Source organism: Mus musculus, chromosome 8, assembly GCF_000001635.26.
Source record: "Mus musculus strain C57BL/6J chromosome 8, GRCm38.p6 C57BL/6J".
In the NCBI taxonomy this organism is placed as follows: domain Eukaryota; kingdom Metazoa; phylum Chordata; class Mammalia; order Rodentia; family Muridae; genus Mus; species Mus musculus.
In genome coordinates this window covers 36,965,467-37,037,555 of record NC_000074.6, presented here as the reverse complement: position 1 = coordinate 37,037,555, position 72,089 = coordinate 36,965,467, and the positions used below count along the sequence as shown (strand labels likewise).

The window sequence follows — 72,089 nt, the reverse complement described above, 5'->3', positions numbered from 1 at the left end:
CCATCCTCCCCATCTAATACAGCGTAGGCTTTTCTATCTCCTTGTCCTTCTCACAGTAAACCAAGACTGAAAAGGAAAAACTTTTTTGATGGGCGTATAAGAGGGGATGTGTCAACAGATCATATATACTTATATGAAAAAAAGAAGAAATAATAAAGAGTGGAAGGGGGAGAGGAAGAAATGAAAACTCGATTCGAGTTTTTAACTTTCTCTGTTCCCCTACTTGATGAACCCATCCATTACCAAGGAAATAGCATGTAAGTCACTTGAATTATAACTTTAAAACTTAAATCCAAACTAATTTTGATTTTGAAATCCATTCTCTTACATAACTTTGGCATGGTTTTAAATGGAGGAAGATTAGGAATGTTTTCAGATACTGCAATGCTGACCCACTTTTATTCTGTTTTGTTTTGTTTTGTTTTGTTTTGTTTCTTCAGGAAAAAAAATGTACTAATTTAGACAGGGAATTTGATCTGTGGAAGACATAAATACACTAGGATGCTGAGAGAGACATGAGCCAGGGCTTCGGATTAGCAAAATCTAGAAAATCTGTAGTGTGGGAAAACTAACAAGCAAAGAAAACACATGCTCCAAATAGTTCATAAGTTTAAGAGCCAATTGTTGACTGTGAAGGAACTCAGTCCTGGAAAATGTCCAAGCCTTCCTGCTTCCATTTTTGCAGGGGAAAAAAAAAGGAGCAGGGAGTGTTGAATGTTAAAACTCCTTTTAAAGCATTATTTTGTTTCATTTCAATCGTGCCTATAGGCCCATAGCTCCATTGGCACATTTGCCTATATGTTTCTGACCTTCAATCTATGAAACGCGGCAAGTTGAAACACAGTTATATTTTCATGGTCATAGACCTTGTGGCTTTTCAGAGATCTCATTCTTCATTTCGGAGGAGCCCTCTTAGACAGTTCTTCTTAGACACAGGAAATTTTGTATCAGAGAGAGTCAGAGAGTATGATTTCATCTGGCAGCTCCATTGGGTTAGACCTTCTGGTAACTATGCTCCTGAAATCCATTCTGCACAGAAGGATACTTTCCTTCTAATATCCTTTTAGCTTGAGTAGAAAAAAAAAAAAAAAAGAATCAAGTGAGCTAGAAAAGTGAGGTCAGCTGGAAAGCTTTTGAATCACAGTAATGACCAACCTATCAGTGTATGCATAAAAGAGTCCAGTAGTGACGCATAACTCATCGGTAAACAACAGCCACCTAATAGGACTTAAGAGTTGCTCAATGGAAAGGAATTAATGCCTTGCACTAACTCTTCTACGGAGGATAAACTTGCACCAGCTGGTGTACTTTTGTGCAGGAGTCCTTTTGTGCAGGAGTTATAGTGTAGATGTGTTCATTGGGACTGAGCTCCACAACTCTGCATTTTGATGGGTTGTGGTTCTCTGTGATGGTCTCTATCTATTGCAAAGATATGTTTCCTTGATCACACTTAAGAGCTACCACTACCTGTGGGTATGAGGACAAGTAATTAGAATGCAGTTGGCCATTTTTCTAGCCTTCTGCTCTGTTTTGTGAGCCTTAGATACAGATTGTGTTGTAGATGTATCAATTGCAGAGGGGTACCTCCCAGCCAGCAGTTATTTGCACTTTAAGCACTCATGGATATTTGTAATAGTCACTGCTGCAAGAAGAGCTTCTTTGATAATAACTAATTGGTTAATACTAGAATAGATTTTTAGAATGTAGTTGGCAATAATTGGTTCAGGAATATGGCACTAGGAGATTATCCTCTAGGGCTGATGACCTGGCCTGCCATAAATAGTTGGCTGGGTTTGAGTACCAGGTATTAATTCCTTTCCATTGAGCAACATTTAAGTCTGATTAGGTGGCTGTTGTTTACCCCTGAGATATGTGTCACTATGGCATTCTCTCGTATACACTGCCAGGTTGGTCATTGTCATGATTCAAAAGCTTTACAGCTGGATAGAAAATGTAGTTGCTTTTCTCCCTTGGCAGCTTGCACAACACTTCCACATGCTATGAGTGCTAGTAGTCAGGAAGAATATTTCTAGTTCCAGTTGAATCCCTCCAAATCTTGAATCTAAAATATTAGAGTGTGTATTCAGCAATAGAACTTGCCTTCAAGTTCTGCCAAGGCAATCAAAAGCAATGACATTTAGCCTGTATTGTTTTGGGGGCATCTCTTGGGCTCCCCTGATGAATAACTCAAAGAGAAGTTTCCCATGACTGGCAATAGGGTCTTCTTACATGGTCCTTATGGCTTTGGCGGAATCATTGTAACTCCAAGTGGCATAACTTCATTAAAAGTATTTATAAATGTCTACTAGATATTTATATGTTTATTGTGTGTATTTTAATGGAACACAAAATAATGTTTTCCTATGGCTTTTAGATCATTCGAATGTTCTTTATCCCTTTTCCTTCATTGTTCTCAGTCTTTTTTTTTCCTCAACTTCCCCAGACTACCCCTACCACCATATTTTTCATTTTTTCCCCTTCATGATACTGGTTTCAGAGGGAGTCACTTTAATGACACCTTTTTTGGGCCTTCAAATCCATTTCCATAATACAGGGCCCTCAGCATCTGTCAAGGATTGCCCTGCCTCTGGAACTCCCAGACTATGACTTAGGCCACAGATGTTGAAGTTTCATATAAAAATAGCAGTAACTTCAAGTCCTATAATTTACATATAACCTCTTGAGCGCTCCAAATCACCTCTAAGTTACTTACAATTCTTCATAAAATATGGGTGTTACCAGAATAACAGTTCTCTATCATTGGTTAAGGAATTGTAGTAGAGGTCTGTACACATTCAGTCCAGAACAACACTTTACCTGAGATATTTTTGGACTTAGGTGTGTTGAATCTAATACTTGGATTCTCCACTCCTTCCTATTTGCCCAGGACATACTTACTCTTTTACTCTTAATGTTCCATTCTTGAGTTTTAAATATATATGCTGTAATCATATAGATAGGACTTCTACATTCACCCCATTAGTCTTTACTCCCTAACTGATTAACTTGGTCCATTTATTGTGATGGAGATTGTCGATACCTTTTGGACTTATTTCTGGTGTCATGCTTTTTGGCTTACATTTTCTTTCTCTGCTTTTCCTTCTCCATGGTGCCATGTGCACTGCTGACTGGGTTTCCCTACTCCAGCTTAGTCCACTTGATTACAGCCTGCACATTACATTTCCATCCTTAGCCCACCATTGCTGCTGCCTGCATTAGATTTCCATCCTCAATCCACCATTGCTGCTGCCTGAAGAGCTTTAGGAACTGCCCAGCTTTCAGCAATCTGTCTTGGAATATTTTAAAAATAAATATGTGTATACATAGACATTTAAAATTTAAAAATTGTATCTTGTTCACCAAATTTGGTGGGTTTTTCCTATCAGAAGGGCTTCCCCCACTTTTCCAATCTACAATATTGGCAGAAATAAAAAACTTCCCTACCATGTACCCTTTGCCTTTTCACATTTATCTTCAAATTGGCCACTTGCAAGAGAGGAAAGACTGTTCCCAGAGTTGGGATTGTCTATTTTAACGATTAGGCAAAATAGAAAACTCAGTTTCCTGCTAACTGCCTATGCTGAAGCAGTAGTTGAAATTCATAAGGGGACAAATTCCCTCAAACCTTATGGATTCAGGACACTGCTTTTACTGATAAAGGTAGACACAGTACTTCCTTCTAGACCTAGGTTTTCCAAAGACCTTAACCTATGGCATGCATTGCTCTAGAACTGCCAGTATCTTCATTCTATTGGGTTGAAAAAATACAGTGGAATGATTCCAGACTCTCTGAGAAGTGATCCAGATGTTGCCTTCCCTGATTTGCATTCTTTGGTCACAACATAGGGCTACTCAAACGAGTCTGAAGTGCTCTGCTCCATGATACACAATTGTTTCAGTGAAGCTTTTAGGGAATATGGGCTAAATTTCAAGACTCCCTATGCTTTCCATATAAGTCAAATATTCTAACCCTGTCTTTCCATTGAAATAAGGCTGCAATTTCTAGGGGCTGAGCAAGCTAATTGATAGCTGGGGGTTTCTGCCCTGTTCTAAAAATTGATGACATTAGGGTAACATGAAATTGTCAGGTAGCATCTTCCCAAGATGGAACAGGGTAGGACTCAGTCATTCCTTGATATATCTGCGCCTAATTTGGTCTTGAGCAAAAAGTATACATTTTTGCTAATGTACTGGCTGGTTTTGTGTGTCAACTTGACATAGGCTGGAGTTATCACAGAGAAAGGAGCTTCAGTTGAGAAATGCTTCCATGACATCCAGCTGTGGGGCATTTTGTCAATTAGTGTTCTAAGTGGGAGGGCTCATTGTGGGTGCTGTCATCCCTGGGCTGGTAGTCTTGGGTTCTATAAGAAAGCAAGCTGAGCAAGACAGAGGAAGCAAGCCAGTAAAGGACATCCCTCCATGGCCTATGCGTCAGCTCCTGCTTTCTGACCTGCTTGAGTTCCAGTCCTGACTTCCTTTGGTGATGAACAGCAACATGGAAGTGTAAGCTGAATAAACTCTTTCCACCCAACTTCCATCTTGGTCATGATGTTTGTGCAGGAAGAGAAACCTTGACTAAGACAGCTACCCACTTACTGCTTCTATTGTAACAAACAGTTGTCTAGCCTGCTGTATACAGCGCCATCCCCTTTCAATATGCACACAGTACCTAAAACTTCAAGTACACTTCCTCTTGCCTTTCATTTGTCAGCAATATCTCTATACAGTATTTTAGGGGAAACGTGCTCTCAGTTAAATATTTTCTATCTGCTTAAATATTTTCACTTTTGAACTTTTATATTATTGATTAAACCCCTTGAAGCTACACACTTAACATAAAGGTTGTCAAATGAAACTGTGTTTGGAGGGAGAAGTCTTTTGTAGTGATTGTGGAAAGCAAATTAGTTATTTTCATTAGCTTTGCCCCAGAGTCGTCAATAGAATGAATTAAATTATTGCCCAATGTGATGGTAAATAGAGCCAATTTCATTATTTTAAGTGGTACTTAAAATGCTTTTTAGGTCTCCAATCATTTGTTATCTTAAGTCAATAGATCAAACATATTCTGGACCCTTTGTTCTGTGAAGTCATACAAAGACACGAGGGTAGAAGCTGCCTAGGAAATCAGCCTTAATATGTTCACGAGCTGCAACTGAATGTCTCAGTGTCTAAATAAACATTAATTGCACTGTTAGATAAACACACCAGAATTCACCCTGTTATCTAATGTGTAATGTGTAATTATACTTTTATCTGTTTTTTTTTAAAGAAAACCTTTTAAAATGATAAGTTAGTTCAGAATACAACTGATGGATTGTTGCTCTTCTCTCTAGACACCTTATATTTCAAAGAGAAGGAAGTATGCTTTTCTCCACTCTTATATCTCTGTAAAAACCTTTTCTCTTACTACCAATGTCACCAGGGGTACGCGCCTGTCCTACTCAGACTGTTCTCTACTGTTCAAAGTATCCATGGCATTTGATTCCATGAACCCTTAGAAGTGAACTTTCCAGGAAACGGCATGTGACAGTTGCATAGAAATGGTGCTTTTACAAGCTGAGCATACACTTCAGTTAGCCTACTAATGTACCAGACGGTAAACCATTTTGAAGTGGCAACTTGTGTATATTAATAGCATATGTCAAATGGAAATTCATACATTTCACACATGGAAAAGGTTCATTGCTAAAAGCACGAAAGTACATAGGTTTGTGTTATGATAGAGTGGATATGTCAAAGCACATGTGGCAGTATTTGTTTCCACTTATCTGGCTGCTGATGTATACTAAGCATTATGATAAATGCTTTCTATGAACAATTTTAATGTTCACAGTTGAATTTCTATCTTATCCAAGTAAATAGGGTCTCTAAGAAACACTAATCTTCCCAGGGTTAGTTAAAGGGCAGTGGTAAAGTCTGTTTTGGTTGATTGGTTGTTGCTGCTGCTGTTGGGGTTTCCTTCTGCATCTCTCTCTTCTTTCTCACTCCACCTCCCTCTGTTCCTCTTTCATTTAGAGAGGGTCTCAAGGTATGCGTGTGCGTGCGTGCGCACACACACACACACAAGAGGATGAAGCGGAGGATGGATGATCTTGGACATCTGATCTCCTAGCCTTCACATCTGGAGTTATGTGATTGTAAGGCCGGCATCATCACGGTGATTTTCTATGGTGCTGGGGATTGAATCTGGACATCTGGCAAGCCAAGGGTCTTCATTAGGGTTTCCCACCTTGTAAAGAGACATCATGACCACAGCAACTCTGATAAAAGAAAACAAATGGGGCTGGCTTACAGTTTCAGAGTCCATTATTGTCATTCAGGAAGTGTTGAAGGAGGAGCTGAGAGTTTTACATCTTTGTCCACAGGCAGCAGAAGGAGACTGTGTACCACATTGGACAGAGCTTGACCATAGGAGTCTGCAAAGTCAGCCTCCACAGTAACACACTTCCTCTAACAAGGCCACACCTACTCCAACAAGGCCACACCTCCTAATAGTGCCACTCCCTATGGCCAAGCATTTAAACACATAAGTTTGTGAGTACCATTCCTCTTCAAACCACTGTACTAAGCATGAGCTCCACTAAGTAAACTACAGCCTTACGAACAGACCTTAAGTTTTATACTGTTTCTCAAACTTGTACATTTTCACAGAAACACATCAGTTGCTTTGCCAAGTATTTGGTAAGATTTTATTATAAACTACACACAGGGTAGTTTTGGTTCATTTGTTTTTTGTCTGTTTGATATGTTGAGTCTATCTCAGAAGAAGAAAAAGAAAAAGGAAACACCATCGTCATCAGCTGCTATCTCATGAAATGGACACTGTATGTTTTCTTGGATATTATTGCTTTAAGGTACTGCAAGAAAGAGTAAGCCTTGCTCATCAGAAGGAATCCCAACATTGGTCTTCTGTGGTGTAGAGCATGCCAACTCAGACTGCCACTAACATCCATGCACTCCAGACCTCTCATGTTCGCAGCGTGTGGAACAGAGATGCTCAGGGATCCACACGATCACCATCCAACATCAGACAGATGAGACTGAGGAATGCTAAACAATTCTAGTAGCTTTATTTCCGCAGTGGAAGCTAGATGGGGCTTCTAGAGCATGTTTTAGCTTTCCTGAAGCAGACGTGATTGTTTGAAACGTTGAAATCGTACTGTGAGTATGAAGATCAGGAACAGCTGCATGCTTCAGGGTGGGTAAACAGGTGTGAGTGAGAACAACTTACTACTTACCTGGTAGAATAATTTAACCTTTCCTAGTTTTAGTTAGCTGGTAAATCAGACACACATGGTTAAAAAAAATGAATTGCCTTACATGTGTGGACAAAATGCATGTACATAGAGGTATTCTGAAGATAGAATTGGACATACATCTATGTGTGCATGAACATATTCAGAACTGCACAATGCACATACATTTCATACAATAATATTTTATTCTTTTAGTATTTCAAGCAAAAAGCCAAATCTACAAAATCAGTCAAGATTTTCCTATGCTTATTTTAGAAGATGAGAATTAAAAGCAGAAGTTTGAATTCATTCTTGTTGTTTAGAATTTCTCTAAATATGCCTCCAGTATGTGTGGGGAGATAGGGGAGAGATCAATAAAGAGAATGTGAGCTTTTCTCACAAGTAGGTTCCATTCAGCTGAATGACATTCAAACCAATGCAGGTGTCCCATGTACCTTCCTTTCTGCATCCAGCTTGCTACCCTCTGTCTGGGTGGCCAGGCAGAATGAAGGATGAATAAATTAATTATGTAATGAACAAAAATGAAAGCAATTTTTTAAAAAATGAAACAGCGAATAAAATCTGAATAAAAGAAAAAAGAATTGTAACAGAATATTGAAGCTAGTATTCCTTAGAACATCGGTCCTGTGACTTTTCCAGGAGGAACAGAGTACTTTATTGGAATAACAAGATTTTCTCCAGTCCTTTGACAGGAGGCTTGCTACTAGCCCAATGCTGGGACGGAATAACAAGCTGAGCTGATTTTATTCCAAGCTCCTCAAAACAAAGATGATGTGTGATGCAATCAGCCCTCCTTCCCTAACTTCCAGAGCAAGGCACTTGATTTCAGACCACCTCCAAATGTTTATTTGCAAGTGTAAAGTGAACTTCTACCAGGTACACACAGGATGGCAAGGGTGCCTTCTGTCACACTGCAGCGTGCAGCCCAAGAGAGAATGTCAGCTGGTAACCATGCAAAAAAGGTTTCCACTTTCCACTTTCGAGTAAACAGGATTATTTTAATCCTCGTTCAAAATGGAATCAGGTAATTTCATTACCATCTAAGTATTCCTTGGCCACTGGAGGTAATGGATGTTTGGCTTCTTACCCAATGTTTAACACAAGAAATGTTGCTGTCAGATTAAATCTCCCTAAAGGAGCAATAAGAAAATATATGTATCTAATTCACTTATCTGAGGAAAAATGACCTGGGGCAGTAATGTTATTTTCTATTAAGGTAATCTTGAACATAGATGGAAACCAGTTAGACAGTAATTTAATACAATGGCAACACAGAACTCAGAAATTAAAAATAAAAATATATTCCCATACTGAAGAAGAGTTCAATGGTACCTTCAGCTTATATTTGAGCTGAGAAAATGATTTCCAAGGCAGACTACAGTAATTTTATAAACAATACTTCACAGGTGAGCCCCAAACACTTTCCAAACCAAACACGAAGGACAGGCGCTTTAGTAATAACAGTGTTTAGAACGCTATCATCTTTATTTTCATAGTTAGGTTATGAAGTTAAAAGATCATGTAAGCTTAAGAATAATTTAGTTCCCCCACACTGATACTGCATACTAAGTAACATTTTAGATTCCAGGATGAAATGTTTTCATGTAGATGTTTTATATATTTAGTTTTTCATGTTTTAAAGAACATTCCCTATATCCACTTTCAAATCTTTTTAATTTTTGTTAAAATTTCATGTATGCATGCAATGTGTTTTAACCCACTCCATTTCCCATTCTCTACCCTCCAAATTGTCCCCTCTTCACACTACTTACTTCTCCTCCCCAAATGTCATGCATCATCCTCTTGTGTTATTTTTGTTGTTGTTAAACCTACATAGTCTACTTTTGTTGTTGTTCATTTTAGAGATTCCCCCTAGATCATTTTGTATAGCTCTGAAGTCTAGATAGACCAAAGATGTTCTAGTCTAAAGTGGCAGTTCCCTAAATTCCAGCCTAGACTACCAATTCTCAGATCACTGGCAAAGGGCCCGGGAGCAGCAACAGCAGCAAGGACTTGGGGAAAAAGTGAACAAGAAACCTGTCAAATTCTGGCTCAAAGAGCATCATGTCGTGTTCTGCAGATGTTCAGGCTGGCCTGCTTATTATCCTGAGACAACTTAACCTTCTTAATATATATGCTGGCTCTTGCGACCCAAAGGTCACAAAATTCTAACATACATTTAAAACACAACTTTATACAGCAGAACAGAAGAAGCTAAGTATCTATGATAAACAATCAGATTTTCTGCTCTTCTTAATTGTATGGCACCCGTCTCAGTAAGTAAAATTCTTCTTTGGTATCTGCCTGTACTAGAGGTGAGACCTTGAGTCAGTCTTCCTCTCTCTGTCTCTCTGTCTGTCTCTGTCTGTCTCTCTCTCCCTCTCTCTTATTTATTCATTTATTTATTCACTTTATATCCATATCACAACCCCTCTCAGATACCACCTCACATGGCTCCTCCTCCCCCTTCTCCCCTGGGTATCAACCACACCACCACCACCACCATCCCCCCCCCCCCACACACACACACATGGCACATCAAGTCACTACAGAACTAGGCGCATCTGCTCCTACTGAAGCCAGACAAGGCAGCCCAGATAGGGGAACAAGATCCGCGCGGGCAGGCAACTGAGTCAGGGACAGCCCATGCCTGCTCTGGTTGCCGGAGAACCCATATGGAGACCAAGCTTTCCATTTGCTACATATATGAAGCAGGGCGTGGTCAAGCCCTTGGATGCTCTTTGGTCGGTGATTCAGTCTCTGGGAGCCCCCAAGCATCCAGGTTTGTTGACTCTGTTTGGTCTTCTTGTGGACTCCCTATCCCCTCTGGGTTGCTCAATTCTTCCCCCACCCATCTCTTCCACAAGACTTCCAAGCTAGGTCGAATGTTGGGCTGCATCTATTTAGGTCAGCTGCAGGGTAGAGCCTCTCAGAGGACAGTTATGCTAGGCTCCCGTCTATGAATCCAGACTGACAGATACAAACACATTCTGAGGCTCCAGGGGAGTTAAAGGAGAAAGGCAGACCTGCAATGCATCTCTATTGATGCTCCTAGAACAGCTCCACACATCTCCCTAACCCCCAAATTGGAGGAGGTTCATTCATGTCCGTCTCACACAGGACACTTGTGTATCTGGGCTCGAAGTGACAAATATAGTTGTCAACGGTATCATCATATGTTGCATCATTGTGACAAGGCTTTGACCAAAGGCTATCCTTTTAGAAGTGAGCTCTTCAATGTGCTGCTGTTGAAAGGTTGTGAAACTTTTAGGGGTGGAGCCTAGTGTTTTAAGGGGTGGCGCCTAATGGATAGTCTCTGGGTCTCTAGGCATTTGTCCTTAAAGGATATAGCGATTTTTAGGTCTCTAGCTCTCTTCCTCTCCTTGGAAATAAACACTGTATTTCTATCATGAAAGCTGCCTCTCCAAAATTCATAAAGGATTCCATAAATTATCAGTTGGAACCTCTAAAACTGCATGATGATAATCTCAGATACTCGCCACTGCAACGAAAAGACCAATAAACGGAAAGCCTGGATATCAACTTTCTTAAAAATCTAGACAACAAATATTCTTCAAAAAAAAAAAAACCAAATATGTATTCTTAGGAAAAAAAAATCCTGATCTCCATTTCCCCTTTTCTAGATCATCTGTGCTAAAAACTTGATCCTGCTGGTATGTATCCCAACAAAAATCACCCATGTTCCTGTGGTAATGTACATGATTTTATTCTTTATTAGTTCATGGGTATCTACAATAACTTCCACTGAATTCAATAACAAGGATTTATTCATTTTTATGTATCATTTTTTGAGACCTGTGTTCTTGTAGCACAGGCTAGCCACAAATTCACTATGTAGCTAAAGATAACACTGAACTCACAGCCTGCCTCTACCTCCCAAGTGCTGGGAAATCAGGCATGCACCACCATTCCCAGTAACAACAAACTTTTCATATAGAAATATTTTCTGTTTGCTTGGCATTTACTAAAGATGTAATTTTTCTATACACCCTTATATTTTTTTCTATTTTCTTGAAAATATTATGATGTACTCTAAAATACACATTCCATACATATGCATGCATCTCTGTCATGTAGGATTAATGTAATGCAGAAATGTATTAATGGAATATGTCCCTTCTGGACCATTCCACAGCTCTAATTTTTATACACTTACAGATTTGTGCACTTTACCTCTGGTGTCTTCCCACGACAATGAGATAAGATTTTTTTGTTTAGGTTTTGGATTGACTTGGCTTTTACATTTATCCCCCATAGGCTAAGTCCCACACTTTGTCTTTAATGATGTGTCACCTTACTTCCTCCCTATGTGGTCAGTTCAACATCACTTTTCTCCATTTGGTTTCTCCTACTATTGTCAGATTATCACTCTGATAGCCTGCCCTAAATGTTGATTTTTCACTTGCTTAAAGTAAAAACATTCTTCATGTTCCCCTGAAGGTGCTTCCATTTCATAGAGCTGTAACAAGACCTGCACTTGGCCACAGAAATCAACATGACAGCATTTACTCTAATGGAGCTCACGGTGACCTAACAGAAGGTTTAAAATAAATAGAGGCAAAATGGTAAGCACTCATTGTCAGACTGAACCTGATAGTCACAACATGAATACCAAGAAAGATGAATCTTCATTTGTGCCTTAAAGAGAGGGTTAGGCAGGAAAGCCAGCTGAGAGTATCAGCGTTTGCATTTCTGTTTTATGGATGTTGCTGCAAAATTACTTTAAAAGCTTTATTCTCTAAGTACGTCGTTTGAACAGAGCAGACTGCCTAGGGAAGCTAAGAGCTAAAGTTAAAGAAGGCAGAAGAGAACTATTCCAGCTGTTACATGCATAGTGGAATCCCCTTTCTATAGGTAGCGCTTATTTTATGTGCAGACAAGAATAAGATCGTGCTATTATTTGTGGGAATTGTGTCCTCCCTACAACTCACCCCAACAAATTCAAAATTCTGATACTCCAAAAGTATCCCTTTGCCAAAGCAGTCTGCAGAAGTAACCAAGTTAAAATAAGTTCACCAGGGTAGAGTGTCCAGTGTCTTATAGAAAGAAAATTCAGACAGGCATCCACAGAAGGAGAATGTCACATAAAAATAAAGGTAGAGATCAGATGTCCTACTCCATATCAGAAGATATCAAAGCTGTGAGAAAACCACCAAGGGCAGAAAGAACCTGAAAAAAATTCTAGGTCACAGTACTCAGAAAGATGGTATGGTGCCGATACCCTGACCCCTAGACCTTCAGCCCTGGGGAGGGTAAGGAGATAAGTTTCTACTCCTAAGGCACCCAACTGTCACCTCTGTCACAGCAGCCAAAAGGAACAGTATAGATGTTAGACAAGAGCGCTGCTAGGTAATCAAGTGAAATTTTCTGATTTGAAACATAGGAATACAAAATGAGTTCATGGACAATTTTGAAGAAAATGCAATGCAAAATTTAGCCATCGTATAAAGGAAAATATTAACAAGTAATACTGCCCTGAATTGTATAAGTGGTTCCAAAACTATTGAATAATCCTCCCTCCATACCTTCAAGGCAAAATCTGCATGTCTCTATCCACAACATTCCTTCAGGAAGTCCCAAGACTGTCAGATGGTGCCTGTACTGTTTAGAGTTAAGCCTTTTTCTGATTGTCAGCGGAATGAGGAGGGGGTGCTGTAACTGGTAAGAAATAGTGTGAAAACCTCTTTAAAAATGAAGATTAATCTTATTTTCGTGTAATAATGGCTTCAGCATATTCTGGTTGTTGGGGTTTTTTTTGGGGTGGGGGAGATCCATTATTTGTGCTATATATAAATATACCCATTTAAGCTGGGAATATCTTAGGGTTTCTTGAGAGCATAAACTTCAGTGAAGTATATGTCAGTGCCTCTACTGATGTATGTATGAATACACCCACAGCTGATGGTAAATACAAAACTAGGGTCTGCAAACAAAGAATGGTCACTTTGTCTGCAATAGCATTCTCTGATTGCAAAGAATCCCTTGGGAATTCATGGCTGGAGACAAGCCCCACCCTTTCAAAGGGCTCCTGTGCTCACTCATGACTGTCTTTGCATTGCAAGGGCATTTACTTGTTCTGTTCAGCTACAGGACAACGCATGGAATCAACCAGGTAAAATCTTTCTTTTGCTCATTTTAAATTAAATAGCATTCACAGGACATGACCAAGTGAGAGGTTTACATCTTGAAATATTTCTGAAATTGTGATCAAAATATCTGATTCATGAAAATAAGGTCTGCAGGTAGGGAACTATATATGTACAAATATACACAATTGATATATTCAGTGTCATTTTCTGGCATTGGCTTAAACCTTTACCTAAAATGTATAATGATTTCACAAGGAAATAGGACATTTTAAAAATTACCATGGAGTGATGCTTTTTCATAAATAATTTGAAAAGATGGTGTCTGCTGAGCAGTTCACTGTGAAAATATTTATTTGGTTTAAATGATGATGACATTTAGATTTTGTGTTTGACTTTTTGTTTTCATGGCCCTTATGTAATTATAGAATTTGACTTTGGACATTGTGAAATTCATTCACTTTTGAAGCAAACTTTACATAGGCTTGTAGTTACAGTGATCTAGAAAAGCAATTTTATATTATTCTTCTTGTTGTAACTTCTTCATAGAATATATTCATCTTTATTCTGCTAATCATTTGCTTCCTCGGACAGTTAAGAATTCCTCTAAATGGAGTCACAGAATTGCAGAGAAATGCATTGCTTAGCTTTCTTAAAACTCAAAACTGTTTAATCAAACTGAATGAAATGATTGGGGGCTGCTTGCTAATTGAATGAACAGACAGCATGTTTTTCCTTACACCAACCTATGCCACTAATGGATAAGCTCATTTTTCCTTCCCTAAAGTAATTGCGCAGACCTTAATTTAAAATCCCTTGCATTTACTTGGTTAGCTGTTCTCAAATGGGGCAAAGGTCTTGAACATTTATCCTAGGGAGGTTTAAACTGTCAGTTTGATGAAGAGAGCAAGAAACCTTCAGAATAACTAATTAAAATCGGCCTTCCTTTATTTATAGTGAACACCTTATCTATTAGTGTTTGTATGGAAGACAATGGTGTTGCGAGTTAATCTTTATGATGCTCCGTCTCTGCTCTTCATCCACAGCCATTCTGTTTCCACGTCACCAGGAAATTCTAAACAAACTGTTAAAATATAAACAGTGAGTTTTAGTAATCAGGGAGTTTAACTATCTGAGTATGTAAAATGTAATATTAGTATAAAATATAATATTAGTACAAATTAATCCAATATTCTAATTATTAAAGTATTGAATCTTAATGCAATGACGTTTCTACCCCCATAGGAAATCTTTCATGAAATAGTAAAGGTCAAAGTTAGTGATAATCATTAATCAAACTATCCAAAGCAGTAAGTTGAATATATGAATTGCTATTTTAATATTTCAAAGCTTGCAATGAATGAAGATGTTCACATAATGAGCAGTATGACATATTTATGTAATCTTCCTAATGGGAAAAGATTGGTGCCTAACATGAATGGATGAATAAGTAACCGTAGCATGGTATCAACTGAATGAGTGGATGTTGCCTAATATCACTAATAAATGAATGCTTCCACAGAAATAGGGCTATGAAGCTTACCCCAACTCCCCATTGAGAGACACAAGGACAGTATTTCCATCAGCATCAGGAATACAAGGCTACAAATATTATTTAATATGGTTTTAACTGTTATCGGGAAGTACGAATTAGATCAACTAAAGTACACACCATGTGAAAATTTTAACATGTTTATTACCCTTAACTAAATTAATATTCTTTCTTTCTTTTTGCTATATTGAAAGGTATGTTGTCCAATGTATTATCTATTTCATGTATCTTTAACTAAAAAATTAAAAAGTTAAATTAACTCTTTAGTATAGTGTTACAAGCAATGGAAATATGTATGCAGACAGCCCGATGTGACAAACTAAGAACAGTACCAAAGGAAACTGTTCTCTTGACCCATTGTCGTAAGAAAAAACTCTAAAACCATTCCTTTAATGACTTTACAAAATTATGAGGTACAGAACCCCCAAATTATTTTTACTTGGTAACATAGAAATATACCTTGCCCTAAATTCTAAGAATATATGAAGCTTTAAACATGGGGGAAAGTGAAAAGGGCAAGTGTAAGAAAGTTCTGGCACCTAGGAGCGATGTTATCACACAAGCTAAGGTTGCCTTGTCCCAGGGACAACTTGTCCTGCTTGGCATGGTTTGAAGTTATTTCAGACATTGTGTTGTCTCAATAATGAATATTTTACCCCACCTCTCTAGCGATTCAGCTCTCACCTGTAAAACACTACACTATAGGACAGCAGTTTGACAAACGCTGGCCTTGACTTTACCAAAACCCAGAACAGGACATGTTCGTCCGTTCGTTCTCTGGTACTTCATGCAGTTATTCATCTCTTAAACATTCACTAAAATCAGAACTGTCAACGAGTTCTCACAGTGACCGCACCAGATGATTAGTAATTTGATGATTATTTTAATTTTCAAGTCTCCTACCTCCCTCCCTCCCTTCCTCCCCACTCTCTTCTCCCTCTCTTCTCCCCCCACCTCCTTCCTCTGCATCTTGTCATGTGGAAGGAAATAAAAGCAACATCTTGTAGGTTTCCTGTCTAAAGGTTGCTAACTGTGGAACTGGGGTAATATTTAACACATTCTTCTGGTTTCTTTATTTTTTCTTCTCTGTAAGTTGTTGTTTAGAGCAGGAGAATTGCTTGCACTGGCCTGTAGTTTTGGCTGTAAACCTTGCTCTGGCTTCCTCTTCTGCCATAAGGAGCCACTGAGCATGTGGCTTTTTTCTTGTGTGAGTGGTCACCAGTCATTGTAATTCTGTACCATGTGTTTTAATTTTAACTAAAATGCAATCTTTTTCCAAAAAATATTGGGTTCATTGGCAGCACATAGGGAAAAAAACAGAAAATAAAATATAAATGTCACTTCTATATTTTGGTGGGGAGATATTGGATACAGATGTCATAATACACATGGCTTTTACAACTTGTAAAACTTGTAGTTCATTCTAATATACTGTACATCCTTGGTATATTTGTTGCATATGCATTCTTCATCAGACCTACATAAAAAGTCACAAAAGAAATGAGAAATCTTCTCATCATCTGAAATATTTTGACTACTAAGTATTTCCTGTGTAGAAGGAATCATGTGATTAGAGAAACCACTTCAGAAATAAATCCTTTACCAAATCTATCCTGTGGATGCTGACTGGCCTGGTTTTCTTCCTGTGTTCAGATAACTCTTACCACAGTTCTGTGACATATTCACTTTCTGAGAATGCACAGAATTGTTGATATGAGCTTGGTATAATCATATGTGTATTTTAATCCTTCCTGAAACTATGAAGATATCTTACTGCTTCTGATATGTTCTAGTTCCATTTATCTCAATGATACAAGGCAAGGGTATTTCTGCTTTCTGTCTTCCCACTGAAGCAAGCCCAATATACTTATTTGCTTTGCAACTCAAAATTTTCAGGATTTATTTGTGTTAATTTTCTTTAGGAAATCCCTACTTCCTTATTTTTGGCAGTTAACATTTAACAATATTTTCCCCAAATATATACAGTTGTAGAAACAACTAAAGGTTCAACTTTCCTTAGTAGTTACAGCTATAGAATATTTTCAGATTCATATTTAATTTATAACTCGATATTTCTTCTTCAAACTAATGAAGTGTTGGTTTTCAAACTATAATTGGCCAAGATCAAACGATAACAAAAAATTATTTTTCAAAAATTTAGCTGATTGTTATGAGAAGTTGACTTAACAATATGTACCAAGAAGTAGCTCTAGCATGATGTGTCATCTAAAGAGGCTTCAAAAAGCCTAGATGTCTATTTATAGATGTCTACAAAATGTCTAATATCACATAATCAGATCTGCACGTAGCCAAACATACAAAACCATCAAATAGATTCAGCTGGTTGAATATACATACACACATATATAATAAACACACACACACACATGCATATACATATATACTGAGTTTTGGAGAATGGAAGGAGGTAGAAAGAGACCAGACTGATATAGACGCAGTATTCATGTAAGATGCTCCCCAAAATATTAAGACTTAAAAAACCTACCTCTTACATATGCTAGTGAGTAAAGCAAATGTTTCAAAGCAACAAATGTGTCACTAAGCATTATAGTGAGTTATTTAAAAAATAACATAGCCATATGCACTTTGTTGATCAAGTTATCGTTTGAAGTTAAACAAAGGGAGTGATTTTATAATTTTATGTTTTCAGAGTTCATAAACATAACAGATGACTAAACCAGTAGATTACTCCAAAGGGGACATTAGGAATCATTTGTCAGTCCTCCTGAATCTTATTTTTCCAGGAAACTCTTCAAAGGGAATATTTGTTGGCTTGAGTAATTGTCCAGAGCCTGAACTTTGATCTAAGTGGTCCCTACAGAGATGGGTGGAGTCAATGACGTATACTCAGCCCAGCCTGCTCCACACTGAGCTGCCCTGGACACAGGCTCTGATGTGCAGAAAACACTCCACACTACCCTCCCATAGTCACGAGAGTAAGAAGGATGAACATTTAGTCCCATTTTACTTTTAAATAATTCTGACTTACTAATTTTATTTTTTTCTGTGCAAAATTCTTTAATTCTCAATAAGGCATTCATGTTTGCATTCCACACCAAAGTGACTGAATTTAGCTGTCTCTTGCATCTCTTATTTTGTATATGATGCAGTTTCAAACGTTGCACGAAACAATTAAAAACAAAAATAGATCAGAATGTGTCTACAAGTTTTATTTTTAGCTCGGTCTCATGCAGTTGGGAACTGTATTTTAGTTGGAAACCAGAAGAAAAATGAGATGCTAAATCTGAATTAAATTGAAAAACAAACAAACAAAAATCTTCCTCCATTGTATACACTCCAACTACCATGTTATCCTGTGTTGTTGCCTGATCAAAGCCTTATCTGTTTGTTCAACTTGAAGTTCTATGCAAAAACTCATGGTTCAATACTTATACATATGCACGTACATATATCACAATGTAAAAGTACTGCTGCATACAACATATTAAATGCACATATTAATGCCTGCTTAAATAATCACATAATAAGCAATACATGTTTATTTTAATATCATATAAAAGCATAAAACATACAGAGTTGATGTTAGGTCAAAGATTTCACTGACCCCCTCAGACATGCTTTTTACATGGTGGTATAACTTGCTCAAATAGCCAAAACAGGAGTCTTAACAAAGACTGGATGATTTACAGGATGATAAATGGGAGGAACTAAACAGGGCATGTCTTCTGAAGACACTTTCATGTTAAGTTGTCCCGTTTCCAATATTGTTTAATATGTAATGACTATATAAAAACTTGAGCCCCAGCAAATATGTCCATCTTTAATTTTCTGTCTAAATTAATTTTAACATTCTAATAAAGACCACAGGCATTTATGTCCATAAATATAGAACTTTCATTTGCAATAGTACAAGTGTTATAACTATAAATAAATAGCCAGTGGAAGATCAAAGGGACGTATTAAGATATGTACCCACTGCAATTTTCCTAGTCCTACATGGCAGACGTGGAGAACAAGATGACACAATAATACCATTCTTTCAAACAATTTGTCATTGGAAAAAGAGAAAACTGTGTGTCTACATCATGAGGCTTCTAAACTGAGTTCTGAGAGCATCTTATGGTTCAAACCCCATGGTCGCTTACACTGCAGGGCTGTGTTTATGACTGTAAAATATTTGTTCATTGTATTTCTCTGTCCCCTCTTTAAACTTGCATGTCCTCATTATTCAAGCATAAGAATTCCAGAAAATGACTCCAGCTGCTCCACTAACTTTCTAAAGAGTTAATGGTGTCTTGACCTTGACAGTGTTAGCTACCTTACACTGGGACTCTGAACTAAAACAGAACTGGGTGGGGCAGTTGCATAGACTGTGCCTAGCCAGCATGAATAAGGATAAATATGAGTCCTCAAGACCTGGGCCAAAAGTGGTCCCCTGTCTGTTCTTTAACACTACTCAATGTCATCTCCTTGCCAATTTAAGAAGACAGACTAATAATGAAGTATATGGACACATTTGGGGGGTCTGCTTGCTCTTCTATACAGAAGAGTAATTTTTGGATTGACACAACCAACCAAAAGTTGGATGAACATGGGGGACTATTGACTTATTTAAATAACTTATTTGTTTGATATTAACTTTGTATCAGTGTCATCTCACTTTGGACATGAAATTCAAAGTAGATCATTAATTGTGAATACATTAAAGACATTTAATTGTGTTAACTGTTTACTTAACATTTGTGAATCTAAACAAACAAAAATTCCCACTGTTCTACTTAACAACCTTTAAGATACTGCAATGGTGTAGCACACAGGCAGACTTTGGCACAGTGTTAACAATACATATTTTTGCAATTAGTGATCTCTCTCTGAGGGTATGTTTATGTTTGAATATGTATCTCCACTGGTTACCAGTGTATCTTTGACCCAGATTTCTTTAACTTGACAACAAAGATGTTCAACCGGTTCAGTGTGTGCATATTACTTTTTTTTTCTTTAAGTGCTTCTTTAATGGTTATAAAAATATTCCAAGTTTTTGGCATAGAAGATAGATTTGGCACTCATTTGATAGCCATCTCGTTTATGATCTGCCTATTTGATGTGACAAGAATAGCGAATTTGTGGACAATTTCTACTTATTCAAAATTCTGAGCAGAAAAATATCTTTAAAACTATGGGTAACTGTTGTTTCTATATGTTTAAGTAATTGTTCCATACTACAGAAATGCTGGAGTCACTGCAGTCAAGACGATGGTTACTATACTTCTGTGAAGTGGACGTTCTGACTGAGATGTCAGGAGAATGTCACCTGACATCCATAACACTGCTGTTTTTCAAAAAGAACATCCTTGTGATTTTACTAAGGGAAAAAAAATTAAGTTTCTAAATGTGCCTTTGTTTAGGAAAGAGGGGCAGGGGTCATCTGTTTTTCTTGGTGACCTTAATGCTTATGATTGTGTCTGAACAGCAATGAACACAACCTCCCAGGCACTGATGAGTCATTCCACAGAGGTGTCACAGCTATGAAGAGAAAGGCAGTGTTTAAAGCGCAAGCAGCACATTCTCCTCAGATTTGAAGGTTCTCAATGAAGTATACAAAAATAGTGCACAACAGGGCTAGGAAGACATCTCAGTAGATAGTGGCACATGGAGTAAGCCTGAGCACCTGCGTTTGATTCCTGAGACTTAGATGGTGGAAACAGAGAAGTCAAGTCACAAGGTTTCCTCTGATCACACATATATCAAGGCACATGTGCACACATGAATGTAACACATACATCTGCCTACACACAGAAACACACAAAGTAAATTTGAAAATGTAAGTTAGGGATTGAAAACCCAGTGCATTCAATCGATGGTCAAAGAGAGGAACTTCCACACCAGCCAAGACTGACATATGCATGTCAAAATGATCAACTTATGTATGCTTTGCACAAAATTTCAGACAAAAAGCAACTTAAAATCAGAGGATGGCCTCCAAGAGTTTTGAAACCCCTTTGCAATAACTCCCATGTTGCAACTGTGTATGTTGAAGATGCTTGGCATACTGACTTGACAAGACAGTAAGTAGAGACATAAAGCCAATGGGTTTAAGAGGCAATAGGATAGGAACATGAGGGAAGATCTGTGAAGAAAACTGAAGAACTGAGGCAGAGCCGAGGAAGGAAGGAAAGGGGAAGGTAAGGTGATGAACCAGAGGATGAGTGGAGATGGTGACATGTTAGAAGCTAGGAGTGAAGCAGCCTTTCAGAAGAAAGTCAAAGCAATGGCCTTGGAAGTAGCAATTACTAAAATCGCCTCTAAACCAAACATGAGCTGAACTGGAAAGATTAAATGGTTCCAGGCAAAATCCACAGAGGCCTGTATTTCACAGCTTTCAGGTTATATACATTTTGAGTTTCTTATTTGCTTTTATTCAGAATTCATGGCCCGGTAGTGGTGGCGCACACCTTTAATCCCAGCACTTGGGAGGCAGAGGGAGGCAGATTTCTGAGCCTGGTCTACAGAGTGAGTTCCAGGACATCCAGGGATATACAGAGAAACTCTGTCTTGAAAAACCAAAACAAACAAACAAACAAAAAAGATACACTGACCTTAACAATGTCAATGTTAACTCAATAGGGTCCTAGATTTCTTTCCCATTTTTTTATACACACAAGTACATGCATGTGCATGTACACACACATATAATACATATGTATACATATGCATATTTGTATATCATATTTTATATATCTACATATATAATTATATATGTGTGTGTGTGTGTTAGTGCACCATACCATTTCAAGTTGGTAGAGTTAAAAAAAAATCACTCTTGACGGTATTGTATCATAGTGTGTGTGTCTGTGAGTATGTGCCAGTGTTCACAGATTTTATATATATATATATGTGAATTTTGTCAGATAAATCTCCAAAACACATTCCATGTTTTTCATATTTATCTAAACACTATCACCAATGAAATTCAAGACATCATCTCTGGCTTAGATGCTAGGGAAGCCTCCCACTGTCTTTCCTTGCAATCAACAAAGACAGTGGTTTGTTTTTTTAAAGGTCATAGATAGTATTGGTTCTGTATCTTTTTCAATATCGTGTCAAGATCTTTCAACACATTCTAAAGAAAATTTTAACACTATATTTCACTTAAGGTTCATAGACTGTAATATACTTACATTCCAAATGTTATCCCCTTTCCTGGTTTCCCCTCCAGAACATCCCTCTTCTGCCCCCTCCCCCTGCTTCTATGAGGGTGCTCCCCCTCCCATCTACCCACCTACTCCCATCTCATGGGCCTGGATTCCTCTACACTGTGGAATTGAGCCTTCACAGGACCAAGGGCTTCTCCTCCTACTGATGCCAGACAATGCCATCCTCTGCTACATATGCAGCTGGAGCAATGGATCTCCATGTGTACTCTTTGGTTGGTGGTTTAGCTGGACAGCTTTTCTAGTTCCTTTCTCTCAGAATCTAGGATGGTCAATTCTATATGTCAACCAGTGAACTCCCTGTCTTAGTTAGGATTTCTATTGCTCCATTAAGCTCCACTACCAAAAAGCAAACTGGAAGGAAATGGTTTATTTGGCTTAAACTTGCATATCACTATTCATTATTAAAAGAAGTCAGGACAGGAACTCAAACAGGGCAGGAACCTGGGGACAGGAGTTGATATAGAAGTCATGGAGGGGTACTGCTTACTGGCTTGCTTCAGGAAGCTCTCAACAATATTTTCTTTCTTCTTACTTTCCTTTCTCTCTTTCTCTCTTTCTCTCTTTCTCTCTTTCTCTCTTTCTCTCTTTCTTTCTCTCTTTCTCACTTTCTTTCTTTCTTTCTGCTGATTTTAATTTAACTCTCATAGCAAACACTCTGTAATCTGTGATTATTGATATGAACCACCACTGAAGAAAAATTTATCTACAAATATTATCATAGCAATTCATAATTAATCATTTCTTTCTTGGTATCATTCATAATTTAAATTCCCTGCAGTATTTTATTTATTTATTTATTCACTTTACATCCCAATATCTGCCCTACCCTCTTCCTTCCAGTATCCTCACAAAGGTCCTCCCCACTTTTATCCCTCCACTTCTCCTTTGAGAAGGGAGAGTCCCTTCTGGGCATCACACTCTCATACCCACTGCTACTCCCAGCACATCATGTCACTGCAGGACTAGCCACATGCTCTCCTACTAAGGCCAGATAAGGCAGCCCAGTTATGGGATCAAGATCCACAGACAGGCAGGCAACAGATTTTAGGACAGCCCCTGCTTCAGTTGTTGGGCAACCTGCATAAAGACCAAGCTGGACATATGTGCAGGGAGCCTAGGTCCATCCCATGCTTGCTCCTTTGTTACTGGTTCCGTCTCTGGGAGCCTCGAGGGTCCAGTTAGTTGACTCTGTTGTTCTTCCTGTGGAGTTCGCATCCTCTTCTGGTCCTTCAATCTTAACTCTTCTATATTATTCCCATAGCTTCATTTAATATTTGGCTATGGATCCCTGTATTTCTTCCTCTGAGAGGGTAGAGCCTCTCTTAGAGGACAGTTATGCTAGGCTCCTGTCTGCAAGCATAATGGAATATCATTAATAGTGTGTCAGGGATTGATTCTTGCCCATGGGATGGGTCTCAATTTGTGTCAGTCATTGGTTGTATATTCCCTTCATCTCTGCTCTTTGTCCCTACACATCTGGGGAGGGATGGTAGGGAAGAGGAAATATGGGACGGAAGAGAGAGAACAGAGATCAGCAGGGTGGGTTGCAATCTCTAGGACATGTCAGAGAGGAGATGGGAGGCCCTAGTGTATCTATAGGTGTAACTCTAGCTGAGACTCCTAGCAGTGAGGAATATAGATCAGGAAGTAGCCACTTCCTGTAGTCAGGCAGGAAGGACTCCAGTGTAGGGACAAGGACAGCAACTTGCCCACAAAACCTTTGACCAAAAATGTTTCCTGCCTACAAGAATCTCAATAATATTTTCAAACAAGGATGCCCACAGTTCAAAATTGAAAAGGATATATCCACACAAAACAGAAAACCCTATGTTTGATAAGAAACAAAATCTGCCCATTCCCCACCCCAACCACTATAAATACAATTTGTCATTCTGAGTAGAAGCAATTATTTCTTCCTAATTTGAGAACTATTGTAAGTATCTGTTGGAGAAAAGGGGATAAGCAATTTCGTTAATTCACACAAAGCTGCTGAGTCTGGGAGATAGCACAACGTTCCCCGGGTTACTAGGAGCAGGGAGAACGGGAGTCACAAGACAAACAAAAAGTGCAGTTAGCCAATCAATGTGAAATGGTCTTCAGGATCACCAGAAGTACAGTAAGGGCCAATTTAAACATTTTATGATATAATAACAGCTTCTCATGAGCTATTCAGTAAAATAACAACCTGAGTGGGTATTCGTTTGATGTCTCTGTGAGAGAGAACTTGCATTTCCCCTCAAAATGCCAGTCTCGAAGCTATCAGAAATATTTAATAGAATCTTCCCAGAAAAAAAGGGGAGGGGACCCAGTGTCCTTTATATTACAGTAGTAAATGATTGTTCAGTTCTTTCAAAGGATCTTGGATTTCATTATGGTTTTGTTGCTTAATTTAATTAGCATTTTATAAAATAATATACACACTTCTCCATTTTATTGTAATGACCAGAGCATGCACAACTTTGCCCAGGCTAAGAATAGTTAAGTTTTATAAACTGCCAGCAGGCAGTTGTTTAGACAGATGAAGAATCGCCTAATGAAGACTATGGATCATGTGGTTACAACACAAAGAAAAGCTTGGCGAGAGCTAGCTCTGGTATTTGACTTCTCACTGTGCACTAGCAAGCCATAATTGTTATCAGACTGTTTTCTGTTGAGTGGATATGGTCCAGAACTCTTGAAAAATAGCTTTACTTGCAGGAATGTTGAGGACAAACCTGTTGGTTAAACAGGTGAACCTTCCTTATGCATCCTCAAAAAAAAAAAATCTCATGTGCATGCTATACATAATAAATGATCTTCTCTCAACTTAGAGCTAAAAAGTAGCCATGACCTCCCCCAACCCCCGTATCCTTACTCATCCAATAAATATCACTTAACCACAAGTCATCTTTGGGAAAGCAGCTGCTGAGATCAAGTTGGCAGCAACTTCTGAATTGTCTTATACTGAGCCAAAAGTTCAAGGTAAATGATATCAAGATCTGTATTTGAACTTTTGTTCAATGTCTTTTCTGTCATTTTTATGGAATGCACTTTAATTTAATTGCCATGTTATCTAGCATAATTAACAATTTTTAATGTTCCATACTATCACGCTCTGTCCATTATAATGGGATGGATTTATACGCAGTGGTAATATGTTGGAGGGATGTAGCTAGCATTGTTCTCTCTGATGCCTCTGCAGCTTTCGTCTTTCCTATCCCTATTTCTGTAGGTCACAGCTACAGTGGAACAAATGTATCCACAACGACACACACAAAGTTCTAAATACGAGATTCTTTCTCATTCTCCAACCCCTGCCTGGACTCTATGTTGGCTCATCCAGCTAAAAGCCTAAGGCAATGAGCGTGCTTCCTGGCATTTTTTTTCTTTTCTTGTCAACTTAACACAAAGTTTATTCATTTTGTTTCCACCATTTCTGCCCCCCTCTTCCAACTATTCATCAAAGTTCCCTCACCACTATTGACTTCTAGCTTCAGCAGCTCACCAGTCAGGTTCAAATGGCAGGACCATCCAAACTACGCACAGGGAAAAAAGAGAACTAGGGTTTAAGCCAAAAATAGCCTTTAAAACCAGAACTCTTACTGCCTGCTGAAAGTGGGGTAAAGGTCTGGGGATGTAGGTAATAGGCAAAGTACTTGCTTAATAAGCATGATACCCTAGGTTTAATTCCAAGAGCAGGACAGATCTACATAGTGAGAATCAAGGATTTGGGACTTGATATGCGATAGGAATAATGGTACTGAAGCAGTTTTGATAGATCAATATAGAATTGCCTAGGATGCATTGATACAAGAGCCTCCTGCTCCAGTGGAAGAGTGGGGGGAGAACAAGAGCCACAGTCCAGACCTGACCCAAGTGTCTCAGCACAGTAGGCTCAGGGGGCAAATGGAAAGGGAAGGAGGACTCTGTTAGTGAAGCGCTGATAGAAACTTCAAATAGCATGACAAAATTTGGTTGTCTAACTGTTCTAATGGCTTAGAGTTTTTGTGTTTGTTTTCCACATGAATAAGGGCAACTGATTAAAGAGTTGGCATTGTAGCAGCCCAGCCTGATTTGAAATATAAAATAAATGTCACATTGTTCTTCAAAGTCCAACTGCATTTGTGCTCCTCCGATGCTTGGTTTTATACTTGAGAACACACGATGCTTCGTGTTCTATAAATTTCTTCAAACAAACAGAAAACCATACATGTATGCATGTCTTTCCCACATTTATCATCGTGTTCAGTTGAGGCTTGTTTGGAAAATCTGTGTGATAGCCAAAAACAAAGTTCCAGATGGAGGAGGTGGGAACAGACACACGTTCCAGCTGCTTTCAATCTTTCCTTCATTTTGGCTGTAGTTAAAATGAAAGTGCAGCCTTTCGAAGACATCCTCACTTCCTTCAGATATGTGGGATTCACAGAATGACCACTCACAAACTCCCGTCCCTTCGAAGGTAAGTTTTATCTATACTTCCAAATGTTTGTGGTGTAGTCAGGGGACCATCGGCTGCTTGTGTCAATGAATGTGCATATGTACATGTCTGTTATTAGTGTGTTTGTGTGTCTATAGGTAGGTGTATATGTGTATATGTGTATGTACTTCTGTTTGTGTATGTATGGTATGTCTATGTACATCTTAGTTACTGTTCTATTGCTGTGAAGAGATACTATGTCAAGACTCATAAATGAAAGCATTTAATTGGGGGCTTGTTTATAGTAAGTTCATGACCATTGGAGGCAGGTGAACATGGAAGGAGGCAGGCAGAACTGGTGCTATAGCAAAAACTGAGAGTAATATCTGATCTTTAAATGCAGAGTCTCCTCCTCCTCCTGCTCCTCCTCCTTCTCCACTTCTTCCTCCCCTTCTTCTCCTCCTCCCTTCCTTCTTAAATGCAGAGTCATCTCCCAGCACCGGTCCTTGAATAGATAAAACAAGCCTCTAAACTGGCTTTCAGGCATTGTCACTTACAAAACTGGGTTGTAATGCAGCTATAAGTTGCGTGCACTGAAGTCACTTTTGCCAGATGTGACTGTCTGATTCTCTGGCCCAAGAAAATGGAATTATAATAGCGACAGGACAATTCTAATATGGACAAAGCTTGAAAGATGCTCAGACAGTTCTAGTGAACCACAATGCTAGACAGTTGGACGCTACATATCTGCCTTCAAATAAGGTTTTACACTGACTTCACCACAATGCAATGCTGGGGATTTCACTCCCCTGCCTTGATTTCCTCCTTTTCTGACTTACATTATGTTTCCCCCAAATTTGCATGTCCAACTTCTGCCCCTTGGTTCCTCAAAATGAAACTGTATTTAGAGCTAAAATTTTAACAAAACAAAAGATGCCAAAAATTGCCAGGACAAGAGAAGTCCAACAAAAGGTATAAAAGAATGTGTCCCAGAGCCTCCACAGGTGCCAACCCAGCTGACCCCTCAACCTCAGAATCTCGGTTTCAGAACTGTAACAAAATTAATTTATATTGATTAAAGCCACTAGTGTGTGGCAATTTGTCATAGTAATTTTAAGAAACTAATATATTCTCATAAATGTAACATATTCTCGATGTAAGATTTGAGCTCATTGGACCTATGGCCATACCTCTCTTCTTGGGCATTGTGCCTCAAGTGCCATCTTGTCTTGCCATCTCTCCTACATCTCTGACTCTATGCAAAATATTTTATCACTTTAATGACCATAACTTATTATACAGATTTGTTTACACTTTTCTGATAAGCTCCATGATGTCGCTGTCATGCTTTAATCCCTAAACTCCTGATACTTACAAAATAATAGTTCCTCCATCATGCTTATTTTTCATTAAAATGTAGGCATTTCATATAGAGTTCTGTGTAATATGAGTATATCAGATAGAAGTTAAAATGCATGTAGGCCGTACAAGAGCATTATTAGTAGAGAAAATGAAATAGAAGGGAGGAAAAGACATTACACTTCGATACAGAAATCTATGGAGAGAGAAATTGGAAGGAATGAAATAGGAAGTCTGTGAGTCTGTGTGCTTGCAAGAAAGTTTGGATACAACCAGTGAAGAGCCTTTGAATGAAGGTTGAGCTATGGAAGATCTCCACTCAGCATTTCAATAGACCTGCTTCTACTTCCCAGTTAAGCTACACTGAATGCACCTGCAGTGAATAAAATTGTCTGCAGAGTCCTTCCATCCAAAAAAATCATGACTTCTTACCCAAAGGCCAGATCTTTGATCTGTGCTAGTTGCCACTTATTTCTCTTGTATTGAGTTGAGGAATTCTACTAAGATCCCAGTTTAAAGAGATAGGGTATAACCATCAAAGTGACTTCATATTAGTAAACTTCCCTTGAAGGCTATGTACATGGGTTAGGAAATCCCTAGGAATGAAATACTAGGCTAGACAAAGTATTCCTTTAAATCTCTGTGCTGCGAGTATTAAGAATAACACACACAGAGAGACACACAGACACAAGCACACATATGCATAGACTCATACACATACAGAGATACATACAGGAAAACATGGGCATTTTCATTTTAGCATCCATTTTCTTCTAGCTGTTCGTTATTTTTAATAGAGCAAAGTAGTTTTACTGTGTCATTAATAATCATATCTCCTGGGCTAATTGCAGTCAGTATTTTTCTATAAGTCCTCCTTTTTCTAGGTGTCTGAAAAATTCTTTCTTTCAAAGGTGTTATATTTATCACTGGGCATGGTGTTACATGGCTGTAATTCCCAGTACTAAGGAGAAGAGGCAGGAGAATCATGAGTTCAAGGTCAGTCTAAGATCTATAAGATCTTTTTAAAAGAGAATTGTTTCATTTGTATATGACACCATTTCTTAACCTTCTAGTCATTTTTGAAATGTATACTTTAAGTTACATTAAGCAGAAATACTTCTCTTGCTAGGGAGAGGAAGTTGAAGAGAACGCAAATGAGAGGAGGGAAGAGAAGTGCATAGAAATCACGTTGTGTCTGTCATCCTAGAGTTTAGACCTGAGAGCTCACCATGCTCTGATAAGCAGAGCTATGAATCTAAGAAGGAAAACTTGGGAGACAAGCAAGGCTTACAGGAAAGTAGGTATCAGAAAATACAAAGTAGTTTATTGGGTCAGAATAGTCAATTTTGCTAGAAGAAAGGGTAAGGTTAGCTGCTGGATAAGATTTTAAAAATATAACTCAAGAAAAGAAGTGGAGCTTATAGCAAGAGTTTGCTGACAGTCTAAACCAAATGGTTGGATAGATGTTAGCTCTCTTTACTGAAATGGAAAATCCTAGTCTAGGTATGAGTTTTGATGGTGTTTTAAGAGTTGCATTTGAAATTGGCTAGCTGTGAGATGCTAAGTAGTTTATTTTCTCTCTAAATAATGTGCTTATCTATTTGAAGTTCACCAGCTCCAAATATAAGCAACTAAGGAGAAAATGCATAGCTAGCAGAGAGAATTGGGGGCACGAATCAGAAGAGGGGGACTAAGGAATATGACTCAGAGAGAATGAGACCCCTTCGGGAATCCATTTCATTGCTGGATTGGCGAGAGCTTTTAAAGACTCAGCATAACTTTTCGTGCCTGATAGTTGTTCAGTGCCACATTCTTTCCCTTGCCCTCCAAACTCTAGGAGAGCTGGCATCGAATCCCAGGGTGCTTCTTCAACGTTACTAGGTCAGGAACTCTCATCCACCATCAGTGTACCTCACACTTTAGGCAAGTCAGCCTCCTGATATTTTCAAGATGTGTTTGCACTTCTCAGGATGCCCGATTTTATGCTAATAAACTTTTTCATACCCATCTAGTGTTGGGAGGGAGGAAGGGAGCTCTAAGCCTGCTCTGGACTGTTACAGCTTTTACAGAGCCAAACAGTTCATCAAAGCATGAGACAAATTATACATGACCACATAAGACAGAGAGGGGGCATCCCCTCTCCCCCCATACACACACACATGCATACTGATCTATGGGTATTACTCACCAGTCTTGGCATTTGAAAGAGAACCGTCTCAATCCTCCACAGTGACAACAATGATTGGCACCACTTGCAGAATATCCAGGCAATAGTCACTGCCCCTGAGGGGGGTCTTGTTTCATTTGCTCTGGCTTGCTAACTGGCTCGGTTCCCTCTGGCAACCATGCTTTGCACTGTGCTATTTTGTGCGGCATTTGCTGACTGCCACCAAGCTTCAGAAATAGATTTAATCAACATAAATCAAAAGTTGACCATTGGCATATAAGAGAAGTAGATGAGAGCCCCTTTTCCTATGGCCCAGAGTTGTATGTCTTGGCTCAGGTCTAACCATGCATGTCAGATTGATTCATATATGTTGGGTGGAGGACTGTCTGTGACTAATGCAAGACATAGAATGGCAACTCCTATCCTGCCTGCAGTCATGTATCTCACTGAGGCATTGACCATTTTTTCTATAGAGCCTGGGGTGGGTGGGGCAGATACATGCTGGTGTAGCCTAGCTATTTTCTTAAAGTTATAGAAAGGTATATTGAAAACACCTTCTCTTTTGGTGCTCAGGTTTTGAACTCTGATTTTTAGTATGGAATTGCTAAGACATTTGTAATATTCAGAGTCATAGGAGCAACTTTTGTTCTAATAAAGTGACTTATGGTAGTAAGCTCCAGTATATCCCAATGGCAATCTGCTGAGTGTATTGGTTACAGTAATGGAGTATCAGAAACAAACAACATAAAGGAGGGAAGGTTTATTTTGACCTACAGTTTCAGAGATGTCACTCTATGACAAAGGAGAACAGCTACCTTCAGGGCAGAACAGAAAATAAAGAAGAAGGAATACGGACACTCTCTGACCTTATAGATTTCTGCCTTTTTACTCCAAATGGACTGCTAGCCACGTTCAAAGTGAGTCTTTCTCCATCAGACATATTTTTTTTTCTTTCTGGAAATTTTCCCTTTCTCTCACACACAGAGCTGTGCCCCACCAATCTCCTGGCTGATGTTAGAGCTATTCAAGTCAACAACAAAAATTAACCAGCTCTAACTCTTAGCAACTTGACCCTGAAGTACACGTGTTTATACAATGGTATTCTCACTATGACCACCCTGGGTTCTTGCACAGACGTAAAGCAAACTCAGCCCATCTTCAAGACTCTCCATATTCCTAACAGTTCCAACAGCTGCTCAGAAGTCCAAATTCAAAGACTTGTCTGAGATTCGAGGCAAATTCTTACTGGTTATACCAAAATAAAGTCATAAAGTTACAGACTCTGAATATACAGAAGCAAAGGGTAAGCATTCCAAAGGAAAGGCGTGGGGTAGGGGGGAGCAAGGAAGGATCATGCCAAAATAAGACAGACACTTTGCACTGTAAGCATTGGATTCTGTAGATCTTCATCCATATTCCAACTGTCTTAGTCAGGGTGTGTATTCCTGCACAAAATATTGTGATGAAGAAGCAAGTTGGGATTTATTCAGCTTACACTTCCACATTGCTGTTCATCACCAAAGTAAGTCAGGATAGGAACTTAGAGGCCCAAGATGATGCAGAGGCCATGGAGGGGTGCTGTTTACTGGATTGCTTCCTCTGGCTGCCTCAGCTTGCTTTCTTATAGAACCCAGAACTACCAGCCCAGGGATGGCACCACCCACAGTGAGCGGGGCCCTCCCCCCTTGATCACTATTTGAGAAAATGCCTAACAGTTGGATCTCATGGAGGCATTTTCTCAATGGAGGCTCCTTTCTCTGTGAACTTAAATTTAACTCCAGCTTATGTCAAATTGACACACAAAACCAGCCAGTTCACCAGGGTACACGGAACTAGGGTATGAGTTGCGATACAGTCATGCTTCTATGATCATGTTGGTTTTGTACCTTATGTGTTCTGTCTTAGGCTGGATCTATAAACTGCCTGTGGCTTTTCTAAGCAGATATTCTATTCCTTTAACATCGCCAACATCTGTGGTCCCAATGGTGACTTAGCTTTCCCTCATGTTGTCTTTTCCTGGAACCCCACAGGCTATCTGACCGTAGGACACATTGCCTGGCCTCCCAGGTGTTCCTTTAAAAATATGATCCTATAACTCTCCACTGTGTTTGCCTCAAGTCAGCACAGTGTGAATAATGCCAAGGTATGCCTCAACTCAAGAAATGCCCAGGTCCCTTTGGATGGTGGCAGTAGTGCCCTCTGAGTGCTTGGACAGCAGAACCTCGCCAAACACTTGCCCAGGAAACCCAGTGTTAGCAAGGTACTCGAGTCCCTCTCTGAGGAAACATTTTTGAAATGAGTTTATAATTTTGTAATTTTACATCCTGGAGACAGTAATAATATGTATTGTCTAAACAATTCCTGAAATGGCTTCATTCTTACTGTTACCGTGCAAAGACTTTGGGTCCTTGATAATGGTTCTAGTATCTTTTGAAAAATGTTTTCATTGCTCTAATTTAAGTATTTTTTTTGGATAAAAGTGCAATTTTTCAAGTCTTTCTTGTCTGCTTTTGTTCCTAATTCCCCCTGAAAAGCTAATAAAAGCAGTTGAAAATAACTGAGGGTTTTTTTTTCTGATTAAGATGATTTCTTTATCACCTACTTTCAGTATCATTGTGACTAAATCTCAGACAAGATCAGCTCAGAGGGGAAAACATGATTTGAACTCATAGCTTTGGAGGATTGCAGTCTTCCATAATGGGACATCATGGCCCAGAGCTCTTCGCAAGTTGGAACATGTGGTAAAGGCTCCCCCTGTGGAATCAGCAAGCAGAGAGATAGAGCAGAACCACCCTTGGGTACGACCCTCAGATGTTGGTTCTTAGTGACCTGTTTCTGCTAGCCAGATGAGAACTTTTTGAAGCTCTGGAGACTTCAAAAGACCAACCAGTAAGACCTGGGAGCTGGGCATCAAACCTGTCTATTAGGAACATTTCAAATTTAGCCCATACCAATCAGTCATCTTCAAACTCACCCTCTTCAAAGATTCGGCACCAAATATAAGTAACTGTTTGCCAGAAAGGAATGTGATTGGTCTCTTATTCAATTCCAAAAAAATAAAAACAAAAATAAAAAAAATCTTAGCTTTCATCTGTGACCTCATGAGCATACACTCTGCTTTCTGTATTTCTCTTCACTGTCTGCTCTTCTGAGCTCCCAGTCAAAATTGACCACCAGGCTCTGTGTAAAGAATTCTGGGGTTTCTCTTGCCTACACAGAATAACTCTTTTAACTTTCATAGGAAAGCCACATTCAAAGAACTTAAAGACATGGTCAGGCTGAGTCATGGCCACTGCCCCATTTCTCTGGTACCACTTTACTGTATTTCTCATCTTTGCTTTGCTGTGCTAAAGCATATGACATAGACAATTAATGGAAGAGAGATAGACTTTGACTCACTGTTTCAGAGCTCTCAATCTGTCATGGTAGGAAGGGTGTTCGGCGCATAATAGTGCATATGATGGTTTGGGAGGAAGCTGGGATGGATGATCTTGAAGGCTTGATGTAGTCCTCAAGACCTATATGCAAAGCATGAAGTTCCACAGGAGACCTTGGAGAAGCCCTATATTTACAAGCCAAACTAATGGCATATGACTAGAAAAGGGATTTTCTTATATCAGAAATTCTTGGAAAATTTGTGGCACTCATGGGGCTCTGTAGAACCTAGGAGATATAAGAAGATGTTTTCGAATTGCTCACAGTGAATGAATTTCTGGGCATGTGGAAAGAGACACTAATGGGCCTCTGTTTTGACACTTTAACAAACTTCAGAGCCCTTACTTGTAGAAGATGCAACTCACGATAGACAAGTTTGTAAACACAGGACTTACATTTGCAAAAAGGCCCTTACTGCTAAAACTGAAAAATTAGAGATGAGGTGGAACTGAATTTGAGTCTTCTAGATCATCCAACCTACCAGGAAGGGTGGCTTTTCCTGTTCCCAAAAACCTACCTAGTTAATAGGCTGATAGACAATATCATTCGTCTCTTGAATGCCCTCACTCCCTGGGGTTTATAAATGAGCATCAGTGGAAGACTGTTAACTTTAGTATAGCATTTAAACTTCTACATAGTAGATCCTACCAAAGAGCTGCCTTCATGTCTTTTAACCCAAACAAATCTGATAAAGGACCAGACCCAATTGTGAACAAATGTAAACTATGTTTAGGTGGCTAGTTTATCTCCAGATTCACTGTCTTGCCAAAAACTGATTCCAGTTGTGCATTTTTAGAGTATCTTGAGCTTGAGCGGCTGCCAACTGCTTAGCTATCTAGTTTTCCACCAATGATAACAATAATTATGTATCCAAGGTTTCCTCCTTTGGGAGAGAAAAAAATTGGGACTCCCATGCTGTTTAGATACCTCAGATTTAATTTCAATGTACACATCTGTGAACATATTCGAGATGGCACAGAGCCTCTCTTTAACCACCTGGAGTGGGAAACACTGTTAATGATGACCACAACAGTCATTGCACATCTCAAGATACACAGTGCTGGCTCATGAATAAGATGTTCAGTGGAATGTCTCCTACCCATGGGTCAATTCCAAGTTATGGGCCCCATAGAGCACTATTAAAGCATATTGAAATTTAACTAAGTTAAGCATAGGAAACTTCAGTCAAGCAAAGATCAGGGATAAGTTGTATTAAGAGCCCAACTCCATTTTCCTTGGAGCATTGACAGCTGAGGACTTTAAAGACCCATCCTTTGCCCTATTTCTGGACTAGCTGATGGAAAAGTCCTGATGCTCCTTTTGTTGAAACTGGTAGAAGGTTCAAATCAAGCAAGGGTTGGCTTGCTTGACTGAATCACCTGATCCCCACCTGCAAGCAATAATAAAGCCAAGCCCATCTCTGTGAAAGAACTGACTGAAAGCCTACCAACCTCTCCTGACACACACCCCAAAACCCCCATTATATGGTTATCAAATATTTTTATACCCCCTCAATGAATTTGTGGCATCATGAATCTTGGCATCTAAAGCAAGTTTTGAATGAAAGAATCACATCATGGTCTCTCCAAAGCCTAAATTAATATTTCAGCAAACAATGCCTTCATCAACATCAGGCCTTATTATTATATAGGCCATGCCCACTGACATCTTCAATTTCACTGGTGTTTGAGTTTACTGTAACTAGTAAAATATTTGAATCCTCTTTCTATTCTAATAGAAGTTGAACTACAATTTATGTCCTTGGTGCTCAAGTCCACGATGTATGTACCTTTCATCTTCTCTTCCAGATAAAACTCAAGGAAGGGCCACACCTAGAGAGACAGAATTCCCACTTACTAGCAATCTATTTAGCTATGTTGTTGAAGAAAGATCTGAACTACCACGATAGGCTTCGTAGGAAATAAGCCAGCATATTTACAACGATAAGTACTCTGAACTGCACATCTCACATGTTCCTAAATAGTTCGTGGATTTAACTGTGAATGAGCCAGATATTCAGTGCTGAACCTCTTTCTCACAATCTTGCACATCACTTATAAAGAGTTTCATTACTAGAACATGCTCACTGAGCAGGCTTGTTTCTGGGCATAAGATTTTTTTTTGTATTTGATTAATAATAGATACACATTTAAGCACTTCTTACACTCTAATATAGATTATGTATCTGTATAAAAATATTCCAAGCTACTAAATGAAAGAAATAAAAAAGGAAATGACACAATAAAAAAGGATAGATAAAAAGGAAAGCCAGAGGCAGAGACATCTGGGAGGGTCCAGAGTAGACATGACTCTGAGCCATGTGAGGAGAGGGGAGAAAGGAAACAAGAACAGCAGCCAGGAGGCCCAAAAGAGAATGGGTTAACCAAAATGGTTGGATTTTACAGGTAAGAGCAGCCCAGTCTTCTATGATTACCTAGTCATTTAATACTATTGTTACTAATACCTAGTTTCTATTTTACACCTCTTGCTATCAAACTTTGATCATTTCCTAATTTCAAAGGGTGGCTCATAGCATACCAATAAAGCAGCAGACTACCAATGTAAGAATAGACACAGGATTGGAGAGATGGCTTAATATGTAAAGCACATGCTATGCAAGTATGAGACCGAAATTCAAATCCTCAGAATGCATGTAAAGCCAGTATGGAAGTCTATGTCTATAGTCCCAGTTTCCTTAGGACAAGATGGGAGGTGGAGACAGGAGAATCCCTGCAAGCTAGGAAGCTAGCTATCTTGGTGTGTGTAATAGTGACTTAACGAAGAGATCTTGCTCAAAAATGGTGTAAGACAAAGATCAACACCAAAGAGGACTAACACACAGGCATACTAACATGCATGAACTCTGTGATACACACACACACACACACACACACACACACACACACAAGTATAGACAGAGAGACCAATGGAGTATAATTTAAAGTTCAGAAACAAACCCTCACCTCTGCACAGTTGATTTACTGATTACAACCATGATATCAACAGCACTGATAGAGGAGACTAGTCACCACAAGAATGGCACCAAGAAGACTACATACATACATACAAAAATAATAAAATTGGGCCCATAAACAACAAATGCAACTAAAACAGAAATAAAGGCACATCTTGGTCCGCCTTTTAGTATTCCAGCAAAATATCTAAGGCTGACTATACACAGTTTATCTGAATGCAGTTCTGGAGGCTGTAAAGACTACAACCTGATTTACCATTTGATCAGCATCTGTGAGGACATTTGTTATTGTATCATACCATGCAGGAGGGTATCTGACATTGAGACAGACCAGGTCACAACCCCGGGATGCTTTACATAGGTGTCTTGAGCTTGTGAGCTCATTTAATCCTATATACGTTCCAAAGCATCACCTCCAAAGAGTATTTACGTACGAATTGGGGAATTCCTTTTCACATACATTTTGGGACTCACAGTCAAGCTGTAACATGTGTAACTCTAAGCCTCATCATGAAATACCAAACTGTAAAACTATTAGTAGAAATCATACAGGAAAATTTTAATTCCTTAGACATGGTAATTGTTTCTTAAATGTAACACAAAGACATAACTTACAAAAAAAATGGTAAATTGGACTTCCTTAAAATTACTTGTTTTATGTATCAGATGGTGTGTGGGACTAGAGAGATAACCCACAAAATAAGAACCAATTTGTAAACCATATATATGAAAGTAATTTAATATCAAAATACATAAGTCCTACAACTCAAGAAAATTTATAAACAGCTCAGTTTTTAACTGATTAAAAGACTTGATCAGACAGCTCTTGATCAGACAGTTGTACAAATGATTACCAAGCAAATGAAAAGTTGTTCTGTAATACTGAATACTCAAACAGGAAAATCCAAATCTCAGAAAAATACCATTTCAAACCTATTGCAAATGGCTGTAATTTTTTGCGTGAAAAATAAGAAAAGGGCTTCCAATGAAGGGAAGAATTGGAGCACTTGAACATGACTGGGAAAAAAATATAAAATACAACTTTGTTTGTAAAAATCATTTCTCGGTTTCTAATAGAAGTTGAAGCTTGTGTTAGGAAGTGATCCCGCTAACTCTTTATACAAAGGCACCAACGACTTCATAGACATCTCACACTCAGAAGCTCATCTGATCCTGATTACAGCTTCTAGGTAGAGAAAAAACAAAATTAGAAACTGGTGGTTGAATAAACAAGTTCACAGCAGATATATTTGTGTTAATCAAAGACTGACAACAGTCCAAGTGTCATAGGCAATTAAACAGATAAACATACTGAGAACTATACCTACAAGAGATTATTTTTTAACAATTTTTATTATATATTTTCTTATTTTAATTTTTATTAGATATTTTCTTCATTTACATTTCAAATGCTATACCAAAAGTCCCCTATACCCTCCCCCAACCCTGCTCCCCTACCCACTCACTCCCACTTCTTGGCCCTGTCTATGTCTGCATGAACATAAACATAGAGGATATTTGTATGTGGTATTCTATTAGTTCTCCTGTACTATTTATTCAGCCATAGAATGAGCTGGGTTTCTATTTTGGCTCAGTTGGGAAGGGCTCACCAGAAGAATATAGCCAATAGGTTACATATGTAATTGTAACACTGAGTTTATTAGCATGCTCTCTTCTGCAAACAATGGTTCTCTGAGTACTAGACACACAGATAAGCCATTACCATCTCAATAAGTGAAAGTGAATGTCTCAGGAGAAACAGGGCCAGTGATGCAGTATGAATTTGATCAAAACACTTATTCTTCCTGTTTAATGACTAGTGAGATTTCCTAGAAAGACTGGAACTGTGGTCTGCTATTCATGGGTCATAGCGGCAGAACATCCATATTCACTCAAAAGAAATGGATCAAGACCAAGTGTGTGTGTGCGCGCGCGCGCATGCGCGCACACACACACACACACACACACACACACACACACACACACACACACACACACACTGGCTGCCTTTCTGTTTCTCTACTTCATTGTTTTGTGGTCCAGTCTGTTGAGTAGTGATACCCACCATAGTGATGGTTTGGCCCCCTCTGTTGTTTTGCTACATACAAATATCCTCTATGTCGACGTTCATGCAGACATAATCAGAAGTGTGCCTTAACGGTTCCCTAAGCATCACTCTAAACTGGGTGAAAAACCTACATTGCCCAGCTGGTCCCAGACCATTTCCTGCCCTGTGGCTTTGGAGCCTGTAGTGAGACAATACATTAGACAGAGCACAGTGTGGTGGTCTTGGGACTTAGAAAAGAAAAAGAAATAGGAAGTTCCTAGTACTCTTTTCAAGGACACACAGTTTCAGTGACCCAACTTCCACCCACTAGACCATTGTATAAAGGTTCTCTTAGCTTCCAATAGTATTACACGTTGAAGACAGAGCCCATAAGCAACACTTAGCCAAAGCACAAGACTATATACCAAAACACCTTTGGTGCTTATATTTGCACAAACAGTATTGGAATGGTATATAAAAAACAATTTAAGCATTACTGTTTAGGCCTTACACACTAGTGTTTCACATCAAAATTTTTATGGATTTAATGTGCAGAAATACTTCAGCCCTCCCTAATAAACTTTTACCCTTAAGTTCCCTGAATTCACTCCATCTCATGATCATATCTTGGTATGACTGGCTGTCCTAGATTCAAATCAGTGGCAGATATTTGCCTAGAAAGAGCAAAGATCTTGGAGGCAGCTGGTCCAGAATGGGATTGCACAGTAGCCATGGGGATAAGATCTGGCATACCAAACTTTTCCGTATCCCTTTGACTATTGGATCATGTAAACACAGTACATATTTAAAACTACAAAATTTATAGACAAAAATAAGCAATAAAGAACATGCTAGCTTTAAAAAAAGGCGTCAGGTAAGAAACTTGACCCATATTTGTACCTGTAAATTATACTGGCACAGAGAAAAGGAGAACGTGAGGGACAGCAAGTCCTGGAGAGAAGCTTGAATATAGCAGTCAGGAGAATAGAAAGATTATTCTAGGACAGATATAATAGAACTACTTCATAATGTCAATTGCTTTTAACTATTTTTGTAATGGAGGAGAATTGACTCAAGTTTTCTGTTTTAAGTTAACAGAATTACTTAAAATATTTGTGTGTTAGAAAAATAACCAAAAAAAAAATTGGGAATAGTATGAAGAGAAAAACAAGGGAGAAGATATGTAAATATCCTACGAAGAGCAGTGACAGTCAAAAGTACTGAAGAGAATCCATCTGAGACTGTTGAAGAAAAGCAGCTGCCTATTGAGATGAGGTTTTCCGGACTGATTGGCTAATAGAGTTTGACCTTTATTACGGGGAATTCTAAGTGGAGCAATGTTCAGAGTTTTGATTGTATAAAATGTGAATTTGCTGAGAGGCTGAAGATAAAGTATGATGTAATTTGGACCTCAACTGAAAAGTTATTATGTAGGTGGCAATGACTTTTTCCATTTTATTTAGGAATGACTAAGAAGATATTTTCCAGGAAAAAAGATCATTAATGCATAAATGAAGGCTTAGCTCAAAGACTAAAATCTTAACCATGATGGCTACAGAATCTCTTGAGCCGGGAATCCATCCCATAATCAGCCTCCAAACACTGACACCATTGCACACACTAGCAAGATTTTGCTGAAAGGACCCTGATATAACTGTTTCTTGCGAGGCTATGCCGGGGCCTAGCAAACACAGAAGTGGATGCTCACAGTCAGCTATTGGATGGATCACAGGGCCACCAATGGAGGAGCTAGAGAAAGTACCCAAGGAGCAAAGGGGGTCTGCAACCCTATAGGTGGAACAACAATATGAACTAACCAGTACCCCCCGGAGCTCATGTCTCTAGCTGCATATGTATCAGAAGATGACCAAGTTGGCCATCAGTGGAAAGAGAGGCCCATTGGTCTTGCAAACTTTATATGCCTCAGTACAGGGGAATGCCAGTGCCAAGAAGTGGGATTGGGGGTGAGGGAAGTGGGGGGTTTGGGGGACTTTTGGGGTAGCATTGGAAATGTAAATGAAGAAAATACCTAATTAAAAAAATAATGAAAAAAAAGAGCCATCGTTTGCAAATACAATTAACTTTCACTCAAATAATCTGATGTGTGGAAAACAGTCTCTGGGTAATGCCATCAATGCTAGCATTTTTATAGAAAAATAAATCATAAATATGAGCTATCAAGGAACATGTGATTTCCCCCCATTAATGGCAAACTGCTCTTCAAAAAATGATAGTTTGTTTGACCGAAAACTAGGACATAGAGAAGATTCATAAAATCATTATGACCAAAATGGATTGTTTATAACAATCCCGCATTGTTATATACAATATAGATACATATGTGTACGTTATATACAATACACACACGCACACACACACTGCTATATTGAAGCCCTCAGCTTCATCTTGTTTTCTTGCCAGCAATTAAACTCTTTATGTAGTATATATTCATATTCTTTATTTCGCTGTTTTATTCTTGCATGATTATCACACACACACACAAACATACTTTATTAATGGTCAGCATTTCTCAGAAGCTGCAATCAGTCTGCTTCTTTTCTCTCTCCTAGCTTCTAGAAGTTTGTCCCATCTCCGGCTTCAATGTCTAACTACATGCCAATGATTTCCCCACTAGTCTAGCCTCTAAACCTTTCCTGTTGACTCTACATATAAATAACCTGCTTCTTTATACTCTCAATGTATATGTCTCAAATACACCACACACTACTTAGATATAAAGAATTATATTCAATCACACCTTCAAATTCGCCATGTTGTAGTCTTCCTAGCTGTATTGTGTTTTATTATACAGAAATATAATAAGAACATCCATCAAAACCAGTTAGGGTAAGGAAAGGATTTGCTAAGCTTACAGAGTACCACCCATCATTTAGGGGTGACATGGTAGTAACTCCCAGCAACAACTTGAAAGCGGGAACTGAAGCAAAGACCATGGAGGAGTATTGCTTACTGACTTGTTTTTCCAATGGATTTCTTAGCTTGCTTCCTAACAACCCAGTACCTTGCCCCAGGGTGGCACCAGCCACAGTAGCCCAGGCCTTGATATAATCAAGAAGTATCCCACAGATATGGACATAGGCTAGTATGATAGAGGCAAGTGCTCAAGTGAGACTCCCTCTTCCTAAGTGGCTCTAGTTTGTGTCAGCTTAGATAGAAACCAGCACAATGACCCCTTGTCAGATTCTTGATTCTGACATAAACATTCCTGATAGGGTCTTTGTTTCCCTCTAAACCTTTAGAAGCCAGCTCTCCATCATCTGCCCCTCCCCAACATTCCTATGCTACAGGCTCTCCTACCTGGTCATTAAGCTCTGAGACTGCAAAGACCTTGCCTAGCACAAAGTTCTCAAGTCTTCCCACAAAAGCCACCCCCACACACCCAAGCCAAAACATGGTCACATCTGTCACAGCAATGCCCTACTCTCTGGTATCGATTTCTGGTACCAATTGGTTGGGTTTCTGTTACTGGGGTGGGGTGGAGTGTGTATGTGTGTTGAATAAGCAAAACTAGCTTAGAGAAGAAACAGTTTTATTTAGTTAATAGGTTATTGTAGGTCATAGAGGGATGCAGAGACAGGAAGTGAAGGCAGAAACTTTTGGGCAAGGACTAAACAGAACGCATGGGGAAATGTGACTTACTGGCTTGCTTTCCATATCTTGCTGAGCTTGCCATGTTACACAGCCTGAGACTACCTGACTAAGGATGGCAGTGGCACAAACCCTCCCGCCTCAATCATTAAGGAAGTAAATGCTCCCTCAGAAATGCCTGGAGACCGGTGGAGAAAGGCAATTTCTCAGTTGAGGTTTCCTCTCCACAAGTGACTCTAGTTTTTGTCAAGTTGACAGAAACTAAATAGAATTCTGTCTTAAGGAAATTACTATTCAGTCGAGTACACAGGTACACAAGTCAAAATCCTAGTGCCTTTTCAAAGTTAGTCTCCACAGCCTCTTTATCACCAAAACCAGCCCTCATCGCTGCTTCCTAACTATCTTATATCTGTTTACTTCTTTCTCTCTGTACTGTCCACCACCACTCCAAACTACCATCATTCATATGTGTGTGTGTGTATAGAGAGAATACCACACACACACACATATACATACATATATATATATATATATATATATATATATATATATATATATATATTCCCCTAGATTACAAAAGTTTTGCAATTTCTCCAATTGTCTTCCATAATGTGAAAAATCTATTGGATTTAATGATTTAGACTTCAGTGAAGGAAGCAGAAGTAAATCTTACATTAGTTTCTAAATTTCCTCTATATGAGATGGTAATTACTCAAATCCACACCAGGTACATGTATGCACAACACATGTTATCACTAATCACCAATAGTCACCATCCCCTGGTTGGGCATAGTACATATCATCATTAGTAGTCAGCACCTCCTATCTGGTTGGACGTGTGAGTTGAGAATCATTAAAAAGACTTGTACAGTCTTCCTACACCTGCTTTGAATATGCCCGCCCAAAGCCGGAGCTTCCCTTCAGCATTTTCTCAGTCAGTCGCTTCCAGATGATCCTAGGATCATCTGAAAGCCTGGGGAAGCCCTGATGTGCTTCTCCAACACGGGTGAGAAAGTCTGTGGTATGAAGGTGTTCATCTATTTTCTCTTGGAGTAGTAGTGACTGCAGTAAAGTTTTCCTTCGTCTCAGGAAGTCAGACTGAGCCAGCTCTGCTCTTTTGCTATTACAGCTGGGACACTGCGAAGAAATGTGTTGCGTAATCGCCCCTATGTACGCCAGAGTCGCTCTCGTGTTTTCCAAATAGATTCTGTTCCACAGTTCATCAGGGATCGTACAATTGAAAGCATCTACCTCTGAGGTCTCTGCAATCCATCTGAGCTGCAGCCTTTTGGGTCTGTTGCTTTTCTTAGCTCTTAAATCCTGTCTCTGGTGAATCAAGTTTACTTTTTTAGTACAAAAAGACTGCAGGGCATCCAGTTCTTCTGCGGATTCCTTAGGGATTTCTGGTGGGAGTCTACGGTCGGGTTGAGATCTTTCAGAATGAATTTCTTTGCTCTTGAGATGGTTGATCCACATTTCACTCAGCTTATTTTCATCCTTCTGTAAGAGTGAAAGTTCTGACTGCTCGTCTTGCTCTTCCGAACTTGTAGTCGGCGTTTTGGTCTCGACTGGGCTCTCAGAGGTGTGTGAATAGGATTGTAATTCTCCAGAGAAGCTGATGGAACCAGAACTCAGTACCTCATCTGCACAGGACCCGGGGAACTCTTCTGAAACTTGAGTAGCACAGACGTCCGTCTGGGCCGGGCCTCCGTGCTCTTCTTTTGAGTCCTCCGGCTTCTGAGCAGGTGGCCACCCCATTGTCTCGGACTCAGTTCCTCATCTGCTTTGCTCTGGTCAAAAATGGGTCTGGAACCAGTAAAGAGGAGCCGACAGGGCACAATCTTTGGTGTAGTTGAGTGCCGCGAGCTTCTTCTTCCGGGTATGCCTTTCCTGGTTGACATGGCAACGCGGGCCGGTCATGCGCAGTGAGTGGTCTCCGGTATCCCGCCCCTTTCCTGTCTCTTGCAGGAGCCCGTTCAACAGCTTTTAATTCAGCCCTCAGGCTGCTGTGTGTAATTCAAGGGAAAAGGTCGCAAACCTTTCAGGTCAGACCAGGTGTTGAGCATACGTAAGTCCCATGGAGACAGACAGATGGCACTTGACAAAAGAGATAACGCGTCTTGCCGCAAAATTTCCACAAAAAGTGCTATCTGAAGTCCCCAGTAATACATACCTGTTTTAGAGCCAAGGGAGAAGCTGTTTGTAGATTTGCCTTAGAATAAAAATGGAAATACTCACAATATTCTCTAAGGTCTCTCCACAGTCTCTCAAGGCTCCTGAAAACCCTCGCAGATTCCTCAAAACCACAGTGTTAGGTGCTGTCCCTTCCAACTGCCAGATCCATACCTTCATCTCTAGATGTTGTGCTGTATGGCTATTACCACCTACAAGATGCTTTACACGGAGGGTTCGGGTGCATTTCCTGCATTCTGTATATCTGAGTCTCTGAGGATAAAGCCTAAAGATGCAGCCTGCTCAAGAAATCTGTTAGTGTGCTTAATACCACTTACAAAGGGACAGTGGGTTTTGTGACATGAGTAATTCCACTTTAAGAAAGTCTAAGTATCCTCCTATTTAATTTCAAACTCAAGCCCTTACCCAATGATACATCCCTCTAATACGGGGCTTTTAAAAGACATTGCCTCAGACCCAAATGCCATATAAAGGCACATGTTGAAAATCCTGATGATGACCCTAAAGCGCGCGCGCGCGCGCGCGCACACACACACACACACACACACACACTGGACTCTCAAATGCACTTTGTCTTCCTTCCCTGCATCCCTTCCGACACTGCCGACTCATCCTTGTGTGTCCTCACCCACTCCCTTACTTTGCCAAGGTCAATGGTCTGAAATATTCAAAGATAATCTGAGAAATTTGGTCAGCCTTCCTTTAAAGATAAGAACTTTCCAACTTCCTCATTTCGGCCAAATTAAAGAAAGCAGAAAGACAATTGTGGATCTAAGGGATTTCCAGCAGGATTCGTGTTTTTATTCTAAATTGTTTCAAAATCCTCCCTCATGCTCCCATTCATATTTCCATATAATTCATTTTTCTCCCCACCCCCAACAAGGAATGTGTCTTTAAAGTACATCCTCTAATAACGTCCATGTGCTAATACCCAGGCTCATCCAACTTCTATCTTTTAGCACTGTAAGTTTATCTGTTTTTTAAAAATAGCTTCATCTGTGACCAAAAAATATGAATAGGAAATTAATCAATTTTCTTTTCATAAAAGTAGCGAGATACTGTGGACAGTTTAACATTCTAGTAACTGCTGTTTAAGAAGAAAAATAGCTGCAGCATACTATCATGTTCAGATAATATTCATGAGGATAGAAGTCAAAGTTTGGACTTGAAAATAGAAGCTGTGATTTATGTGAATCACTGTCGACATTTCAAGTGTACTGCAGGGTGGAATTTCATGGTGTCTTTGTTTAAAACCCAAGTCCCTATTTGTTTCTTGTCTGTAAACTAAAGGTCAAATGCATCTACTGACTCCCATACCTGAGAGTCATTAGTGCTTAGTGTGCAGAGGTGAAGACATTGTGGAGCACTGGCAAAAGACATGCGGTGCTTCTTAGAGGATGGGAAGAAAAGTGTGAGCAAGAAGAACGCCGCAGATCACTTTTTTATTAATTGAATGTTTCAAGAGAGTGGCATGGTCAGAAAGCATGGAGGGGAAGAGGAGGAGGGAGTCCCATCTTCCCATTGGATCCCAAATTCTTTTCATACAAAAGTGAGAGACACAGATTACTTCCACTGGCTCGTCTAAATGTATGTTCAACCGGGATTCACAGGAGAAAAACACGGGAAGTCACATTCAACAGTTCTTGTTTTTAATTAGGATTAAAAAAAACAAACAAACCATGGAATTGACAGAAAATATGTATATACTTCCCAGAGAGTATAATGATAGCATTTCAGTGTCTCAACAATTGTATTACAAATTATTTATACTTAAGCTAACATATATCTACAAATTTCAGAATCCTTTCTTCTAGTTTATGCAAACAACTCTTAGTATTACATTTTCACTTCTTTGTGTTAATGTCATCTCCTTACAAGTTCTTATCTGAGTGGCTACAGAAAGTCATTAAATTGATAATATGTGGTATTCCAGACAGTCCTATATTTGTCAGTCTTCCTCAGGCAAATATTCAGTAAATGTTAAATTTCACCCTCTGTCTCTCCCCTTTCCCTCTTTCTCCTTCTTAAATAGGAAATATACAGTAAAGCCATGTTTCCCAGGCATTACACACATGGTATCTGTCACCCACATTTGCATACTGTCCATATCCACTAGCTTCACTAGAGATAATTTCAAATATTATAATTTATCGTCTAGTTTGGTATTGGAAAGATAAACCAGTATACATTGCTACATACTTTTTAGACTGTTTCCCTTTTAAAAATATATTGTGTGTGTTACCCTGAATCAACGTTCAGGTATCCTCCCTGGTTTCTCTCAGTAACTGCACGGTATCCTGTTATAAGAATGTACTATGTTTGAATGGGCAGTTTCTACTTATTCTTTGTGTCTCGGGAGACATGTATTGAAGATAATTCCCACTAGTGAGATTACTGTAGCACAGAGTAAAGATGCATGTGGGTTTCCAGCTGCCCTGGGTAAGGAGTATACCTTTGACATTTCAGCCAGAAACTATATAAAACTGCCTGTTCGGAGAGCGTGATTTATGGGCCATTTATTCATATTTGTGGGTCTTTGCTGATATATCTGAAATTATATCTTTTGTAATGTAAAATTGAACCTCTTTTGTTATTAGCGAAGTGGAACAGATTTTTATATAAATAAGGATCATTTAGATTTATTTTCAGTGTGCACTGCCTATTCATTTCTTTTATCTATTTTATTATAACACCTTCATCGTTACTTTCAATTATTTCAAAGCACTCAAACAACACTTTCTGTGTTGAAAATACTGTTCATTTTTCTGTGACATGAGTCCTAAGTGTTCTGTCAGTTTGCCTTACTCACGTATGTTGTTTGTGCCTTTAAAGGGATTCATTTTGTATGAAAAATTTTCAGTCCTTTCCCAACCGTTCTTAGATTGTAGTAGATTTTGATTGTATTGAAAGTGTCTTGTTTAACTGGCTTCCCTTTTGCTGGTGCACAGTCCTCCGAATTTTAACAGTGAGACACATGGAAGCACCCTTCAAACCCGGGTACAAACCATCTTGTTCCATCTCCTTTGTTTTCTCAGCTGGCCATGCTATCTGTAACAGTTTTTTTCCTATTGATTTTTTTCCTGTGAATTTTCAGATATACAATCACATTATGTGCAAATGACCACTTCTTTTTAGGCCCCTCAAGGCAGATTTGGTTGTGTTTGGGTGTTGGCTGTTGAATCCGAGTTCTCCAGCCTTTGAACAACAAGCTGTGCACCAGCTACTCGTCCCGCTCCCTTCATTTCTAATTCTGTTGTCTTCCTAATTGCATCTGTAATTACCTGAAAGGATAAGCCAATTATCTTTGAACTTAAAAGAGTCCTCATTTTCTAAATTAGATATTTGTCTTTGTCCAGATTGGTAGAGTACACAGACAACTTCTCATTGTTTAGAAATGGTTGGACATTAGATATATAAGTCAAGATGATAGGCATCAAACAAAGTTAGCCTCTGAAATACAATTGCAAAATTTTCGTATGTATAAGCGGATGGATAATTAGACTTTTAGAGAAATGTGTAGATTAATGAAAGCTCTCCAACCAAAAGTGTCAGATGTTCCATCTGTGTTCTTTTAATATTTTCAGAGCATTATTCACTTTATCAGGCTGACATTTTTAAAAACTATGATTAAGGCCAGGAATTTGGCTCAGTCGTGAAACGCTTGCCCCACATGTATAAATCCCCAAGTTTATTGGCCAGCGATGCAGAGCATATAAGTAAAAAATTCTGAATGAAATTCTGAGGATATAGCGGGTTCTATTTTTTTGCATAATTCCTAAATATGTGATACCCATTTTTAAAGTAAATATTTAGAAACAAATTTACCTTGACGTTGCTATTACAGATTAAACTAGCAACAGAAATTATGAGCCCAGGCATTCCGAATTTCCTAGTCTTATTTTTTAAGAGATAACAGCAAATCATAACATAATGAAATATAATAAGATCAATCAAAAAATATCCTCTGTCTATTGCGCAGGGCTAACCAATGTCTTAACTAACAATTGTTTAATTCATTACGAGAAGCTGAGAGTCATTTCAATTCTCTTTTTAAACAAAACTGGCATTGAGATCAAGGTATTTGTAGGACTGTTTCCTTCTAACTGTTTTACAGAAAGGATCTGTTCCGAGCCCCTCTCTTTGATTTGTAGATGGCCATTGTTTTATGACCACATGATAGTTTTTCCTCTATGCATGGCTCCATGTCCAAATTCCTCTTTTTACAAGGATGTTAGCTGTATGAGATTAAGGCACAACCTAATGACCTCATTTTAACTTAATTATCTCTGTAAAGACCCTGTCTCCAAATAAGGTCACACTCTGCATTCTGAATTGCCGGAGATCAAGACTGCGATGTAAGAATTTAGGTCATATGGGAGTCAGATTAAAAGCAAATTAATCAGTGCACTTTTAGGGTAGATGTTTTGTATAAAAAACGCTAGCAACCTTTTTCTTGGAGGAGAGGGGAAAGAATATTTAAATGTAGGGACCTGGCTTTGAAATATCTTTGGGTTGACTCATTGTAGAGCACTTACCAAATGCTCTAGGTTCAATCCTCAAAACAGACAATAAATAATAAATAAGGAGAGTTGTGAGGTGGCCTCTTTCTGGGAAGATTCTATCAGAAACTTGACTGGCTGGCCCCCCAGAGTGATCACTAGACTTTCATGACTCAAGTAAGAAATTGTTTTAAGAAAACATTGTTCTCATTGAGAAAATGTAGAAGTACATTTTGATTGATATATTTCAGGAAGTTTAATTATTTTAGGCATCGAGGCAATAATTTACCTTTGTTCTACCTGATTATCAGATAAAACTGCAAGAGTGTAAAATTCAAAATTGCTGTTTGAAAGCAGCATCTCCATGACTTAACTAAGGGCAGCAATGTAGACAATTCATAACAGACATTGCTAAGTACAAGTTTGAATGGCAGGATCACATTTTCCATGCTGTTTAATAGTTCTAGCATGGCGCTGTAAGATGAAGCTGTTCTGCAGCTCCCAAATCTCTGCTTTACTTAGCTCTGCTTCCTTGTGGCTAAAGCCCAGAATGATCTCCAGCATCCCCGTGAGATCAGAAAAGCAGTCAGACCCTGAGAGTGCACAACACTATTGAAGACTGGCTTTCAGATCAAATCTAGGAAATACTATAAAAGAAATCTAAATAGAATAGATTTCCCTTCAAAGCACAGAGGACCTATAAAATGAATTCAGCTGCGGTGTTTGAATCTGAATATGAGTTATATATATATTTTATATTTGGGAGAACTACAGGAATCTGTGGCTCTTGATGATGGGCCTGGAGTTCACAGTGGTTTTCCTGAAAACTATTCTGCAGAATTACTTCACTACTCAATATCTTGCAAAAGCATTTTACTGTAATTTTCTACTCACAAAGCAAGCCTTCACAGCAAAATGAATATTCATATGATTGCCTAGGGTTGAGTAACATTGAAATTGCAAATTATTCATTCAAGGCCACTCTCTCCATAAAATCATTTTATTGAAGTGTTCATAGTAATCATAAAAACAGAACCACACTCCGAAAGGACATATAATGTAACATACTGAGCTCACAGGCCAAAGTTATTTTATCTCCTTATTTTAGATAGGAATTTTCCAAAAACAAACTATATCACTGAAGAATGTGAGGCTGTTTCTCTAGAGCCTGCTTTGCTTAACGTGAAGGCTGTCAACCCAACAGGCTGAAACAGAGCAAGATTATGAGAGGCAAGTGAATAGCTTATTCTTCATGGCCGGGCCCTTGCTGCATGCCGCCATGTGGTCCGAGGCTGAGAGGTGTGCCCTGTGATAGCTAATGAAGCGCTTCCTTTATATCACACTAACCAGAGCTCTGATTTCAAGCTTGTATGTTATGCTACTGAGATCTCACAATAGTAGCCTTTGTTCTCCCAGGCAGAGGCTGTTTCTTGTCCATCCCCTGCCTACATCTCATGCACCAAACGTGCTAGACCCTTGATTCACTATGAAGGGCAGACCTGAGTCATAAAACACACCCGTGGTACTTCCTGAGATTGCTTTTGCTTTTGTCTCTTTCTTTCCTAGGACAGCATCCTCCCAGATACCCAAAACTGGCCATGTTGCAGCCACTCAGAGATAACAGGCTTAGGGTAAAAGACAGTGCTCTCCTGACATCACTCTTCTGTGTCAAACAGAGTAATGCAGTGAACATGATGATAGCAAGCTACAGGAAGAGCCACCAGTCAGAATGAAAAGAATGGCATCCAGTGGACCAAAATTCACACGCTGTGTGATCCTAAGTGTAACTAGGAAGCAACGAGTACCACCCACTTGATATAATTTTTACATATTACTCTTCTCTTGCAGATTTCGGCCCCTCCTTTCTTAAGCTACCATTAGATTGTGGGTCTAATGCAGACCTGGGAGTCTCCAACCCTTTAGGGGGTCGTATATCAGATAACCTGCATGTCAAATATTTTCACTATAATTCTTAAGAGTAGCAAAATCAATAGGTTGGGTTGCCACAACATGAGGAGCAAGTGGGTCACAGCATCAGAAAGGTTGAGGGCCACTGGCACAGAGGGTCTCTTATTTGAGGCAGGCCCTCCATCAATCCAAAACAGACTGCTGGGCTCATCAACAGAAATGTCACAGTTCTGGCGGCTGAGGAATTCGTGATCAAGATTACGGAAGAATCAGTATACAGTGAAGCCCCACTTCCTGTCAGAAGCTATGCTTTCCTCCTGTGTCCTCATACAGTGGGAAGGCAAGCCACCTCCCAGCGAATGCTGCCACAATGCCGCCGACTAAATCAACAAGTCTTTGACTCATAACTCCAGTGTCTTTTGCCATCATGTTACCAGTGCTATTTTAATACAGGAAACTCTGAGGAACATAAACACTCAGACCAGAGTACGCTGGGTGTTCCTTTATGACCTATATAGATTTTAAAATCACTTTGCGTTTCTGATTTCTAAGTTTCATATGTACCTTCTACCTAGCCTGTAAATGCAATCTAAGGTACTAGCAAAATCACATATATGAAATGCTTTGAACAGTCTAAACATGCATAAAAGTTACTTCTTCAACTTAAGTATGCATGAAGTGATTAAAACACACACACTCATGCAGCCCCGCTATCCCAGCATTTATTTAGTCTTCAAACTCTTACAGAGTTTCTTTTTTTCTTTTTTCTTTTTTTGTTTGTTTGTTTGGGGTTTGTTTGTTTGTTTGTTTTATTTTGTTTTGTTTTCCGAGACAGGGTTTCTCTTTGTAGCTCTGGTTGTCCTGGAACTCACTCTGTAGACCAGGCTGGCCTCAAACTCAGAAATCTGCCTGCCTCTGCCTCCCAAGTGCTAGGATTAAAGGCGTGTGCCACCATGCCTGGGTCTTGCAGAGTTTCTGATGCCCCAATTTTTGTTCAATTATCAAGTTTACGTGTCAGAAGAATGCGATGACCAGAAAAACAGATCTCTCAGTGCCAAGCTTCATTTACAAGCAGAGGCCCGATTCTTTTCTTTCCATGGCTAAAATGGCATATGTCAAATGCGTTACTTGAGGATAAACGTACATAAAATCCACAGTTAATTTCCTCCTTTCTTCTTGACTATTTAAGTAAAAATTAATTTCTGTGAAATTATTTAATGTTTGATAAAGGAAAATGTTATTCATGCATAGGTCTACATTCTATAATAACTTAATCATATATGTGAAAGAGCACATAGTATATTCATTATTGTAGCCATAATTAAAGACAGTATCTATGTATTTTCAATAGTAGCTGAGTAACTTTGCATCATCCCATATTAAGGTGTTTTTTAAAACCTAAAGCAGTAAGTTTGAATCAAAATATATCTGGGATATAATAGGTGCCCTCTTCCCCATCCTGTCCCTAATATTTGTTCAGTGGTTTAGATGATATACTTAATTAAAACTATTTGGGATGGTAATGTATTTATATCAACAACTAAACCCTACATATGTGGGAGCTGGAGTGATGGCCCAGCCATTAAGAGTGCTTGCTGCTATTCCGGAGGACTTGAGTTAGGTTCTCACCACCCATCTCAGGGAGTGCACAAATGCCTATATTTAAGCTCCATGGGATCTAACACCCTCTTCTGGCCTCTTCTGAGGACACTTACACACACACACACACACACACACACACACACACACACACTCTCACTCACACACATGCACACTGAATATACACAAACCTACACGCACACACATACAAACTATGCAAAAATTAAATCTTTAAAAACTAAAACTATGTATCTTTCCAGTTTTCAAAGATTGCATGTGGGGCCTCAATTATTCCATGTTTCACCTGAATCACATGAAATAGCAGACTTTTTTTACAGGAAGCCATCCACTTTAAGTCTCCCAAGCATGACTGATCAAAATGATTAACCTAAATAAAACCATATTCCATGTCATGTGGGTATGCAGTTCAGCCACTACACTGGTCAATTAATTCTTGAGTTCCAAATCACCGTGGCACTGGGATCTTGGGATTTATAATATTTTCTCAGAGATTTGGTGTCTTTCCAGGTGCCCACATACTGGAGTGTACCACTATGGCCTATTGACCGATGAAGATCATGTTTTAAGAAACTCCGAATGAAATATCAAAAGAATACCTGGCATTATACTTTCACTTAATAGCAATTCATTTCCTATACAAGAGAATAAATATCTGAACCCTCAACTTACAAAAAAAATCGATTCTCTATACTTTTTCTTATCTGTGATAAACAAATAAAGATATAGATAGATAGGTAGGTAGATAGATAGATAGATAGATAGATAGATAGATAGATAGATAGATAGAGATAGGGCACATATATGTTGATTTCCTGCTGATTCATTTAGTTAATGTATTAATTTCAAAAATTTTAGAACTCTGCTGTGTGAGTGAAAACACATAATTCAATAGAAGAGAAAGGCTTTCCCAGCAGGGGCTTACACAGTGTATACACGATACAAACTATGAAATACAGTTACTACTGTATTTCAAAATTTAGAAATTTCATAATGTGGTCATTGCTGTGTGAGTGTTGTGCATTCATGGGAAACAGGGGTCTCAGTAAAGTATTAACCAAATGAATCAGCATATATAAGATCAAGAATTACCAGATTGTAAAAGATACCAAGTAGTGGAGTGTAGTCAACATATGCTGGTTAGGAGTATCTAGCAGAGCACAAAACACCAACAAGCTATGCTGTCTAGTGAGTCAGTCCTGTGCCCTCCTCCCCACTTCCCCACCTCCCCACACCTACAGCCATCACAAAATACCTTACTCGGATCTCTTAGGATAGGTCTACCATCTTCCACAAAGACTAATATACCTGTGGTAGTCTCCCAACCTCCTCATTTGCATGTCCTTTGTTTACTCTGTCTGTTCAACTCCTTTCCAACCAATTATCCACACTGCATCCAGAATGAAACACAATTTAGATGGTGACCCTACCTACTTGCCCCAGGCTTACTTTTGCTTTGGATGTGTTGTTTCGAAGCCATTAACTGTTATGGGTTGTCGCTTTCAGATTGTAAAAGAAAACAAAAAACACCATAACATTCCAGCTAGCACCATTAACAAAGGTGTAAAAATGTTCTAGAGAGCATGCACTCTTTAAGCAAGAGGAAATTGCCCCGAGAATGAGAGTGGAATAGGAGTTTCCAACATCTTGCCACTGCCCTTCACCCAGTTCTCCAAGCTGCCATCTAACCCTATGGGACCCAGCTTATCTTCCATGACTTCAGAAAGACATTTCCTGAGACCTCCGTTTCCCATGAACTCACAACATTCACACAGCAATGACCACATCATAAAAATTCTAAATTTTGAAATACAGTGCTAACTGTATTTCAGAATCAGTATAGTACATAAACTGTGTACATCACTGTTAGAGAAGACCTTCTTTCTTATGAAATTATGTGTTTTTCCTAACATAACAGTTCTAAAATTTTTGAAATTAATACATTAACCTAATGAATCATCAGAGTCTGTCAGCATCCGCTGGGAGTTTAGATGGTTCCTTCCACTTCTGTGACTCTTATCACAGTGAGAGGAGTCCTCAGAAGCAACTGATCAGATGGCCTCATTCAGAGAAATTCTTGACAGGCTTCCACCTACCTGCATGGGATTTGTGTGAAAATGTGTCAATTGGTGCCCCTCAAACTTGACTCCAACCCTCAGAAGGGAAGTATAAGAGACAAGCATGGTCCGGGAAGTCTTAACAAAGGTCATGACCAGCAAGGCCTTGCCCTTACCATGAAATCTGGATTGTTTTTTTTTCCTGTGCATTAGAATAATTTTTAAAATGTCAATGGCTGACAACATGCTAAACCAACTAGCATACACCCAAACCAATTACATCAGAATCCCTGAGATTCAGACCTGGACAGTATATTTTAGGATGGTGGCTATGGAGGAGAGCATAAGTAGAGACCCTATACCTATGGGGCCCTTGTTCTGGGTGCTCAAGGAAACATCAGCTTGCCTGGGAGCCCTTTAAGAGGTAGGGATCACAGAGTTGGGGGAACTAAACTAGAACCTCAAGGGTGACACCTGTCTATGAGTAACTTCTGTGGAGGTTGAGGTTTGGGAAATGCCACTTTAGAACACGAGAAAGCACCATTATATACTGCCCTAGTCCCACATGTCAACTTATAAAGACAGACATTTATTTGGGGGGAGGCTTGCTTACAGTTTCAAAAGGTAAGCCCATGACCATCATGGCTGGGAGCATGGCAGCAGGCAGGCAGACATAGCACTGGAGCAGTAGCAGAGAGCTTGCATCCTGATCTTCAAGCAGGAGGCAGAGAAAGCAAGACTGGGTCTTGTGCAGGCTCTTGAAACTGCAAAGTCCACCCACGGTGATGAACCTCCTCCAACAGGGCCACACTTCCTAATTCTTCTAAAACAGTCAACTGGGAAGCAAACACTCAAATATATGAGTGTATGGAAGACATTATCATTTAAACTACCACGGTAGGTAGGTAGGTAGGTAGGTAGGTAGGTAGGTAGGTAGGTAGGTAGGTAGATAGATAGATAGATAGATAGATAGATAGATAGATAGATAGATAGATAGATAGATAGATAGAAATGTATACACACATACAAATACACACACATGCATGTTAAAAAGTTAAAGCTGCCCATTATTACCAAATTTTATTCCATTTTGTTTCTCACCAAATATATTCATGTCCCAAAGCTGCAATATATATTTTTCCTCTCTTTTAATATCTTTTCCTATGGGTAATCTTACGGCATATAAAATACCTAAGAAAAAAATCATTGCTTGTAGAGTTTAGATTCTATTGCATGGAAAATGAGCATAATAAATGAGATGGTGGTGCAGCAAAGACTTCAAGAAAGTTCTAAGGAGTCCTGTAGTTTTAAGCACAGGGGTCATGGGGGTTCCATCAGTAAAACGTTAGGGAGAAGAGTTAAAGCACAGGAGCAGCAAGTTCCTCCACTGGCAGTTAGAATGGCATACGTAAAGATGGAGAGACTCTGCGGCCTGGAAGAGATGTAGAGAATTAAAGGTTGACAATAAACAGTTGGTGAGAACCCCAAATCCCACAGGACCTGTGGGTTGTGGTAAACTCTTTAAATTTTTCTCCGAACAAAAATTTTAAAATGGTGAAGGTATTTGAATGACATTCTGATGGGCACTCTCTGACTGTAGTGGCTGGATTCCTGTCAGGAATGGTGAAGAAGAGTCAAGGCTAAGGCACAAGACAGAAAAGGTAGTTCGTGTCAGAGCTAGTACTATCTTTGATCATAGCAATAGTAGCAGAGTGGCAAGGATTTATGTTTTGCATTTCAAGATTAAAAGAGTTCTTGCAGCAGGACAGTGGTGGCACATGCCTTTAATCCCAGCACTTGGGAGGCAGAGGCAGGCAGATTTCTGAGTTCAAGGCTAGCCTGGTCTACAGAGTGAGTTCCAGGACAGCCAGGGCTACACAGTGAAACCCTGTCTCAAAAAAAAAAAAACAAGCAAGTAAACAAACAAACAAACAAACAAACAAACAAACAAACAATAAATAAATAAATAAATAAATAAATAAAAGCGTTCTTGCTAGGATTGGGAATGAGATAAGAGAATAAGGAGAACTGAGGATAAGAAGCAAGAAGAAATGAGTCACCATTCATAGAACTAGGAAATATTACAAAAATAAATGCAAAAATAAATGATAACCAAAGACACTAGAAATGCAATACAGAGACTACACCTCTGAAATGCCTTTTAAACACCTACATATCAAGTAGGTATGTTAATGGATGAGTCTATAGACCAAGGGAGCAATCTGTACGACAATGTAGATTTGGCGAAGTCAACAACCAGATGGTGCAGTGTGCTATTAAACCAGAAGCAGTCAATCAAGAGTATCAGGTGAGAAACTAGGAAGTTCTGAATAACATCAAGGGAGAGATGTGAGGAGGAGCCATCAAAGGATGCTGGGCAGGAAGATCAAGGGGAAATAATGACAGTCATGTTTGCTGGTGTCCTAGAAGCCCAGAGAAGAATGAGTTTTGGAGCAAGAAATTGGTGGAGCAGAACCAATATCATGAGGTATGATCAGATGAACAGTGACCCGCAGAGGCTGACGAGATGACTGTGAAGGCACTTGCAACAAGACACTAGTGACCTGGATTCCATCCAAAGTGTCTCCATAAAGTTAGAAAGAACAAACTCACAGGTTCCCTCTGATTTCCACAGGTGCATTCTGGTTCTCCAAAAGAACACTGCCTGCCCTTCACCTGATAGCCATGTCTCTGTACACTGCAAAGTCTTTTATTTGCAGTTTCAGTCTTCATAATCAACCAGCCAGTCAGTTCTGAAAGACATGACAAGACACTTCTTTACCAAGCAGCTCAGTCTTGAATTTCAACCTAGGCTTGCACAGATATCAAGAGGGGTATGTCTACACATAGCTCCATGTGTTCCCTGACAGTGTTTCCACCTGGATAAATGCAATCGTTACCTAAGGAAGCTGTCTTAGCTAGGGTTTTATTGCTGTGAAGGGTCATCATGCCCACAGCCACCCTTATAAAGGAAAATATTCAATTTGAGTCTGGCTTACAGTTTCAGAGGTTTCACCCATTGTCACCATGGCAGAAAGCATGGCAGTGTGCAGGCAGATGTGGTACTGGAAAATGAGCTGAGAGTTCTACATCTGGATCTGCAGGCAATAGGGTGAGACAGAGACACACTAGGCCTAACTTGTGCTTCTGGAATCTCCAAGCCTAGTCCCGGTGACATAGTTCCTCCAATAAGGTCACAACTACTCCATCAACACCACATCTCCTAATACTGCCACTCCCTATAGCCAAGCATTCAAACACATGAATCTATGGGGGCCGTTCCTATTCAAACCACCACAGGAGGCTTCTTCTAATTGTTGTCAAGAACTATCACATGCCTTGTTTAGCCTTCTAGAAATCTTACATGTTTTTCTTACCATTCATTTTTTAATTTAAATCACTCTCAAATATCTCAAGAATGTCATGCAAAAACTCTGCTTCTGGGTTCAAACCTGTACATTGCTGTCATTGGGTTGGTTGGTTGCCTGCCTTTTATGTAGCCTTAAAAGAAGAAGGTGTGTTTCTGTAAGCCAGTAACTTCTTAGTCCATCCCCTCCCCCTCTCCCTCTCACTCTCCCTCTCATATATATGAAGGTCACTGTTTCTGTCAAATATATATATTTGAGAGCCAATCCAGATAATCATTTTTGTAAACAATAAAAATTCATGAAAGCAAAGGTAACGCATTCTTATCCTGCCTCTTTAAGCTCTAGTATTTTGTGTGATCCTAGAAAAGCCAATTGCATTACATCTCTGAGCTGCCTTTGTCTGTTTTGGCAGTATCACTATTAGCGTTCTTTAAGAGATTGGTTTAGTATGGTCTTCCACGCTTGAAACTGTAAAGCCCTATTTCAATCAACCTGGTTCTTTCCAGATGTGTTTTTTACTGCATCCTTTAACATGATTTAAAAATCCAACTCCTCTGCTGTTTAACACATCAAGCTCTTTTGGATGAGTTGTGTCATATGCATGAGTTATGTGTGCTAGTTACAGAGCAATGCTTCTGTGTAACTTCACTGGACTAGTTCATGGAAATATAGATGCACAGATGGTAGAAACATAGCTGTAGGGAGGAAGAAATTAAATATGCTTACCTCATCCTCTGCTTTATAGAGTGTGGGGAAATGATTTTCAGCTCACATAGAATTGCCTTCTAATAGATTGTAATTTTCCAAGGGATGGTGAGTGCCTGAAGAAGACTTTTAATTTACAAGTAATAAGTGTCTTGTAGCCCAGTTTCCCACCTGCCCCTCCCTCACTATTTACTATGGTCACTCACAGCCTCTTCACCTCACGCTGGCTAATCATTCAAATATGGATGTTGTCTTCCAGCTATCTGATTTAAACTAGTTTCTCCTTAGGATGTAATTTCCTTCTTTTGCTTTCCCCGGTTATTTCTGCCATCCCCAGAGAGAGAGAGGAGATTTTATGGGTGGGTCTCACTTCTTAACTATTTAAGTAGTTTGTAAGCTATAACTAAATATGAGAAAAGGACAAAAGCTAAAACTAAGATAACACCCTTCTATTCTATAAGGATATATAACAGACAAGACCCTTGCCTAGGTAGTTCTAACTGTGTACCCACTGAGTCTCTGCCTGTTTTCCTAGAATCTAGTGTTTTCTAAAAAGAGTTTCTGCTCGTAGAAACATGTGGTCTTTCCCATACCTCACAAATAATTGACAAGTAATAAAACCCACTCCAGACCTGGGCAGTTATGGTGCATGCCTTTAACGCTAGCACTAGGGAGACCGAAGCAGGAGGATCTCTGATCCTGTGTGACTAGCCTGGTCTACAGAGTGAGATCCAGGGCAATCAGGCTGCACAGACAAACACTCTTTCAGGGGAGCAAACTCTAATAAAACAGATTATGTTGCTTTACCGACACTTTTTGTATGTTGTCCTAGGTGTTTCTCCATGCCTTCAAAAGGTGGTACGCTCTTAAGATGCAACCACAGCTAAAGCCATGGTTTGTCAAATCTGTATCGGTAGAGCAGGATAAGCAAACCCCTCCCCTGCCAAGCCTCCATTACAGATTTCTATTGCAAAGTTAGAAGATGTAATAATATTCGTGCATCATTTTATTATTTTTATGTAAATATGTCACAATATTAATTGAGCATCTATTATGTACCAGGCAATAGGAAAAAGGATCAGCCTGGGTTTAGCTGAGAGTTTCTTTTCTTGACTAAGAAGCAGGTACTGAGACTTTACTGTCTTGAGAGACTGTAAAAGACCTTTGAACACCTATAGTGGGACTAAAATAAAAGATTGGGTATCCGAGAGAAACTGCTAATTTAGCAGTTCCTAACATTTTCACAGGAATTACTAAGGAAGATCTGGGAGAATGCCTTCAATGTCTTCTTCTATAGTCCTGAATATTATTTTGCTATTCCATACAGCTTTAAGCCTTTTGAAAATCTCACAGTCTTATTTGACAATGCATTTTAATATTCCATAACCATACACTAATTTCTGTCTCCTTCTCCCTCATGAAGCAACAGCTTATACTCAATGCTGAGTTCATCGCTTATAGCATAGAATTACATACAGAAAGATAATAATGAAGTTTCTGAATATTAAAACATTTACTACAAACTAGGTGTGGTAGTATACTCTTAGAATCTGAACTCAAACAATAATTTGTATAATCAAGTATCCTAACAGAATATAATCACAGAGACACTAATTTTATACTTACATGCTGAGGAGGGTCATTAGAAAAGTAGTAAGAGTCTGTGTGAATAAGCCATTGTAGAAAAGAACTTGCCATGTGAATAGTAAAAACACTCTAACTCAACATGTAATGGCCTTTCATCTGAGCCATGGTATTTCAGACAGTGTTCTTCAAGTGTGGCACAGCCTGGTCACGTGCCCAAAGCAATGTGCAGTGAAGTCACGTGAAAAACACCAACAAGTTCTGCCAGAAACACCTCAGAATCCTTACACATTGGACTTGGAATTTGGATTAATTTTCTGAGCCTTCTGAAAATCATGCTGTTCTCAAATTTTCACAACTCCTACATTCAGTCATGTGACATTATCTTGGATAGTAGCCTGATGTTTAACAAGCTAGGAGCTAGCTTATTGAAGTGGGGGATGCTGTGGGAGAGATATAATTAACCTTAAAAACTAGGAAGAGAAATAATAAATTTTTGTTTTAGGCACAAATACTGATAGATAGATAGATAGATAGATAGATAGATAGATAGATAGATAGATAGATAGATAGATAGATAGATAGATGATCAATGAATTTATATTGATTGATAGATTGATGTGTACACACTAATAGGCTGACATATTGATACATACAGATAGGGATATATAGGCAGATAGGCAGATAAAGGATAATAATTAAATGTAGAGATTTATTTCTTACAAGAAATTCTTTTTTCAAATAACTTGGAGTTTAAAAAATTTTAAATTTAAAAATATTCTGATAAATGCACAGAAAATTACAATGTTTTTACATTAATCAATTTTAAACTATGAGATACTTTAGAAATTTTTAAAGACTGGTTAACATTCGAACAAAATCTTGAAAATGATGAAATTTCATCCAAAGGAAAAGAGACATTTCAAGAAAGTAGAGGTGTAAAACGGAAGAGATATGAAAGTATTCCAGGAAATGGCAAACACTTGGGTGTGACTTGGTGACACATCCGACATGGGAGATGAGGAGTGAGGGGGAAAAAAAGGCCTCAGACATGATGGTGGGCTGAGGCACAAGACCTTCAGCAGAGACTAAAGACTTGGTTCCTTGTCACAATAACATTTAATAAAATAGATTCTGCTTTTTAACCTCAGTATATAAAGCTTTTGAGTGCAGGTTGCGTGTACACACTCACTGCCAGGAGAAGCAAAACCAATAAACCTTCACAAGAGAGGCGCAGTGTGCTCACCTTGCTTGGGAAGTCAGAAAACAGGAATTGTAGGAATCGTGTTTTCAGGGCCTGAGAAATGGTTCAAAGAATGATCTATGATCCCAGGTTCTGCTGTACTAAACGCAAAAGCATTCATGTGATTCTTAAAGACATATCATATATGGTTTGTAATATGAGTGACGTTTTAAGCTGAGCCCTCATAAGAGGAGAACCCTTTTTATACAATCTAAAAGCTAAGAGTTTGACATCTTATTCCCAAAGCTACTGAAATAGCTTCCACAAGGTTGTCATTCATAATGAGGTGAATCATTGTACTGGTATGGCTGTCTAGGAGCCACAAATTCTCCTGTAACTGTCCAGAACCCCTGCTCTGCAAGTAAACTAAAAAACTTACTGGTTTTCCAAAACTAAAACAAGAGACTCTGCAGAAATGAATGGAAAAAAATCTCCTCAATTGTTTATCATAAGGTGTAAACTGAAAACGATTGTTTATATAAGGTCTAAACTCAACTAGCGAGCGCATTTTGATACAATCCAATGGTTTGATTATATCACAATCATTCTATCATGTAAATAGAAACTTTCCTATCAGTCGGCTGAACAGTCACATGCACTAGCAAGAGTTGATTCATCGAGAGAGTTTAAAGAATTGCACTGGGTAGGTATTTAGTATATGATTATGACTCAAAGCATATTATTTATATACAACTTAATCCAGGTAGAAAGGACTTCTCCAGTGCCGTCTTCACTCTCAGATATATAGTGCGTTTGCTTCAGGAGGCATATGAACTTGCTTTAACAACATACAGAATTCTAGAGATTCTTGCCAAGTGATGACAGAAACCACAACTGATGAAAAATTGAATGTCAAAATCAAGGACATAGTATTTCACAGATATTTATTAAGATATTATCCTGCAGCATGCCTGACTTTTCTTGTTGAAAGCCAGGATGTACCAAATGGATCCTGTTAGGGCCCCAAAGAAGAAGAGGGCTCTAGCAAATTCTTAGTTTCATGCAAGTTCTCTAAGAAGAACAGAACGTGTGCTAGTCCAGTCATACCCCATAAATGAGAAACAGGAAAGTGGTTTCAATTCACACCTTAAATGTAATTGTCAGAAATTCAGCTAAATATTCTTTAAGTTTCCCAGTTGAGTCACATATAAAATAACTAATCCAATTCTGCCAAAATACTTCATCATATTGAAATAGTTTTCAAGCTTGATATTCATAAACATTTAACATCATAAATGATTAAAGAAAACAAATCTTTACATTCTTGGTCTATTTTTAATCTTTGGGCACCAAATTACAGAATAATTTTGGGCCATAAAATGCCATAAATCTTTAGAATTTATGGTGACCTGTGTTCATTGCTGAAATAAAGATTAATGACCAATATGAGAAAAGCATTATACATCAAGGAGCCCTGAGCCCCATAAATAGTATGTGCTTTACAGAATTTTAAAACTATTTTTGACTTTAGAATAGATAAGAATTCTAAGATATCATAAACATTGTCATCTTAATTCCCATTCCTCATTTTATTCAGCCAATCCTAAGAGCCAATCCCACTCAGCTAATAACCTGTGAACTGTTGTGCTTGGCTGGAATCCCAATATGTCTATAAACAGTAAAGAAATGTAAAACTGCAAAAGTGGCCAACTGTTTAATGTGCTTATAAGGTCTGCGACATTTTGTATATAAAAAGATATCAAAGCATTGGCTCTCCAATAAGGTTTTGGTTTGGGGTGAGTTGATGTGTATGTAGCAGGAGGGGGGGGGGATCACCTGTAGTGAGAGCTGGCCCTGAACTCACTATGAAGCTAAGCATGACCTTGAACTCCTAATCTTCCTACCATTGCTTCCCGAGCGCTGGGAATCTAGGCAGGGACCTCCACACCCAGGCTTGGCTCAATATAATAATTTTTAAAGTTTTTAGATGTCATAAGTAAAGATAGTAAACAAAGAATTCAATTAAAATATGGTTTTTGGCATAAACCGTTCTGTCAGATTTAGACTTTCAATATCCACATTCCAAACTCAATGCCCGGGCATTGCTAATATCATGCGGTTAACCGTTCATTTTCTATGGCACTAAGCCAGACTCAATGGCGGATATTGACCAGACTCCAATAGCATCACACAATGAATTTACATTAGAGAAAGGTCTTAACAGCAGAGAATAAAAGGATAAACCATGATGCAATCCATCACAATACAATCTGTAAAGCTAATGTGATTCCCACATCTGGCCACAGAGCATCAAGACTGGCAGGCACAGGGATTTTGAAAAAAAAAATCTATTTTATTTTCTTTCATTACATTCATGAAGTAGAAGTTTTCTCAGTCTCCTCTTTTAAAGAACTTCCTGTTCATTTCCAATAAGATACTTTCTAATTTAAACAAGACATCTACAAAGTGCCCTACTAAAAACAGACATTTAAAATGCAGTATCAATTCTTGTAGGGATTTTTTTATTATTATAAGTGTTGCAGTTTAGATTTAGTTGGATGCACATCTATTCAAAGTTCACAAATGTTTTAGAAAATGCCTACTATGTGTTGCTACTCTACCATCAGTCAGGATAAAATAAACAAAGAAGCTCAATAAATCACTGCCAGTTGGTACTGCAACATTGCAGAACTACAGAGCGCATACTTTGGGCTGTTCTGTGGTAATCCTGAATGAATACATCAGACTCACCATTTGAGCAATGTTGCTGGACAAAGAGTCTTCAATTTGCCGACCTAGAGAAATTCCCAAAGTAGTCAAGCTTACCCACCAACTTTGTGGAAATATTTTAAAGTGTGTTAGTGCAGTTTTCCCAAATGAGCTGTGGGTTCCCATGTCTCGTTAAGCAGCATGCACTGAACAACTTTAACGTATCCCTCACATCTCCATTCTGTCATCTTGAACATGGACTTCTCAGTTGTGCAGAAGTCCTGGGATTATCCGTGGAAGCATGAATCAAGCACAACAGTGAGCAATCTCGGGGCTACCACAGCTGCCACACTCTCCAGTATTTTTATCCAGTTTGTGTCATCTGTTCCTTCATTCACTCTGCCTGTTTTTAAATCCTTCCGTCTCTGCAACTAACATTCATCTTCAGTATCTAAGGTTCATTTGCTTATTGCCTGAGTACTGTGTTTAGTCTACTACATGCAGATTAACTACACAGCCAAAGCAGTCCCAAAAGATGATTAAGACTGTATAAATGTAGCAAATATATGAATATAATTTTTTTTAATTAGAGGAAGAATATCATGAGCAAGAAGATATGAGGAACATCACTGATTCAAGCTACAGGGTCATTTTCTGCTTTTGACTCACTCATATTTATCTTCTGGTTTGTAAATGGCTGGGTTTGATAGTTACGAGACCAATTCAGTAAATTACTTCCTATATGTATATAAGACAGAAAGAAAAATATAGCATTATTGTTGCCAAGGAGAATCAGTCTATGTGTAAATTGGCATAGTTACGAAATTCAGTTAGTTTTAATGCCATAGGTGTATAAAATAATAATAGACACAGTGAAGAAAGAGTGGTCTTTTTAGTAACTATTTCTAAAAGGATTTGAACATGCACATATAGAGCTAAACATTTGCTTCCCACTTCATATCCTATTCAACAATGACCTCTAAATATATCATAAAACATTGACTGAATATGAAATCTAAAGCAGCACATGGGAACAAAATGAAGACATGGGGAGATGCTCAGGAAATTAGACTAAGTGATCATTTATTAGACCTTTGGTTATTAGATACAGAAAGTTTGAAAACTGAAATGTGAAAACATTTGTTAACTGAAAATGATCACAGATAAAGAAAAGAGCCCTCTTTTAGAAAATGAAAGACATAGGATAGAAGAATTTAACTGAAAATCTTGTGTGTGGAACTCACTAATAATTTTATGCTTTAATAAATAAATACAGACTCACCATCGCTGAGCAGAGCATTCAAATGGCATTTCCCAACAAACAGTATGCATAAATGCCAAATAACTAGATGAAAAGATTTTCCAATCATCATGAATATGAAAAGTAGAATAAAAATTGTCTCTATACATTGATTCTCAAAACTAAAAATAATAATTCTGGAGGCTGAAAGGAGGGTTCAGCCATTAAGAGCACCTGCTGCCCTTGCAAGAGAGCTGGATTCATTTCACAGCATCCAACTAGAAGCCACGACCAATGTAACTTCAGTCCAGAGGTCTTCCACCTCTGACCTCTATGGACACTAAATGTGCATTGTGCATATGCATACATGTATATAAAAATACATGTCCATTAAATAAAAAGAAATAAATAAAAGTTCCATTGCTACCAAGTACTTTTATGGTATAAAATAATTAAATCTCTCAAAAATTAGTGTTGAGTATGAAACTTTGTTCAGCAATGTTGGAATTGTTTGACTGATTTTTAGATAGTTAATTATGCAGAAATTTCATAGCTATGTATTTAGCTAAGACAAAAAAAACATATTTCAAACTAATACTTACCCATTTGTAGTAGCTTTGTACTCATTTTATCTTCTACAACCCCCCAAAACAAGCAATCCAAATGTGCATCAATTTCCAAATGTGTATATAGCGTCATATCCATACACTGGACTCTGACTCAGCAAATAAATATTGACCATGTCATAATCGGGCTCAATATCAAAGACATTTTCTGAGTTAAAGGCCTCAGGTCCAAAAGTGGACATAACATATAATTTTAGTTATAAGAAACTATATAAATATTGACACTGGTGTGACAGATCAGTGACTGCTGGAACTTGCTTGGGAGGGAAGGGAATAACTATAGGCAGGCCAAGGAACTTTCTGGTATACAGATGTTTTAGGATACAATTTTGGCAGTTATTGAAGGGCTCAATATGCTTATCAGAACATATCAGCTAGTACATTTAGAACTAGTGGATTTGTTTCTGTGTAAATTAGAACTGACTGGAGCTGATCGAGAATAGAATTCACTACTTGACAGTTGCTATGACAACACCATCAAATGCTGTCTTCCCTATGCCTCTCCAAAGCAAATCAGGGTAATTGTCATAAACTAGTAATAAACTTCATTTGTAACACGGATAGCAGGAGCACAGATCTTTTTTTTCTAGAGTCCTGAGAAAGTAAAACAAACTTATTCTGGTCTCTTTCTGTAATTGGTGCCTGTCTTGGCTTTTAGAGCCATGTTTATTTATTGCTATTGAGACAAATCCCCAGGGAAATAATGGGAATGACTGAGAATTCATTAACTAACTGGTCAGGACTTCTTATCTTTTCTTCGCTGCCTCATTACTGAAATCAGAAATAACTGACAGCGGACGGAAGACCTAGCAAGCACTCTGATGGTAATAGGAAACTTATTGACCTAAATGCCGGCTTTTAAGCAATACTCTAGAGAAGGACCTATCTGGTGCTTATCTGATTTACCAGTTTCAAAATTTGAACCACTGAATGGACTTTCTGCTTAATATCATATATCAATCACCTCTCCCTAAATATACCTGAATGAGTTCATTGAACCTGTTTTCTCATTGTTTCTAGGCAGATTCATTAAGCCTATATTTTTATTATGATCACAAAAACAATGCTTTATGAGAGAGAAAATTTTTACATCAAATTTTAATGTATGAACGGTTTAAAACCTGTTTTAAGCCACAGCAAGCCATTGCAATACTTTACTAAGGTACCAGAGAAATGTTTAGTGAAAACTATGGAAGTCACTTGTTGTTTGAATGATCCAGTGACTGAACCTTGGCCTCTAACTGGAGATGCTTTTGAAGGTTTAGGAGGTGTGGCCTTGCTAGAGGAAGTAAGTTACTCAGGGTGGGCTTTGAGGCTTCAAAACTCTCACACCATTGCAATGATTGTTCTCTATGTCCTGCTTGTGGATCAAGATGTACGCTCTCTTCTTACTGTTGCAGCTGCCATGCCTGCCTGCTGCTATGGCTATGGTTCCCCTCCCTGGTGGACAATTATCCTTCTGAAACTATAAACCCCAATAAACTCTCCCTTCTTTAAGTTGCTTGAACTTCAAGTTGCAGTGGTTTAATTTAGCAACACAAAAGTATTTAATACACTGACTGTGGTAGATTAGAGCAAATCCTTTCTAGACATTGTTATGAGTCTAGGCCACATAGTTATTTCCATACTTCTAATACTCATATTGCTCAACATCCTTTCTTGTCCACCATCATGATGATTGTAAGGACCTTATATCAGAACTGATACATCAAAGATTGTTGCATCCTCAATATCTATGTGATGGCTAGGAATCCAAAAAGTCTTCTGGCAATGACCTGTAAACTCTATTAATGCCTATTGGTTGGTGCACTCAAGACTGTGACCTGAATCTACAGCTTGTCAAATATACCGGTGTCTTCATTTATAATAGTGTCTTCCTTCTCTTCAACAAGGCTTATCCTAGCTTTGGTCAGAGAAGAAAACCAAGTGTCCGAATCTGCAATACACCAAGTGTTTGTTCTCTCCTCCACATACCTCCCATCTTAGACACAATGGAGCACACAGAAAATGCTCGGTGCTTCATCCTCAGGAACAAAAATGTGGAAAGAAAGTAATTCACTTTCTTACCTACAGAAGCTTTGAGGTTAACTCAAACATACACCTTAATTTCAGCCACTGGCTAGGTACAGGTGACCCAGATAAAAGGGTGGGTTGAAATGAGAGGCCATTGAACTTGTTCTCAACTTCCTGGCGTTATCTGGGCTTTCACCAACATGCAAAAACAGATTATGAGGAGTTGCCATAATCTAATCAAAAGCTGCTTATGATCAAATGTAATAGATGCTTGTGATATTATTCAGAATGACACTATTTTGCCAAGATTTAAAGATCAGAGCCTTATTAGTGAAATTCAAACAAATGTAAATCATTACTCAAAAATATAAGATATATTCTTAAAATGAGAGAGACTCATAAAATGGAGGAAAATGTTACAAGGTGTCTGATCTTTTATAAGCAAGTGAAAAGGGATGCAATCACATAACTGGGGCACATAGGAAAGGGCATTTTGTCAACCACTGCTTACTCCCATACACTAAGGCGATTATGAAGAGTAGGTGTCAATGGATATGAGGGAGATCTGTCTGTTCTCCATAGTGCCCAAATGTTTTTCAGTAAAAATGCATAGTCTATAGATTTGATTTACAGTGCTCCCCAAAGGCACTTCTCTGAAAGGTTTTGTCACCAGTCAGTGGCATTATTTTTTAGTTGGTAGAAAGTTACAAAGGTGGGACAGGTGGTATGCAGCTAGATCTTTGGAGCCATGGCCTGGGAAGAATTATCTCTCTATTCCTTTGCTTCCTGGATGCTCCTCGATGAGCAGCCGGCTCTGCGCTGTGCTCCCACCAGAGCACTCTGTGTGGTTTCAAGTTTAAAGCAACATGTTCAAGTAGCCATCTCTGAAGCCATGACTCGAAATAAAAATTGCCTCTTTATGAGTCGGCCACTTCAGGTATGTTGCCATCATCAATGGAAAGTCAATGCACTCAAAGAATCTTCGTATTGTATCTTTGTGAGTATGAAAATGAGATTATCTCATCCAGTCACTATGTTTCGATGCAATGAGGACAGAATTTGCTCTCATTCACCAATATGCCTCACCCATACACATGCAACCAGCATGCACTCACCAGCCCTGCAAGCCAGAAAGTATCAGGTTTGTTGGCATCCTTTTTACTCAAGTGCTATATCAGTGTTTGGCTGAGCCAATCACATGTTTCCCATTTACATGACTGTTCATAAGCTTGGCGATCTGCAGGTTCCTGAGACACATCCAGTAGCAAGTGTCCTTCTTCCTCACAGGGGTTAAAAAGCATCACTACTCAGGTGTTTCCCACAGTGTTTCTGCTTTCTCACTCCAGCGTTTAACATCAGATCCATAACATTAAAGGGGTTGTGAGGGTTTAGGTGAAATAATCCTGCATTTCTCATCTAATAGTGATGATATAATAGTATTTTGTTATTGTGTCATGTATTTGTGAAGTCTAAATAGAACAGATAGTTTAATATGCTTAACCCAGAATACAGTACACAATAGGCTCTGGAGTGTCCGCTGGGTCTATCACCTCTTTTACTACACTTATTCCCACCATCATTGTCAGTAGACACCATTACCCTGTGCTCATCCTGTGTCAGTCTCTGTTTCAATCTCATACACAAGGTGAGCTTGTGCATTAAAACTTTGCACCATTCCTTTAGATTGGCTCACAGCTGATAAGAATCAACTTCACTAGTTTTGATATGAAGAACAGTGTGGGATATTCGGCATTCAATTATAACAGCTTTCGGTTTGGTTTTTTTTTTTTTTTGTTATGCCACAGAGGAAGACAAGATATTAAATATTAATTAGTGAGATTCAGTGTTACCATTAATAGTCTTATACAATGATATACTAAACTCATTAAGTCTTACAAATATCAAATGCATATGTGACATTTGTGACAGCTTCTTATAGAAGCTATATCATAGTTATATCATAGTTATGATATACATCATAACTACACAATACAGGTACAAATACAATCATAAAACACAATAGAATATGGCTAAAATCACAACTATAAACACAACCAAAAACCTAGCCACAAAGCACAGCTACTAAATAGCTTTTTAAAAATGTAAAAACAAAGCACAGCTACAAATATAAGTAAGAAAAAGGGGTTCTCAGACTGGCATGAGTCAGCAGTTAAATCACTTGCCACACAAACTGGAGGACCTTAGTTTGGTTCCTCAACACCCATGGAAATGAGTGGGCATCGATAATTCCAGCCTTATGGAAAGCAGAGGCAGGGGATTGCCTTATTGAGCAAGGTGGCTATGAAGAATCTATATTAGTGACCTATGGATTCGAGAGACTGCCCTGATGTTTAAAGTGGAAAGGCTGTTCTATAGAGAAAGAATATTGATTCTAATTTTTGATCTCCACATGCATCCTTTGTGCACCCCCTACACACATACACACACACACATACATACATACATACATACATACATACATACATACATACATACATACATGGAAACACATATATGTATACCCATCACACACACAAACACATTGTGGTGGTTTGAATCCAAATGGCCCACAGGCCCATAGGGAGTGGCACTACTAGGAGATGTGTCCCTGTTGGAGGAAGTGTGTCACTGAGGTTGGGCTTTGAGGTTTCAGGAGCTCAAGCCAGACCCAGTGTCTCTCTCTTCTTCCTGTCGATCCAGATGTAGAACCCTCAGAACCTTCTCCAGCATCATGTCTGGGGATAATGAACTAAACCTCTGAAACCGTAACCCAGCCCCAACTACATGTTTGCCTATAAAAGAGTTGCAGTGCTAACGATGTCTCTTCACAGCAATTAAAACCCTAAGACACACATGGAAAGAAAAAGAAATGTTTGTTGATCTGTTAATGGAAAGATATCATTTTTAACTTTCATGAATCACTTCCTTAATCTAAAAATAAATGAGAGCTTCTCTAGCGTGGGTTTCTGTTCATAGTTACTTAAAATTTGCTAAGAACTTTTTATGTTTTAATGTGTTTAAAATAGAAGCTCAAGGATGCAGACATATGCCATCTTATTAATTACACCACTCCCAGCTTTTACAGATCCTTCTTGCACTACATTTACTTCTTTACAAGGAGGATGTTAATAATTTGGCGGGTTTTCCATAAAATTCCCTCATCTCCAACAATATGCAATAATAATGTGTTTTTCAAAAAATACGGAAATGTTGCAGAGGATTTTTTTTAATGTTCTGAGGTAATGTTTGAAATGCAGATGGCATAATATTTTACAGTTGCAAAGGATTTAAAGGGAGTGGACTGAAGAGCCTCTACAGGCGTGCTGTGTTTCATCAAAACTCACCAAAGGGACCAGGTCACTGCACACAGCTAGACCATGGTTTTGAAATCAAGAGTTTCATGATGGAGTAGAAAGATCCTGTTTCTGGAACAAGGTCACATGGACTCCACACTGACTGTGTAAAAAAAGGCAAGATAGCAATTTCCCTGATGCTTGACATAGCAGGGACATGTGCCAGTTAAACACCAAATATAAAGAAGTCTGCAATTTGGATGCTCATTCTCCCTTTGTAACATGATCCAAGAGTGGAGAGTCCTGTGAGGGAAATTCTGGATGCTTGTGAGAAAACTCCAGGAAAACAAGTCGAGAGTCTTGTGACGTCAGTTTCTTTCAAAGTACAGAATTGTTGTTAGAATGTGTTTTCATGCTCCTCCCAGGTGTATTGGGTAGGGGTAAGATTACTTCAGATTATTCATTTATAACTGGATATCACTATTTGCTTAAGTGCTTCTATGGAAAAGCATGTTTTTGCTGTGTGTGGCATGTCCACATCCACACCTGTGGCTTGTCCTTTGATTATACACTTAACTCATATACTTCCTCTTAACCCTCAGAGCATAAACTGTCCGGTGTTCTGAGTAAAGTTGCCTATTGCATGAGGTCTTAGTGTGCCTCGTTTTTAGGCTTTGTTCTCCCAGTTTCCACCACATCTAAAGTAATAAACCCTCTTCTATCAATAAGGTATACATCTTCACCCTCCATTCTGTAGTCAATAAAGGATTTTCATAAAATGCTAACTAGTCAAAAGTCAGGCAGGGTTATAAATACCAGTTACCTTGGAGTTCTGTTGCTGTGAAAAGGCAGCATGATGAATGCGACTCTCATAAAGAAAAGCATTGAATTGGGCTGGCTTACAGTTTCAGGGGCTTTGTCTGTTATCATGGTGGCAAGTGTGCTGTCAGGGAGGCTGTCATGGTGCTAAAGTAGTAGCTGAGAACTTTGCATTCT

General features: G+C 38.8%; 1 protein-coding gene and 1 long non-coding RNA gene across 2 annotated transcripts; one reads left to right on the top strand and one right to left on the bottom strand.

Annotated features, from left to right (window-relative positions):
• The first annotated feature begins 13,317 nt into the window (after positions 1 to 13,317).
• Positions 13,318 to 51,983, top strand: G630064G18Rik (RIKEN cDNA G630064G18 gene). The gene is made up of 3 exons (NR_126063.1): positions 13,318 to 13,389; positions 26,454 to 26,549; positions 50,357 to 51,983. It is a non-coding gene; the product is annotated as an RIKEN cDNA G630064G18 gene (long non-coding RNA).
• Positions 42,023 to 43,981, bottom strand: AI429214 (expressed sequence AI429214). The gene has a single exon (NM_001039220.3). The coding sequence runs from the start codon at positions 43,854 to 43,856 to the stop codon at positions 42,975 to 42,977; it is 882 nt and encodes a 293-aa protein (NP_001034309.1). The 5' UTR covers positions 43,857 to 43,981; the 3' UTR covers positions 42,023 to 42,974.
• Positions 51,984 to 72,089: the final 20,106 nt, after the last annotated feature.

Coding starts and splice junctions, on each gene's coding strand:
- AI429214 (NM_001039220.3), bottom strand. CDS start 43,856: ATGGGGTGGCCACCTGCTCAGAAGCCGGAGGACTCAAAAGAAGAGCAC.